This window comes from Protopterus annectens, chromosome 2.part0, assembly GCF_019279795.1.
Source record: "Protopterus annectens isolate FY-2018-M chromosome 2.part0, PAN1.0, whole genome shotgun sequence".
NCBI lineage: Eukaryota > Metazoa > Chordata > Ceratodontiformes > Protopteridae > Protopterus > Protopterus annectens.
In genome coordinates, this window is record NC_056728.1 from 1,184,518,770 (window position 1) to 1,184,590,858 (window position 72,089).

Below are 72,089 nucleotides of genomic sequence, written 5' to 3' on the forward strand. Positions count from 1 at the left end.
CAACAGTTTTAGTTTGTAACACCGTTATGTGAGATATGTCTCTCTTTTAGGCCCTGTGTTAGTTAGCATCTCAAGCTTTGTCCAGATGTCTTGCAGTAAGAGGTTCAGGGGTATGGCATATCATTATTTAGTGAATGCACTCCTGATATCATCCCAGTAACTTAGCAGACTCCTGGAAGTGGTATGCAGTAGTGGCCATAAATATGGTCCCACACCCTGGACATTCTGTGGAAATCTGTACAGTTGAGAGTTATGTATGTCTGACCATTGTTAACAGACTGCAAGACTGTGTAACAGTGTTATGTGTAAATGCTTGTTGGGCTGAGTAGGTAGAGTAGCAGATATGAGTGTCATATATCCTTTTCTATCTGACTGTGCATGCTGCTACAGTTGTTGGTGGTCTATCAGGTGTATACATTTGTAGTGGCAGACTGAAAAATGTCCTGTGACACCTCAGGATTCCCAGTAGACTGTGAGTTGAGCCAGTATATGTCAGTGTAGTGTGTGACTGGCAATCAGGATATGTTTGCTCAAACAGTCGTTATACTCTGGAGTTCATTTTGAGTGCTGGCATGTTGCCGTAACTCTGGTGCAAATGGTTTTGGGTGGACAATATCTCACCGTTGTCTGCTTTTCCCTACAGTTACATCCCTGTAGTGCATGATATATTTGCAAATAGGTTCACAGGTTCATAGGTGTGTACTAAGCTGATGTCCCTGGGGCCTTTACAAACCTACATGGGTAATTCCCCGGATCTGATTTGGGGTAGTGTTGTGTTGGTCTTACTGTGGTTCAGAAGGTGATGGTTGAAATGGTTGGCAGCTCTCAGTGTTTTTTCTCTTCTGTTACATGACTGCAGTTATACCTCTCCACTGTCCAGATGTCTAGACACTGTCCAGATGCGTGACTCAAATGTTTGGTCTGTTCCCCATAACAGTTGTGGGTTTCTGAAAAATCACTGGGATGATGTGAGCATTAACATCAGTAAATGATGACAATCATTTGTGTTTTAGACTTGGAATCTATCAGGAAATATATGTTAAATAAAACCATGCTACTCTAGCAGACTTCTACACGTATAACAGCCATATTTCAACGATATCACTATTGTTTGCCCTTTACTTTCTCAGGCTTTTTGCAGATGTTTTGCAGTAAGATGTTGGTGATATATATATATATATATATATATATATATATATATATATATATATATATAAGAGTATAACGGATATATATATTTTCCATTACGTTAAATGACTGTAGTGCATGATGTGTTTGTAAAAATATTTCAAATTCCTGCAGCTTAGATGGTGTGGAGTGATGACTTTTCTTTCATTTATGTTAAATGAACATAATGCATGATATGTTTGTAAAAGCATTGGAAATCCTCACAGCTCAGATGGTTTAGTAATATGTTGCTGTGATTGTTGTGCACAATGTCCCAGATTTGAGATTTGGCAGGGCTGATTATCTTACTGCTGAGCAGAACAAGGGCTGATGGAGACAGAGTGATTAAAGCACTTTTAAGTAGTTGTAAGCAGGTTTACATGGTTTTGTGAGAACTAAGTGATGCTAACAGATGGTTAATTCCTCTTATCTTTTCTTAGCAGCACTTGCTCCCACTTGCATCCACACTAAATTTAATTAAAGAAAAGAAAATAGGGTGATATGGAAGTGGTGAAATGGAGGCAAGCAGGGGGTAAAACATTAAGGGTGGGAGGATGTCATAATGGTTAAGGTATTTACCTTAAAGACACAAGGTGCAGGGTTTGGTTCTCACATGGGGTAACTGGCTAGGCTTCAAATGACCCAAAAGGGTAGTTAGCCTAGTACTAACCTAAGAAAACCGGCTAGGTATGTGCAGGATGGGTGTAGGAAAGGACCATAGCTCTACATTTCTTCTGCATCAACAGCTGTGAATAATATGCAGAATTTTGAATTTACAGCCTCACACCCCACAGGAAGAGGTGTTGGCAACAGACATTTGTAGAATATTTTGTTGGTAGATTGATTCATTTCTCTGTACACGGGGCAAAATGTAGACCTATATATGGGGCAATGATTTTTTTTTTTTGTGGGACAGATGCCTTTTTTTATGTTTAGGTGAGAGTGGGATGTTGGGGAAGGGCTGTTGGTATGTTTTGAGAGGTTGGTTGGGTAGGATATCTGTGCCCAAGGTGATTGGCAGCAGTGACCACTAGCTGTGACAACATGACACTTGAGAGACATGTATTGGGAAGAGGGCATGGTGTATGTACCTATCCTGCTGTCATTTGCAGACAATGGGTTGGACAGTGAGACAGTAGTACACAGTGTATTGTTTTACCCTTCAAACAGCTACTACAAACATTTTATTACCTGTAAGACCTGTGGATAAAATATCTGTTAGTACTATCTGTTTCTACAGATATTCAAGATTTCTTGAGTGTATATATGCACATATCTCAGTACTACTCCATGGATTCAAACCATGTCTGGGTGTGCTAAAATGAATGATACGGCTATTTATCATCACATTGAACTACTGGGGAACTGCTATTTCTTGGTTGACTGTTTTCTGCCTAATATTCTGTGGGTTAGACAGTCTGACCTTGTAATCCTGAGATTCATGCATGACAAATGTGTGTACTGTGTAGTAATCCTTTGAAATTACCTGATCTGGAAAGCAAAGGTTAACACAAGGCACTGCAGCAAAGGACACTGTATAATACATTTTACATTAGTATTCAGGGTTCAGATCTTAGTGCATAACATATGCCATATTTCATGCGTATCTTGATTTACAGCTCCACAATCTACTGTTTTGCTCACTGGATGATTCACAGAACAACCTCTGTTAATTCAAGCTGTCAAAGCCATATTTTCTGTACAGAATCTGTACACATTATATTTCTACAACAATATGCCAGAATAAACACATCAGTTGGTGGTTTAGGTTTTATTGTACTTATAAGACACAGTGCTCTACTACTGCATATGCTGTAGATGACTGTCAAACATTTCTTTAATCGTTAAACACAGAACAAAGTAAACAGTTTACTCCTTATTTATTTCACTATATACTGAAAGGTAGATCTGTACTCACCAGCCTGTTGGTACAGCCTTGTCAGTCTGTCTGCATGGGCCACAACATTGATAGCCCTCTCTGCTGCAGCTGTAGGGGGAGAAAACACACATTATGCATATCTATCTATCACATACCCAGGCTAGAATTTGGTACAGCTATATCTGGAATACTTACAAACTGCTGGAGCATGGTTGTCCCAATTGTCTTGGATCCATTGGGCCAAGACTGCCCCTTCTTCTGCTTTAGGTCAGCATAGTGATGCTGTATCTGTTCACCAGTTCAGGGGGAGCCAGTGGTACTGGTCAGATCATGGGCAAGTTGGTCCCAGGCCTTTGCTTTATACTGTGAGCCCTGGTACTGGACCTGCAGCAGTCTGTCATCATGGTTTACTACAAGGAGCCTATACATGAATCTGGACTCCAAAATTCCCCAGTTCTAAGCCCAGAGGTGTGAGCCTTCACCAACACCTGACATAGTTCCTACTCAGTGCAAGCTACAACAGATTCTGGCTGTATTCCTGCCTGTGCCATTTAAATAAGGCTATATTCCCACCCATTGCTGTCATTGGACCATTTTGAAAATTCTAAACTCAGCTAAGCAGTCTGCAAATCTGTCAAGGTGAGTTAAATAGTGCTTAAAGTGGTAATTGCTGAGCACTGCTTAACAGTGCACAAATCTGATTAGCTGAGCTGAATACTGCTTAGCATTCACATTTAAGCAATGCTTACAGTGGCTAAGCATAGCTGAGGACTGCTAAGCAATGCTCACTTTTCCTTTTAAAGAAATATCACAATAATGACTTTAATCACTACTGACATATTAGTAAGTGTATATGATTTACTTTACATGATGTCTCTCTATGTGCTTTCATTACATTACCATGTGGTGTGACTATGCTGTATGGGACACTTGTGTATACATGGGTGATTTCACATGTTATATGCACTCACACTTACATTCCTAGATCAGCTACCCTAACCTGGTTGACAAATATCAATTACTACATAATTTAAAATAAAAATAATAATTTTAACATTGCTTTCACATGGAAAAATAAAGTGCCTGTCTTGGTGCACATGCCGTGAACACCAGCATGCAAAACCAGGACTCTAACCACTACACTATCTTGGGATTAGGATTTCAGCTGTATATTTTTATTTATCTCCTATGGGATGTTTAAGCAATGCTGAGCAGAGGGCCATAACATGCACACCTGCTCAGCTATGCTTAAACATACCATAGACTGGTAAAAAAAAAGAAATTTAACAAAACCATTTTATTTACATTTATCTGTACTGCTTGTCAGTCACAGTAAGGGAAATTGGAAAAGGACACATAGGGACAGATTTTAATTATTGCTCTTACAAACTTAGGAAGTGTGACTGTGGTTTTCTAGCAAATCACTGGCAAATCACTTGGGGTTTAAGTCAGAACATACTGTAGACATTTAGGTTTCAGATCTCATACATTTCAGGAAATCTGTGCTAATGCAAAACCTGTTATTCTATTAACTTTCCATGTTTGTAAGAGCAATATTTAAAATGTGTTCCTATTTTTGGGCCTTTGTCCCCCCATTATGTATTGCTTTGTACAGATTTTTTGTTCTAGGAGATTGAGAGCTATGTAAGGCAGGCATCTGGGCATTCTGTGAAAATCTGTACAGCTGAGGGGTAGGGCTGCACGACATTGCTTCCTATTAGGATAGATGCTTTCAATGTCTGCTGACACTGAAAGCACTTGCAATGTGCCATACAGCAATTTGACAATGCAGGGGGTGTGTGACAGTACCTGTCACAGGGTCTATATCAGAACATCGAATGTTTAAAATCTCAATTACTCTAAAAAATGAAAATGTCAGACCTTGAAGTGCTTTTTTTGAGATGGCAGTACAGTGAAGATTGGAATATTTGCCCTTTCCTTACTGTAGTGCGATCTTGGTGTTGGGATATATATTTAGCAAGGGGGATGGGGGCACAGCCCCCCACAATAACGAGTTCAAGGTCCGGCATTTTCAATCTTTCGGGCATTCATGAATTTAATCATTCAATGTTTTGATACCTCTGTCACCCACTTCTTGCATTGCTTCTTATTGGAACTGTTGCTTTCAATGTCTGCAGACATTGAAAGCACTTGCAAAGTGCCATACGCCACATTGACAATGCAGGGTGTGTGTGACAGAACCTGTCACACACTCCTTGCATTGATTCCTTGCTCCCCTATCTACTTTAGTGTCCGTGGACACTGTTTTACTAGTTTTATTTGATTTCAGTGTCCTCAGACACTGAAATGCATTTAAAAAGTACCATATGGCACTTTCTGAGTGCAGGGGGCATGTTAGATGTGCATGCACTATGTAAACATGCCCCCTGCACTCAGTAGTGTTTGCATACATTTAGCCTCAGTAGTAGTGTGCCTTCAAGAATATGCAAGGTGTGCTGCTGTTAAAGCTAAGGGGAAATGGGCATGGTTCACTCCGTGCAGGAATAGCACTATTCCTGCACTGAGTTTATTGAATCCCAGGGAAAGTAAATGTTATTGTCATTTAGATCTGCACATAGTTCAGCTAAAAAAAATTATGTTGCTTCATTCCTAGTGCAAGAAACATACATACATACAGTTTATATTTAGTAATACTAAGACAGACACAGATATTACATGTATAGAAATGTGCCATTTAGGGTACTGCAAAAGTAGATATTGCACAAACTTGAATTTTCACATTAACAGGTACCTGTGAAGCAAATATATTGCATAGAATATTGCACATTCCAATTTCAGGACATATGAAGATTTGGATATTGCACTAAAGTATGCTACTAGTGGTAGTGATCTTAAAATACATAGACATGAGAGTATGTAATTTACTGGATTTAAGATATCAGATGTAAACATTTTCTCCCTGGTATATAATGTTCCCTCAACCCATGTTGTGTTTACGTGCCTTTCAGACACATTATGCAGAGGAAACTATGGGGTCTAGTGTTCTCCTTGACCTTCTATGCTGTTAAGGCTCATAGCTAATGATGTATCCCTGGTGGCTAGTGGGTTCTCCGTTGCCAAAATATTGCCGGATCTGTTCATTAGTCTAGAGGTATGTGGAATTATGACAGCCACCCTAGCACACCTATACACACACACACACACACACACACACACACACACACACACACACACACACACACACACACACACACACACTTACCTAATTTACCCTGTCACTTACTCCCCTTAACAACCTCATAGTCAGACACACTCACACATGCATGCACTCATGCACACACCAGCTAATGCTAACTTACCGCTTAACTCTCCAGCTTAGATGAGCATGGCATTTTGGCAGTATTCATTACTGCAAGCAGCCAGGAGCAGTCATGCTGCCTTATCCAGATGAACAATTCTCTTACTCACTCAGCTGCATAAACACCTTACTTCAGACAGTTCTGGAGGAGAGCATGTGGCTAATTAGCATATACCTCTTTCCCAAAGTATCTCTTTAGCATGTAACATGGCCACAGAGACTGCTCACTATGTTGCTGCACATCTATAAAGAAAAGCATTATGCTGGGCTGTCAATGAATTCTAAAAAGTTACTTCAATGTTTACATCTCATATACCTCTTATGGTAACTTTTATGAATTCAGCCCTATATTAAACTGAGAAACTTAATTTTTCAGGGAGAAAGGACTATATTATTGCAAATTTTGCTATGTGCAATATGGGTACTTGAGTAATCAGTAGTAAATTATGGCTTGGTTTGCTTATTTATGAATTGATTTATTCTCAAAGTTCAAAGTGTCAAGTTATTAACACATTTAAGAGAGGCTGGATAATTCAGGTTTTATTTTAATCCAAAAATCCAAACTATAAGCTAAGCTTCTGAAATTGTCTGCAGCTAGAATACATTTAAAATTTTATTGTACATATATTTAGATTCCTTTACTATCATACCCAGATGTAGATGTGCATATGTGAATTTGAATACAATGTTATTAGTCTTAAAGATTGTTACTAAGTTAATTTTTCCAGATTTATCTTAGTATACTTTCATAAATTCCACTATGACAGAATATTATTTGAACAAAGTTGCTACTACTCTATATTTACTTTAGGAGAGGGATGCTATAGTAAGCTGGTATCCCAGAGCCTTTGCACTTCCAATGTTCATTGGAAGATTATCCAGTTTCTTAAAGACAAATAATATTAGATTGTGTTTTCAAAAAAAAAATGTGTGTTTTACTGCTGGATTGTAGTCCACCCATAATGAATGATACAATATCTGTGTCCATCAGTTTGATAGCTATTAATTATATGGTTGATCTGAACATAACACCTGCAGTTACTACTGGCTGAACATTCTTTGAGTTTAGCTCTCAACCATACTATATCCCTTTTCAAACATCTTTCAAGGTATATTTTCTCGTGCAAAAGTCGAAGAGGGGAATTCAACTTCACTGAGACTATATGTCAGCAAACTATTTGCAAATGCTAAAATGTAATTATAGAAATAAAGCTATCTTTTAAAAAGCAATCAAAACAAACAACAAAAATTAGAATCAAGTTTTTGAACTCGCTGAAGGAAAAAAACATGACTATAATAAAATGTATTTATTCATAGGTTAGTACTGAGCTAACTACCCTTGCGAGCCATTTTTAAGCCTAGCCAATTATCCCTTGTGAGACTCAAACCCTACACCTTGTGTTTGTAAAGCAAACACCTTAACCATTAGGCCACCCTCTCTTATTTGCATTTGTTGACTGGGAGAGTCTGACTGGACGCAGGTCCGTTTTCAGCAGAGGCCCAGGGAGAAAAGCTCCACATTTAAAATGTTACAGACATAATACATTTGGAGAACATAGCATTTAAAAATGAAAGACATAGTTACAGCTGTAGAACATAATACAAAATTAAAAACATAGTTACAGATGTAGAACATAGACAACTAGAATCATTGTTGTCTGTGAGGTACATAACAGACATTAACAATTGTTACAATAAGAAGTTCCTACTGTATAATAATACATTGGAAACCTTATATCTCTAAATTAGTTCACAACTGAAGACCTGCCAGCAATAAGGGGATTTATGCAGATCTCATTGACTCATTGGCTCAAAATAATACTCTAGAGATTGAGGTGAGAAAGAATGAAAGACATCCATTCTGCTCTCTCAAAGTCTGGATAAACAAAGTTACACCTTCTTATTAAATATCACAAAACAAAGAAGTATAAGCAAAACAGAGTGTAATAGATTAGAGGCTCATAAATTAGTACTAGACTAGCTACCCTTGTAAGCTATTTTTAAACCTAAGCAATTATCCCATGTGAGAATGTAACAAATCCCCCATGATTTTTGTTCATCTCATGTGCCAATCATGAGCGGACAGGTGATCCGCTGTGGTGAGACCCCTAACCGGGAAAAGCCGAAAGAAGAAGAAGAAGAAGATGTGCCTTCATGGCTGTGTAAGCAATCCTCTGTGTGTGTTGATACTTTCTGTATTATACTAATATCACATGTGTATTCAAAGATTTCCACAATCTGCAGTCCTCCAGAAAGCTGTTTGGGCACAGGCTGTATATGTCATTCTTGACATCTGTGACTTAAACAATGAACAAGAAAGGCCCTAGCACACAGCGCTGAGGTATAGACCTGATCACTGGACTCTAGATATAGGTCACTTCACACATTTCAACATATTTATATGTTATGTATGTGATCCAGTGGTCTACCCACTTGGTGATATAGGTGTTTACGGCCACTTGTGACAGTGTTGCAGTAATACCTCAGTGTGGATTAGTGTCAAATACCTTGGCCTGGTCAAATTCCACAGGATGATAGTGTCGTCATCATGCATGCCTTTGTTGACCTTCTTGAGGGCATCTAACAGATCTAACAAACATGGATGTAGCCTGAACAAATCACACATGTCTTTTGAACACATTGAGGATATTATCATTATCCATTAAGAAAGGTCCACAATGACATGTTGGTCTATTTCACATATGAGGAGAGTCAGGATGTGTCTATACACGTATGCATCAGGTGATGTACTCCTTCCCCTCCCCCCAGTCAGATGAATACATGTTGATGTACTCCCTTCTATGGGAACATATTCCATCTGGAGGCTATGTTGAAGTATGGATTCAACTGTGTCTGGTAGGTCCATGTTTTTAGTCATGCTACAGGCAATCTGTGATGTTGTCATGATCCATTGATTCTGTGTTATTAGCTGTACAGAGTGCATAGATGTGCTGCCCACCTTAGCATAGAAACTGAGTAAGTTTTGCATGTATACATTGACTAATGGACTGTAGTGACAGGGGGTAATATGCGAGACAAACTGTCAGCTAGCGGATTGTCTATTTTCTCCATCTGGGTATGTCTGGTGGCATCCACATGCACATCTGTGCGTAGCTGTATATTCCACTTAAAATTTCAAATGTATTGGAATAAATGATCGTGAAAAGACCTATAGATTCAACCATGGTCATTCAACATATTCCACACACTGGTACTATGCACACAGTCATACAACTGTAACAATGTCACGTACTTACATCATTTGCACAACATATACCTATATGTATTTTATGGGCAAGCTGTGTTTGAGCAGCCTGATGTCATATCAGGATACATTACAGATCAGTTGTTTGTGGCTCATGCAGAACATTATCTGAAACAAATGCAAACAGTCACACAATGGTGCTGCTGACCCCTTCAATAATATTTGGTTATAGCAACACAACTGCATATAAAATGAATTACAGAAGGCTGCACTTGTATCAAAACATGTGATATGTTGTTGTGTATATCACAGCATAACATGTGTATGAGACAAGATTTATGAGACCATGTAATCAATATAACTTTATACTGATGTATGTCACCAAGCATTTAATGATGGTATGTAGACACTTGCACACCTATGCCATACCAGAATTGTCACTGTGATAGTGGAATGTGAACTGTGTCAGTGGTTGATCTGCTCAACTACAGCAACACATGTCCTAATATGCCAGCAATGTATATACACAAGCATATCATACCATGTCCCTCAAGTCACTCAATGGTAAGTACCGTCATGACTCTGTCATAGTTTATGTTGAGGTGAATTACTTGAGATGTACCTCTCTACGCTATACGAAAAGACACATGTCTGAACTCTCAGATTATTTGTCCTAGGCAGGTATGGCCCTAGCCCTAAGCACCATTCTATCTTCACCCAGGATGATGCCACAATATAAACTAAAAAAATGATTGACTTCAACAATTAGCTTCGATTTTGGTGTCAGTGCAGGTGTATCCACTATCTCTCAGCCTGGGATGACATGGTTGATATGCAATGCTGCTTTGCCAGACATGGTCTGCACCTGTTTCATCTATGCTGTTTGATACTGGCAAAGGTGCTTGCTTCCCCTATAGTGTCTTTTTTAGGCAGTGTCAAACAACAAAAGTTCTGTTGTAACAAAATCCAGTGGATGCAAATTCAAGGTTCTGCTCTTTAATGCAAGGAGGAAATTGCCAATCTGCTAGCTGACAAATTTTGCATAAACTTCACCCACCTGGCCCTACCAGCCATACCCCAGAGCATACCTGACACCAGTCCTCTGTCTAGTATATCGAGACATCAGGTCATATCTGTGTTTTCCAAGGCTAAACATATGGCCTCAGTAGTACCAGATAACATCCCAAGTTGCTTACAAAGCAATCAAGAACAGGACCTAGCTGACCCACGTAATGTCTTCTTTAACCTTAGCCTGAGAAATGGCTTTGTTTCAGCAGAGTGGAAAGCAGCAATGGTAATTCCCTTGCACAAAGGGAGGCCATCAGCTGACCCTGGGAACTATAGACCCATAAGTCTAACCAGTCTTATCTGCAAGGTCTTAAAGGAATCATCATGGACCTTATCAGCAAGGACATAGGTGACATTTAAACTCTAGACCCAGCCCAAGTTGGTTCTGTTAAGGGTAGATCATGCTTATTAGATCTAGTAGACATCTTCAAGAAAGTCACCAAAGCCCTGGATGAAGGTTAGACAGTGTATACCACCTATCTTGACCTGGCCAATGCTTTTGACATAATCTCCCTCTCAAGTATCATTGAGAAACTCTTTCAGCTGGTGATAAACCCTTACATTACTAGATGGGTAGCCAGGGGGTTCATCAACAGAACACATAATGTCAAAGGTGCTGACTCAACCTCTACCAGTAGACTTGTCATCAGTGGTGTATCACAAGGATCTGTTCTGGGCCCTTTACTGTTTGGAATCTGTTTCTTGGAAGTCCAGGCTAAAGTAGATGGCCTTTGGCTTCACAAGTTTACTGATGATTGTAAATTGGGTGCAATCATTGAATCCCCCAACAATGTTAAGATATTACAGGAGGGACTAACACAGACAAATGATTGCTGCCAATGCCATGGTCTAAAACTAAATGCAAAAAAAATAGTGCCATTATTAATGCCTTTGGCAAAGTGTCATTCCCCAGTAATTACAATATTGACAATACTCACCCCCAAGCTCAAACTCAGTGATGCAGGACCCAGTGGCGGCTGATGACTTCAAATCAAAGAGGGGCTACAGGAGACAGCTGAATGGGTGGGACCAATGGGAAGGGGTGTGGCCAATTAGAAAGGGGTGGAGCTATGCTAAAAAATGCAAACACTGGGACTTTAATTAAATACGCTGCCCTGGGTGCCACTGCCAAACCATCATTATGAGAGTCCAATTAAGAGAAAGTGAATTGTAGAAGAAAAAAATATTTCAGTGCATTGGCTACATCTCAGCTTACTTAATATCTAGATGGAAACAAAAAGGTTGTGAGGCATGAAAAAATAAATTACTTTTTAAATACATTATTGGAATGCCAGTCAAAATCAAGTATAAAAAAAACAAGCAGCACTCAACTCAAACCACTTCTCCTTGCCCTGCAGTTCTAATTATAATTTATATTCAGCTTTATAAAAGTAACAAGTAACATGCTAAAAGTAGCAATCTCTATGATAGCCCCACTTGTAAAAATGTTTCTTATCCAAAAAAGACCTGCTGCCTAACAACAACGATCTACTTGTTTCATAGGGAAAACATGACCAAAGTAAAAAATGAACAGCAAACAAGAAACAAGCTCAAGATAAATTGCTTAAAGGATGACTGCACAGGTTATGGACCACACATGATAGATTGGCATCCTGTTCAGTTTATGGGTAAAGCCTGCAAAGATGACTGCAAGTCTCCAACAAATGTAATGAGCTTCTGAAAATACTGTAATCCTGTCCTTTATTACAAATACTGTCATATGCATTTCAATACCTAAGGCTTATACGCTATCTAGTTATGTAAATATTTTCTGCATGGCAGCAACAAAAAGGCTTTCAATGTTGGTAATTCTTTAACAGTATGCTTATTAAAGCTTACTTGCATCTTACAGTCTCAGACAAGCTTTTCCTGATGGTCATTAAAGCATTGCTACGTAAATACAGAGCAACAGGCACTGCAACAACATGCATTTTATGAATAAGAAAAAGCATAAATCAGCAGTATAAAAATATGACAGAAAACCAGAACATTCTTCAAAATCAAGGACAGATGAAAAGCCACTGTAGTACTTGTGTCTGCCTTGGATGGGGGGATACTCTGTACACTTACACTGCATAACTGCTCCTTGCCTTGCTTGGACACATCCAGAGTGACTACGTGGGGGAGTGGGGTGCAACAAGTATGTCACAATTTGAAATGTCTCTGGCTGATGGTGATGGCCCAGACACATTTGTCATACTTTTCAGCCTCAGTGCAAGAAAGCTGGACAAAGCCGTAAACAGAAGTGAGACAAAGGCCCAAAAATAAGGACAATTTTTAAATATTGACCTTATAAACTTAGAAAGATAATAGAATAGAAGGTCTTGCATTAGTATGAATTTTCTGAAGGGTATGAAATCTGAAACTCAAATGTATGTCATTATTTTCTAACTTCAATCTTTAATGATTTGCCACTAATTTGCCAGAAAAACACAATTTTATGAAAAACGGACCAAAAATGTGATGCAAAAATATAAAATAGCCACACAATACAGCTAGGAACCTGTCAAAGAAGGGACACTTTTTTAATATTAGTACTGTTAACTTGGGCAGCTGACAAAATAAGAGAATCTACATGCATTTCTGAAATTAAAAGTAATCTATAACTCTGATCATTACAATTACTTGCTAATTATAAGCCCTTCATGTTTTCTTCCAAATTTGCCATTTTGTGGATGAAGGGATTATTAGGGGGAGAGCAACATTTTGAGCCACAATCAGGGACAGTTGAGAGGTTTGGATATACCTAATTCTATAAAGTGATTTATTTGCACATACCTCTCATCCTCTTAATGCAGGAAATCTGGACAAGGCCAAATATATTGGGGGAACATATAAATAGTGCTACAAATTGCTCTTGCATAAACTTAGACAGTTGACAGAACAACAGGTCTTGCTTTACCATTCATTTTTCTGAAGATTATGAAGTCTGAAACTCGATGTCTGTCATTATTTAGTGACTTCATTCCTAAATTATTTGCCAGAAAACCACAAATTTTATGAGGGACAAACCAAAAATAAGAAGCAAAAATCTATTCATTCTTCAAAAATCTGGACAGTTAAGAGGTATAGTTAAGCTGGGGCTGTCTGAGTTTGCCACCCTTCCCCTCTCACAAAATCATGGGCAAATGGGGCCTCCCGCCTGCAGATATTCCAATGTCCTGTTACTTGGCTATTTCATCCCATTTACCATAAACACTGTAATGTGCATACTGCTTTACTTATGTAATGATATGGATTTCATTTAAAAGTTTTATTTTACACTTTACAGCACAAACACTGATAGTCACCTGCTAAACAAAGCAATGCAGTCTCACAATGAAAATAGATTTAGCATTAAAACTTCTCTGCCCTTGAAACTGACATTCATTGAAACAGCATTGAAACCCACATTCAAAGAAAATACATCTGACCAGTGGCAGATAAAGATTAACTTTGGGCGGTTTTCAAATCATAGGCCCTTGCACAGGAAATATGCATGTGTTCTTTGATACACTTTCCTGATTGTATTAAATTATATTTCTTGTATAATACAGTACAGCTGTTAGAGGGCATTTTAAATTTATTGTTTAGAACATTTTTCCATTAAACAATTAAACAAAATGCATGCATCAATACTGACAAAATTGCCTAGTTCAGAAAATTTCCATCATAAAAGTCTACTCAGACTTCTACAATCCACCAGTATCAGCAAATATGCACAATCTCTACAGAAGTAAAAGTCATCTAATAATTCCACATTAAAGAGATCTGTAACTAATGAAGAGGTTGCTGCTAGCAAACAACTTTATGTTTCATTATTTCATCTACAAATAAAGTGCCTTTTGCCATTGAGGAATAAATTGCCTATGTTAGAGAAAAAATGATAAGCTAGTAATATTGCAATAGGGAATAGATGGAAAACTGATAACAGGTTCATCATTACTAGGTATCTCCACCAAAGAGGACATTCTCAGGAATGCAGTATCCATCCCCTTTAAAAGTACAGCACAGTACAGTATCAGCAATGCATCTATATAATGTGGGAGTAGAACCCACAGCCTTTTGCATCAAAGGTAAATACACTACCTGTTGTGCTATTAATAATATAAGCAGAGTCAGCATAAGCAGCATTAAACTTCTCTTCAAGCTCTCACCTCCTTGTAAAATCCACTCGACACTCAACTCTATCTCTCAGCTTTGAAGCACAAGATATCTGGAAAAAGCCAAAATTTATTGGGGGGGGGGACAAAAGCCCAAAAACTAGTGACAAATTTTAAACATTGCTTGTATAATCTTGGAAAGTTGCTAGAATAAAATGCTGTGTTACCACCATGCATTTCACTTTCAAGTCTTGGCCCCTGGACCCTGTGAACTACAGTCAGAGCAAAATACCACTATGCCAAATCAGCTGTTTCTTGAAAGGCAGGTAGACTGAAACGTTAATGGCTATCATTTAGTGAATTCAATTCTCACCATAGCTCTCAGTCTCTTAGCACAAAACACCTAGACAAAGCCAATAATGGGGAAATACAGCTCCCAAACATATTCAGTGAATTCAGTTCTCACCATAGTTCTCAACCTCTTACCACAAAAAAAGTGGACAAAGCCAATAATGGTGGAATACAGCCCCAAAAATAGGGACAACTTTCAAATATCAATCTTATAAACAGAACATTGCTAGAATAAAAGGTACTTTCTGAAGAATATGAAGTCTGAAATTCAAATGCATGTCATTATTTAGTGAATGCAAAATCCAGAAAACCACAAATTTCACAAGAACAAAAATATGAGGTAAAATTTCACAAGTGGTGGTGTGTAGGGAATTCAAGCTCTTGCTACCTGCTCCCAAGGTACAGGGCTTGAGTCTAGCCACCAGGTATATTTCCTGAGTTCTCTCTAGCCACCAGGTATATTTACCTGGGGCATTTCACACACACACACACACACACACACACACACACACACACACACACACACACACACACACACACACACACAGACACACACACACACACACACACACACACACACACACACACACGCACACACCTGAGTCTGACTCTGTTGCTAAAATACTAGCTAGCCATGAAAGTCTGTTGCATTCCTGCAGTAAAATCCATTGCTGCAAAGTTCATCCATCCTGCAGTAAAAGCCCACAAGACCTTCCCTTTCTCATGAGAGCAGGCTGCTACCCAGCCTGCAGACTTTGCCGTCCTATCCTCTTCCAGTCTATGCAGTTGTAACTGCATAGACTTCTGGGATCTTTGCTGTTGATTGCTGTCTTCCTAATCAGGAGTGTCTCACCAGCAGTCCAGATTCTGTGCTCACGCTCTGGACTGGTTCAACAGCAGTCTGGATATTGGGAAATGCCGTGAGTGTGCATGCATGAAGTTCATTTTTTTTTTCAGTTGGGGCAGCTGCAGTCCTGCAGCCCAATAGCATGAACCACCACCGGCAAGACCAGAGACCACTAGTAGACAGCAATCCAGATTTTGATGACCAAAGTTCCACAGTGGTTAGGAAAACCTTCTACTTCATGTACATCATAAGTAAGGGCATCACATCCAGGTCTGAGGATGTTATAACACCACTGTACTTGACCCTCATCAGAGCACTAATGGAGCACAATACTCTCCTTTGCATATATCTCCCTAGTCACCTGTAGCAGCTGGAGAGACCACAGGGGTTTTTCACCAAGAAAATACAGGACCTCCCAACCATACCATAACATAAATGGATAGACTGAAAGCTCTGTCAGTGTACTTTGTATCATATAGGCTGCTGAGAGGTGACTTGAGCCTGGCCTACAGGGCAGTCTCTGACCCTGCCCTGATGGAAATGTTGTATATATGCAAATCTAATGGCAAAAGAGTCACTCACTCTAGGGATCTTAACCTAGCCTGTGACATTAACAGAACATGCTTGAGAGACAGATGTAGCTGATGACATCAGCAGAGTCTGGTGAGAGGAAGATGGTAATAGCAGTGTCCAACATACTGGTGTAAAATGCTCACCGTAATATCAACCAATTGAGCAAACACACACAACAGATGACTGCAATGAGAACAGAACTCCTAATTATCTAAGTACTCTGGTTAGAGACGTCAGTATTTAATGTAAACTCCACAGTACAAGTCTGATTTGGAGATTGTCAGCCAACACTTTATAAGTGATGACATCAGCAAAATTTGGTGAGAAGAAGATGGTATTAGCAGTATCCCACATAATGGTGTAAAATATTCTCTCTAATGTCAATCAATTGAACAAACACACCCACGTGCATGCCGGTTGACTGCCAGAGAACAGAACCACTACCTAAGTACACTGACTAAAGACCTCAGTATTTAATCAAAACTCCACAGCACAAGTCTCACTTGGAAAGTGTTGGACAATACTTTATAAATTATGACATCAGTGGCATCTGGTGAGGAGATAATAGTAATAACATTGTCCCACATGTTGGTGTAAAATGTCTTCTTTTTTGCCAACCAAAGTAAATAAAAACATACATATGTCAGTTGGCCACAGTCAGAAAAGAAATCCCTATAAATCTAAGTTCAGAGACTAGAAAGAAAATTTGATAATTAATGCAAGTGCCACAACACAAGTCTGACTTTTACAGGGCTGCAGGATAATTTATATTGGATGACATCATCATTGGATGTTTGAGAGAACATGCTCGGAGGCCTGACTGAAATGGATGTGTAGGCATGTACAACATTCAAAATATTGGTACTCCATGGGATTGTAGTGATGACTGTAGGGTAGACAGTTATGCTCTTCTGACTGGATGGACACGCACAGACTAGAGAACTCAGTACTTAATGCAAGCACCATTGCACAAGTCTTACTTTTGCAAGGTTGCAGGACAATTTATTGTATATGACATCATCTTTGTATGTTTGAGAGAAGATGTTGAAAGGACTGTCTGAAATAGATAGCTATTCATGTACAACTGTCAAGATATTAAAGATCAGCATGTTACCAGACTGATGATTGCTCAAAGCATAGCATTTGCTGTTGTGTTTTAAATGCACAGTTATATCTTAAAAAGACAGCCTTGGAAACATTATGCAAACAACTGTCCACATTACTACAAGCACTGGGAATCTGAATGTGTATTGTCAGTTTAAACATGTCCATGGTACACAAGAAAGCATTTTTTATTTCTGTAGTGTAATTGGGTTCGTCGAACATGTTTATGCGAAATGGCAAAATTCCAAAAGCACAGAACAGTGATTTTTTTTTCCTAGGGAAAAAAAAATCACTGAACCATTTTTGGAACTTTACCATTTCCTCCACTGTGGTGCGATCTCAAAGTTGGTATATTTAAGGAGGGGGTAGTGGCGAAATCCCCCACTTTATTTTCTGTAAGTTTTTTTTTTTTTTTTTTTACACATCAACAAATTTTTTTTTGCATGGGGAAAAAATTGCTGGTCCTTATGTTCGACATACATTTTGCATTTTCATAGTGTTTGGGTTGATTATATAGTGTTCGCAATTTTAAGCGTTCGCTAATCTAATAGACCCGTGTAATTGATATATTTGTGAACAAGTACTGAGAGACCAAGTTTCAAGTGAATGGGTGCAGGTAACAGATGGCTACACTGTAAATATGTATTCTTTCCTTAAAAGTGTCTTCCTTTTGTTTGTATTTTTACATGTACTTTCATGGAATGAAGACTAAATGGGCAGTAAACAAAAGTAATGAATGCTAATGTGCACTTTCCATTGTGCACCACCAAGCAGCATGTTTATGTGGTAGATGGCAAAGTGTTTTGCACATGTGAGATTCACATTTATACTGCTTTCATTGTATTACATAGTTAAGAGGCAAGCAAACCTGGGCTTGTGCTCCAATGATAAAATTATGAGAGTTCTATTGATTTGCTTCCTTCTGCACAATCACGTTAAGTGAAGATATGTGGCAGTTAGCAGTGTGGATAGTACTGAGTGTAAGAAACACACCTGCTGCTTAGCTGACTCTCTGGCAGCAGATGTAAATACGTTGACATATTTCTTTTGTAGCCCAGAATATATAGGGTTCAAGTCCAGGTGTATGTAATAGTTTTAAATATGTATTTATAATGCAATGAATTATTCTTTTTTCTATGATCACTGTGTGTTACCTTAGCACAGCATGTTTAATCAGTATTGCTTAGAGGTATCCACACCATTCAACAGCTGATCACTGTCACTTGGCATTGGTGTATGAGGCCAAACTCCACACAACCACAGAGGACAAGTGAAGGGCTTCATTTTTTTTTACTTATGTGTGTGGTGTGTGTGATTCTATTTTTTTAGCAGATTAAAGATGTTAAAATGGGGTAGATAGGAAAGTGGTGAAGGGGGGGGGCACAATACATACACAGTTTTAGTGGACCATGTAGGCTTTATTGAATTTATACCATGGTTTACTTTTTTATATTTTACTGAGATAAATGGTCTTACAATTTGCACTGCTTCTACTGCTGCCAATGTATATACATTGGATTTAAATTTGCACTGAAATACTATAGAGGGGGAACTGGTATTAAGAATGTGTGTATGTTAAATTTACACTGCTGTCTCAGATAATAAGCAGCACCTTTCACAACTAAATAAGCTTTACACTGTACAGCTGCAGATTAGACTTAAACTTTCTAGTTATCAAGGACTTCATCCACCTCAGATAGGGTCTTCCTGTGTCAACTTAAAACAGTAATTGAAATTTGACCAAGATTAATTTTCACATAAAAATATTAATTTGTACACTTTTGCACATATGTACGCGCACACACACACACACACACACACACACACACACACACACACACACACACACACACACACACACTTATTATTTTTAGGCATGGTTAATGATATCTCTCTAGTACCAATTTCCTTTTGTTGTCTTTTTATGGTAATTTCCAGCTGAACCAGACTAGCATACCAGGAATTCAGTTTATCTTTATGATTAAAACAAACCATATATAAAGACTGCTTGGCAGCAGTAGCTTGAGTAGTAACACTTCAAAAGGCTCAAGTCAACAATCATTAGCACACCATTACAGTACTCATACCCTTAAGATAGTTAGCTTAAGGGGATAAGCTAATAGTAAAGAAATGTCCAACACAAGCATTTAAAATGGAATAACAAAAATCTTTATTTGAAACAAATAATAGCAAGCAATATACTTTGTAAAAAATCTAATATACAGACATACTTAAACTTGGCACAAGAAAAGTACAAATGTTTATATAAAAGCATTTAAGCAGAGATACATCATAATGAAGAATTCTAACATATGGTTTACCTGGGTCTATCACTACCAGTAACGGAAGATATATACTCAACATCTGTCTTACTCCATATTTGAAGTTAAAAGGTGGTTTTGTAGTTATATACACAACTGACATCCAGTTTGTGTCTATTTTAAGAAATTGTCCATGGAGCCCAGTCCAGAAGTAAGTCAGTAAGTGTCATGGTAGTTATTTTCTTTCTACTTAAAGTATGTAAGACAATCCAAACTGTTTCAATGTAAAAGTTGATGCTGTTTTTCCTGTTCTCAGAGTCTCTTCAGTCAGGGTTTTGAACTGAATCCATCAAGTTCATGTCCGACTAAAGTAATACTAGTAAGATTAGTAAGATTCGGTTTTTGTTTCAAAGGTCTTGCTACATTTCCGCTGAAAGCAATTTCACACACAGTAAGGCTACATTTTTTTCAGCCTGTATATTATATATTTTTACTTGTTATAGTATTTAAAGCAAGTATATATAAACCACATGCATTTTCTTTAGCATAATACTGGTTCTCTGCAGCTAAACTCTTAATACACAGCATAGCTTTAACTTTCATTCCATAATGTTAATAACTGTTAGACCAAGAATTCAAAATTATTATTAGAACCTAAGTAGTAACTAATAACAGTGAGGCATATCAGTCTATTAAATGCACAATGTCAACATAATTATGACAATTCCCTAAGTGGAGCTGAGACCTCAAAGTTATTTTTGATATTCCAGTATAGATTGTAGATCAGTGAGTAGAATTTATGAGACCCATTCCCATATAGGAATATCTAGTATGTATAATATAGACTATGTGCTTACACTTTTAAACCTCTGTTATTTGGGAATATAAATAAACAAAGTAGGAGAAAGGACAGAATATGCCAAGCCTTACATGCAACTATCAAGAGATAATTTATAAAAAAAAGTGAATGTTGTTTTGTGTGCCAGTTCCCCAACCTTTACATTTAATCTACAACAGGAGATTTAAAAAGGTATAGTCATATTTTGTGATAAGTGCAGCCATATGTACCTTTAGCAAACTATTGCCACTTTTGACTTCGCAACAAATAAAATAAAATGCTAATATGATATAAAATATGAATGCCAATTACATCTGAAAATGAATTTGAAAGCATTACCAAAAATAAAAATGTTACAAAATTGTATGAAATGTTAACATCTAAACAGGAAAAGACTAACATTATCAGAATGTATTACTACTTGTTAGAGTCTTCCATCATTATTATCAAAAAGTATTTATCTACTTTAATTAAACTTTATCAGGAGGAGATTTACTCTGGAAAAATATATTAAATATGTCAGTCCTTACCCGTTAGTGCTGTGCTGACTTGTAACAGTAGTCAAAACTGCAGGAGTGGAAACAATTCTCTTTGATTATGAAAAGTCTAAGAAACTGTTGTAAAATATATTTTAAGTATAACATTTATTGTGATATTTAAGGAAACCTGTCTGGCTTCATAAGCAAACAACAGAGTGGCAAATCTCCCCCATCTATTGATTATTTCATTTTGCTATAAAAATCCTGCATTTTGACCTAGAACATATGAAGAAGATACCTTTTTATCTCATAGAAATAAAACCCTGTATTAGAATATCAGGAATTTCATAATACAATTGGAATGCTTTATAGGTAAAACTCATGAAACTAACTTTTTTAAAGTTTATGAACTATAAAAACTGGTTGAAATTTTCACGAGGAATGTCCAGCAGGTAAGAAGTTTAAACTTACAGTAGTTTACATGATATATTCATCATAGTATTTATTTAAAGACTTGTAATGTCTTTTTTGTAATAACAATATTTTAAAGGGAATAACAGTACTGCTTCTGGTGGCATCAATGGCATTAATTGATAAACTTTCTATGCAAAGGTATATAAAACATATGGAGCTGTAACAGTGTTTTTTGTCACAAACAAGAATGATTTCTTAATCTAACCACACCAACTGTATGCTACAAAATACCCTCAAAAGCACAAAAAGATACCCTGTGATTAGATCTATGAATGTCAAGTTTAGCCCTACTGCTCCATTGTAGATGAATCTTTCCTTTTAGCTTAACAAGACACATAGACATTCTAAAAGGGTATGTATACTGTATATATTACTGATGGAAGTTAACCCGCAATACATCCCAATAGGAATTAAGTAAGGGTACTTAGCTTGGCTCCATAGAAAAATATTATATAATATAAGAAAATAATGGCAACAATAGGAGACTTCCTGAATAAAAGGTCAGACCCTCTTGAGAATGAAACATGAAAAAATAAGAAATGTGTTGAATGCCTCTAGATTGTGATCAAGCATTTCTGCAGAGCAAAACCAATAGTTATGCATTCCCTCCAGTAGGAAAATATGTGAATGTCAGGAAAGTGGGCACTGCTCCTCATACCCATAGAAATGTGCATGTTGAACAACGTTAACAGCTTTAGGGCAATCTGTGCATTCCATATTATCCACCAAGGACAGTGATCACCTTTAAGTCTGCAAGTTTACTGGGCCAAAAGCAGCACGCCACTCAGATACTCTATGGCTGAAATTGACTTAATGCCAAAATAAAGGGGGATGTCCTGTAAAACAATCCAGGACTAAGGCATTCAAGTTATTCCATCTTTAATGATTAAAGCCTGTTTCTGTAAGACATAGTACCATTTATCATTTTCCAAGCATAGCTCCCTCACACCAGTCCAACCAACCCCAACACCCCATCAGTTCTAACTGTCATTGTAAAGCTCGGGTAGTATGCTACCTCATGATAACTGTTCCCAAAGAGAGCAGAACCAAATCAGAAATGCTCACTGATGGCACATAAGCCCATGAGCCCAAATCTCATATCCGGCAAGTCCTACAAGGCATGTTATTTATTCTTATTTCTGCAGAGCCCATAATATTTTATTTGCTTGAATCCCCTTTATTCACCACATTCACACCTGCCACACAAACCACTAATAAACTAAGGGCATGAGATTTGTAAGTTCACTAAGATCACATAAACATTTAAAGTATAATTTGTCTCTTTTTTTTTTGTCTGCCATGATATCTTTGTGAAAACCATTCTGCCCATTAGGAAAGCAAACAATCTAGCATCGGTTAAAAAAGGGCAGTATGACACTTTGATATTAGACAGGAAAAAGAGACCATGGTAACAAAGACTAATTAAATACTTTTTCTCCCCTACTTAATTTGGTATGCCATTTCTCCTTCTGAAGACAATCATAACAGGAACATAAAAGATAATGGAAAAACTGAAGATTTGTAAGGCTGTATATCAATTAAAGGGCATAATGGAATGAACACATGCAAGACGTACAGGCTGCATACCACAAAAATATTAGGAAATTACAAAAATATGAACAAATGGTTTGGTATAGATCTACAATGGACTTGTGATGTAAGGAGATCACAGATCTCGGGCCCTTCAACTGATGCAGATATGCCTAGAGAAGGTTATGTGTTTAGGAATAGCATTATAGGATCATTCTGCAATGGTAGCACCAAATGATGAAAACACTTACCAGTGGTGTACCCAAGGCTCAATTTTGGTCCATCTTCTATTTGGCATATATTTCTCAGACCTTCAGGCCAGCAGTTCTGCCCTATGATTAACTAAGTTTGTGATGACTGTAGATTGGGTGTTGTTGTTCGATCTTCAACTAACTCGCAATTGCTCCAGAATAGCTTAGACAATGTTAACAGTTGGTGCAAGGATAATGGTTACATATTAAATTAAAAAAAAAACTATACCATACTTCATTTTGTTAAACAAAACAATTTCATTTACAATATAGGAGATGTACCCCTCTAATCAGACAGTGTTGTAAGGGATCTGGGTACTCTTGTTGATAATTCCTTATCATTTGATCATCATGTCTCCACAGCAGTTCAGCAAGCCTTTTATCTGGGCCCTTCTAATTTGCAAAGGCATCTCCACTAGATCCTAAGATGTCTTAATTTTACTTTAATCAAATACACACAACACAAAGTCCAAAATAGACCATGCATTTTCAAAAAAAAAAAAAAAAAAAACAAGTCAGAGACCAAGCGAATAGCTGCACCTTCTTTTATTGCACTTCTTCTGGTACCTTGGCTAACAAGCCTTCGAGGAATAAAATCTTAAGCTATTGCAGCCTTTTTAAATCCCATCAATTTTGTATGCAGATACATTTCATTCACCAAACATTTACCACCACCCAAGCTTAAAGGCATAGTTCCCTTAAGTGAAAGAGAAGACTAACATGTTTGGATAGTTTTTTCTTCAGTGTTCTTGCTAGACCCTTTGGAACTAATAATATGGGGGGAGGGTTCACTCATAGGTTATTAAAGCTGGAAGCTAAACTTATTATTAATTTTACATCCACATGGGTTGAATCTGGAAGTAAACTGGGATGTTTAATGAAATCAATTCTTCTTAGGTTATTAGTTTATTTAGTGTTTAGATGTTTATTCATTTGTTTGTATGTATGTATATGTATATGTAGGTAGTGTGAATGTAAGTTATAAATTCTGCTAAATAACAAGGAAAGTGGTAAGGTAGTTATACAATGCAAATTAAATGTAGTTATGTAACGCAAATTAAATGTAGTATAGTTTTAAAGTAAAAATGTTAATAATTATGTATTTAGTTTGTGATAGATTAGTAGAAAATTTTATAGTGCATTTTTCATAGTAATTTTAAAACATGTTAGTCTTCTCTTTTACTTAAGGGAACTATGACTTTAAGCTTGGGTGGTGTTTTTTATCAATTAAATGTTTGGTGAATGAAATGTATTTGCATACAAAATTGATGGGATTTAAAAAGGCTGCAATAGCTTAAGATGTTATTCCTTGAAGGCTTGTTAGCCAAGGTACCAGAAGAAGTGCAATAAAAGAAGGTGCAGCTATTCGCTTGGTTCCGGACTTGTTTTTTTTTTTTTTTTTGGAAAATTCATGATCTATTTTGGACTTTGTGTTGTGTGTATTTAATTCTACTTTACTCATATCTTATTAGACCCATTATTGAATATAATGCATTTTTGCACATATTGATCTAAACATATCACACTACTTGAAAGACCTCAGAGAGTAGCACCTAAAAAGATCAGTGACCTTGGTTATCAAGAGAGTAGCCTTAGTTATGAAGATCAGTGACCTTAGTTATCAAGAGAGAGACTGGCAGCCCTTTCTCTGTGCTCAGTCACTTACAGACTACTCTTTGGAGATCTATTTCTAGTCTTTCATTGGTACATCAAATACTCTGTTAAATTAACTAAACCTTCATCATCCAGCAGATAAATATGTCACACTGGTGAGATAGATTCATATCCCAGTCTATCTTTCATCCCTTGAAAAAAACTTCCACTACACATCATGAAGAGGAGCAGCCTTGCCACCTTCAAGTTAAACCTAAATAATTGAATGGAAAGCCTAAAGTTCTTTGCCAGTCTATCTTGTCTTGCCCTTCTTAAGGCTAGAGGGAAATTTTGAATACATTTTTAGGTAGGCTTGAAATGGTCTGCAGACTGCTTGCCTAGTACTTAACATTTGAACCTATATACCACTAATGGGTAATCAGGATGTATATGTATTGAATGCTAGCTTTCCATACATAGAAAGAATAAAATTAAAGTTTCTGAAAAATTGCTAAATAAAGCTTTGAGGGGAATGAATGCATTTTGTTGCAAATGTGGGAAATGGTAAACTTATGTAATGACTTATATTATATTCTGCCTTTGTTGATTGGCACTCACCTGACACAGACAGTGGGTGGAGAAGCCATCATATGAAGTTGTATGGATTTCACCTTCCTGTCCTTGTCTGACTTAGTTTGAAGGACTGTACCTTTTGCTATCCTCCACGGAAATACTACTGAGATGGTAGCACCTCACCATGTACTAAAAAAGATGTTTATACTGATTTTGGGCAGCAAACATAAACATTGTTGGGATGGATGTACAAATCTAGCTACATGTATAGAGGAGTAGTACAACAGAGTCAATATAGTCTTCATGAGGCATAAAAGGAAAACAAAAATGAAGAAAAGAAAGGTATATCTTTTCAGAGGTGACTCAAGGTCATACTCTTACTAACCATGAGAAATGTGGCCAGGGCACTGTCAAATTCATCCAACTATCTGGTGTTTGTGCACAGCCGTATGCTGCAAAGATAAGTGTGTTACCTGTTAAGTTATGTAGACTGCTATCAAGATAAGGTAGATATGAGGTCATGAGACTTGGGTATCGACTGAAGAATGGCACTATACGTGCATATTGTGGAAATGGGTCATCAGCTAACACTGTCAAGGCAGAGTATAGAAATTAAGATTATCAGCCAGATCAATGGGCTTTCCTGCTGTGACATGATGAATAGATCAAATCATGCTGGTATTGGACAGAGACAGAAATAGAGATACTGTTCCTTCATATTAATGGGAGCCACATGAGGTGGTTCAGACACCTTACAATGATGTTGTGTAAATGGCTGTCACTGGGGTGTTTCTGGACATTATCACTCCTTGGACAAGCCTGTGGATGTTTCAAGGAAAACTGGAGAGGTTATATCTGTCAGCTGTCCAGGAAATACTTATGAACCTCCTAGGATAAGTTGGAATTTGTGACTAGACAAAAGAGGGAATGAGAACAGGCCAAGCAAAGAAGTCTAATAACACATCCTGAAGTGTGTGCCAAAGCTGTTACAGCACACTTAGACTTTGTGTGATAATAATACAAGCTGAGGTGTGTGCTGCAGCTGTTAGTGCACACCTAGACTTTGTGTGACAGTAACACATGATGAGGTGTGTGCCGTGGCTGGCACTGCACACCTAGACTTTGTGTGATAAGAACACATGCTGAGCTGTGCAGTGTGACTGACACTGCACACCAAGACTTTGTGTGATAAGAACACATGCTGAGGAGTGTGCAGTGACTATCACTGCACACATAAACTTTACGTGATAATAACACATGCTGAGCTGTGCACTGTGATTGCCATTGCACACCTAGATGTTGTGTGATAATAACACATGCTGAGGTGTATGCCAAGGCTGGTGCTGCACATCTAGACTTAGTGTAATAATAACACATGCTGAGGTGTGTGCTGCAGCTGTTACTGCACACATGGACTGTGTGTGATAATAACACATGTTGAAGTATCTGCCAGCACACATGGACTTTGTGTGATAATAATATATGCTGAAGTGTGTGCCAGAGCTGGCACTGCGCACATGGACTTTGTGTGATAATAACACATGCCAAAGTGTGTGTTGCAGCAGTTACTGCACATATAGAGCTTGTGCGATAATAACACATGATGAGGTGTGTGCTGTGGCTGGCACTGCACACCTAGACTTTGTGTGATAATAAGACATGCTGAGCTGTGCGCTGTGACTGGCACTGTACACATTGATGTTGGATGATAATAGCACATGAAAGAATAAGAACTCAGCGTGTGACCGTGCAGACAGAAAAAAAAAAATACCAAATAATACAATGAGACTCATACAGTAGCACTTGGTTGGCTTGACTAGTAGTGACAGTCTCAAATAGGTTCCTAAGTAGGTACTAGGCTATTGGCCCTAGGGCCTATATAAGCCTAGCCAAAAAGGTACCCTGGCTTTTGCCAGCCAAGTAAATTATTTTCCTGTGCCCCTGTCAAGCAGAGCCACAGAGGTGATCCCAGGGGTGAATTTCCTATTTCCTATCCAGTCATCTAGATTTTTCTTGAAGAGTGTTAATGAGGAGCTTTGTTGGATATAGATAGGTAGTTTGTTCCAGAGTATGGGAAGTCTCCTAGACAGGACTCTATCCCTCCAGCATGTACTGTATATTGTGGTGACAACGTTTTGGTCCCTAGAGTGTGTAGCTTAGAGGGATTGGGATTTCCTTAAGTGGAGCATGTCCTACAGCTCTGGGTTTGACATAGCTTTGTATGTTAGGCAGAGATTGCCTCTGAGTAGGCGATATGCGATGGAGTAAAGCTGGAGTTTTTTGAGATGGTCTGCATAGGGCATCTGTTTGAGGCTGGTAATCCTCTTTGTGAGGTATTTCTGTGGCCTTTCCAGTTGTTGAAGATGTCTTGTGAGGTACATAGCAAAAGGTGCATTGTACTCTATAATGGGTCTAATGAGTAATGAGTATAGGGGAACAATGACCTCTTTTTTTCCTGGATGAAAAACCTTTTGTTATGAGGTGTGCCATGTAGAAGGATTTCCTGACTATTGTGACAATGTGATTATTGAAGGAGAGACTACTGTCCACCTGTGTCCCAACGTCTCTTATCGCACTTTTGATGTTAAGTAGACTACCACCTATGTGGTAGCTCATGGGTACAGAGTTTTTACCAAAGGGAATGACAATGCACTTTTTGGCATTGAGCTTGAGGCCATGGCTTTGACACCAGGCATCTGTCTTAGTGAGGCCCTTTTGTAGGATGTCCACATCATTAGGACTTTCGATTATGGACCCTAGAGTGCAGTCATCTGTGAGCTTCATTAGCCAAAGACCTTCTGGGTTAGCCTGTACTTCAGAAAAGTAGATACCAAACAGGAGAGGACCCAGGACTGAACCCTGTGGAACTCCATGTGTCACATGTCTGAAGTCAGATTTCGAGTCTGCTACTTTCAAGTGTGGGTTCTGTCAGTGAGCCAGTTGGCAACCCATCTTGTGACATAGGAATTTATACCTAGTTTAGTGAGTTTATCTATAATTCCAGAGTGGGGGATAGTGTCAAAAGCCACGGTGAGATCTAGATAGGCCGTGTGAACCACTTTACCCTCGTCTATGGCTTTGGTGACTGCTTCAAAGAAGTCTATCAGGTTTAGGAGACATGATCTGCCTTTTAAAAACCTGAACTGGGTGGGGTCCAGAGTTTGGAGATTGCCAATGTCTTTGTTTATAAGTTCCATGATGATACTTCCATGGCCTTGCAGACCAGGCTCTTTAGGCTGATAGGGTGGTAGTTCCCAGAGTCCGTGGTGACTCCCCCTTTGTGGAGTGAGATACGTGAGGCTATGATTTAACATGGTGCTTAGGTGGGGTGCCAGTTCATTCTGTATTTCATATGTTATCAGGTCCCATGGATGCTGTGTTCTTGCCTTTGGAGAGTGTAATTTTTACCTGTGCAGCCATGATTACAGGATCTTTGCATTCTTCCGGTATAGAGATGGGCCCTTTAGGGGGTGAGATGGGGGTAAAGTTAGCACTGAACCTATCTGCCAGGATGCTGGCAATATAAGTTGGTTCTGTATATTTAATGCCATTGTGCTGTAACTCAGAGCAGATCTGAGTGTTGTCATTGAGATTCTTGACAGAGCTATAGAATGCTTTGTAGTTGTCTTTAGAATCAATGGCAAGTTTGTTTTCATAACTTGCTTTGGATGATTTTATGAGGGATCTCAGCTTCTTACTGGAGCTGACCAGGGAGTTCCTCCAATCATGGGATTTTACTCTTTTTTGCAATAGTTTCTTTCTTTTGTTGTAGAGTTTGTTTATGGCAGGGGACCACCAGTTTGGCTTCCTTTTTTTTGGAGGATAGCATCTTGGTTCTATTAGGGATAGCATGATCCATGCACTTGTGTAAGTGCTTATAAAGTGTGTTTGTGTAGGATTCAGCAGTCATACTTCTATTGTTCGTCTGCATGGGTGTCATGAAGTTTGCCACTTCTGTCTTAAGAAGCTTAAAGTTGGCTTTGGAGAAATTTTTTATGGTGGTTTCCCTAATGGGGGGTGGGAGCGGGATGTGGATGTCTAGGGTGATTAGCTTGTTGTCGGATCTGACCAATGAGAAATAGACCTCTGGTGTGGAACACTGGTCACCCATGTTGGTAATGACCAGGTCTAGGATATTGCTGCCCCTACTGGGGGTGTGGATAAGTTGATCCAAGGCGTTGGAATTTATGAATTCCAGAAAATGTTGAGCAAAAGAGTTGGTAAATGAGTAGTTTTCCCAGTTAAGGGTGGGGTAGTTGAAATTGCCTAATATTAGGACGTTGGATTGTACCCTAATATTTTGCAGTGTATCAAGAAATGAAGAGTTGGAATCCTGGGGCATAGTGGGGTATCTGTAGCAGGTTACAATTTGGATTGCAGTCTTGCCCAGAGTTAGTTGCACTTGGATAGTCTTGGATGCATTATGCTGAGCAACTAGCCTGGAGGTGTGGATATTGTTATTGTATATGGACATTCTTTTAGAGTTTCAGTCCATGTTAGGTGACCGAAAGGTGTGGTATGAATTATGGCTTGATAATGCAGTGGTTCTCTCTGGATCCTTGAACCAGGTCACTGTCACTGCACAGATGTTGATGTTCTCCATTTTAAGGAGTGCCTCAAGTGAATGCATTTTGAGGTTTAGACTTCTAGCATTGAGTAGTATTTCCCTCAGATTTTGCTTGCTTGTACCTATTATGGTTGTGAATTTGTTATTTGAACCTTGCCTAAAAAAGGCATTACAGGGGTGGCAAGAGTCTTAGCCAGTATCTGGCTATAAATGCACTTGTAAAACTGTATTTATTAAATAGGTTAGCTTAGCAGTCCTAACTGGTGACTTCAAAAACTGTGCAGACTAGTAAGGAAGTTAAAGGTTTACTAACGCTTAGCAGTATCTTAGAAACTTTATAAATAATGCCACAAATTCCAGTCTTAACCCGGGATTCATGAAGCTCGGCACAAGGAAGGCATTAGCCTTGTGCTGACCGTGCGGTGTAGAGATGGTGCAGCAGCACCACATGCATATTAATGAAGGCGCTTATATATCTATACATATATATATATATATATATATATATATATATATATATATATATATATATATATATATATATATATATATATGTATATAATATATATATATATATATATATATATATATATGTATATATATATATATATATATATGTATATATATATATATATATATATATATATATATATATATAAATAATGGACATTGTAACAGTAAAGCATACACAAGGGATGTGAAGGGAATCAAGAGCAATGTTGGTATGATAAAGTGCTTTCAGCGTATGTCATAAAAAGCTGCCCAGGAGTGAGCAGAGCACCTCTACTCACACCACAGGCAGGGTTTTACCAGTGGGATTAACATAATTGAAATGTTATGTCTACTTTACATGCAGACAGAATGTAGTTCCATGCTAGGACCCAAAAATTGGAAAGCACAAATGGCAGTATTCCATAACCCCAGGAAAAGCACGTATGTGCAAATATACATGGCGGGAGACCCTGTGAATACACAAGGCGGGACAGATTGTGTGTAGGGCCCATATAGCAACATCTGTACACTGTATAATGTGCTACATACTGATTACAAGATAACTGGAGTGTGTCGGTGTTATAATGAATAAGGCACCAGTATGCTGATGAAGCTTATAAACACCATTACGCATGTGTAAGTGCGTACGAGCGGGAATGTATTGACACACTGATGTACATATATATAATCATATATATATATATACACACACACACACACATAAAAAAAAATATATATATATATATATATATATATATATATATATATATATAAACAGCAAGATATAAATATACATGTATGAATACATATGCAGATATATCTGTATATATAAATGTAAATATATATATATATATATATATATATATATATATATATATATATATATATATAGATATATATATATAGATATATGTTACAATAAATATACACATGTATATACCTAGGTTATGTTACAGCAGTTACGGGTAACATGTTTAGACCGGGCATATGTTGGTGGGAGGTCCACTCAATAAACGTCTACTTACCACCCCCCCAGCTAGGCCGGTGAAACATACAGACATGCAATAAAGGTAAATACAACACTGCTTCCCAGACCACTGGCAGAAAACTACCAGTGGAAGAGATCTACAAAGTCTACACTTTAAACATGGACAGGGACGTCCCTTGCGGGACACCAAAAATTTGGTACATTCAGCCAATGGGGGAACACAATTACGACCAGGATGTAGCTATATATGGAACAGTAGGTTGTGCAAGCCTGATAACACATGGGTTAACACAACGTACGACATGTGTCCCGACACAGGGAGCGTGGGCAGTGTTTAGGGGTGTGTTCATATCGCACCTGCATCCACCTGCACCCACAGTAAGGCTGAGTGCTGTAGATTAGTGGCAGGTGGGGGAACTATGGGTATGCGATTAATGGGACTAGGCATGCAGGTGTTGGCTGGCAGACACATATTAGGACTGCCCCGTGGGTTTAAGTAATATTCTGATGTGGGTATAGCAGATGCCCATACCTCCCAAACTGTAAGAGCACATCTACTGGACAGTCCATAAACCATTGGGGGAATACATAGTGACCATATCATTGAACTGTCCCCGATTACCAGGGACGTCCGTGATTACGAAACAGAATCTTAACACAGTCACAACTAAACCATCCTAGAACTAGTGATATTAGGAGGAAAGGTGGTGGAATACACATAATGAATAATGACAACATGTAAGAGTCATAAACTGCATGCACCTCAGACAATGTGTATGAATACATATGAGCTCTGTGTCCGTCAATGTGTCAGGTTAATAGCACCAACCTTCTAAATGTATCCCTGAGGTTGTTATGCAGTGTCCCTGATTCAGTGTTTATTCTTCCCCATTCGTATGAGAGGTCTGATAGTGAGAGAAAGCACATGTTCCGCCGACTACCTTAGAAATTTGATAGAATAATAGGTTTGGGGTTACCACCTGTCCACCTTTGCGAGGGGCACTCCCCTGTGGGCAGTTGTGTTCTGCATAATAACTGTAATTAAGGCAAATGTCCTGTGATTTACGGCAAAGACTACCTATATTGTCTGTAGTAGTAGCATAAAACAATTATGTTCCTCTGAAACACCTAAATGTTATAGGTAACAGTATAAGCAACTATAATGCTACAAGAGTAACCTTTTATTTAGGCAAAACAGTGAAGTACACCCCTTTCTACTGGCTGTGGATGTTTTGCCCTGCAAAGTCTGACGTCTCTACATAAGGTCCTGTAGGGTTGCCACCTTTCCAAATGGCCAGAGTGGAACATGTTCTGTAGAAATGTCAGACATTCTAGGACTAAACATACCTACAGCTGTGCATAGTACAGGATTACACTTATTTGCGCAAATAAAATCTTAATCTAGTTGCAGTTGAATAGCTTATGTTACTTCACATAACATATAGAAGTGTCATATATAAAATAACTGTTGTATGCAATTATTAATGAAACGTAGACTATAATAATGTCCTGGAATCTTGACATTTGCTATGTCTTGATTATTTTCGCACTGTCCCTTGCAAAGTGGGACAGGTGGTAACCCTAAAGTCCTACCTTGGCTAATTGAGAAGGTGGCAAACCTATAATAGGTATGCGGTAGCATGACCCGTCCGATGGATGTGGCTACCACGACCCAACTACTCATTTGTAATGCAGGGTCTCGATTCCCATGTATCAACCAGATGGGAGCAGAGTGTATGTGAAACACACAAATATGATTAATTCACTGGACAGGCCACTGATTCCGTACAGTCGATTGCCATGCCATCGCCTAATGGGCAGCCATTCCCGATACTGTAGTCATGTAGTCTGATGTGATAGGCATTACAAGGTGGGAGAACATTGTAAGAGGAACACACAATTATGAATGATTTACCAGACAGGCCGCTGATTCCTTACAGTTGAACACCATGCGGTCGCCTAATGGGCAGCCATTCCTGATACTGTAGTCAGGAGTGGCCTTAGGACAACTGGTGCCCTAGGCAGAGGGCACAACGGCACCCCCCACCACACGACCCCGTGTCCCCATCCTGGTCTACCTAGACCAAATAAATACTGGTAAAGTGCCCCCACTAAAGCGGTTCCCTAGGCGGCTGCTTAGTTGGTCTATGCCTAATGCCGGCTATGTCTGTAGTCATGTAGTCTGATGTGATAGGCATCACAAGGTATGCCTAAGAGGAACACGTGAATATGAATGATTCTCCGGACAGGCCACTGATTCCGTACAGTCAAACACCATGCCATCGCCTAATAGGCAGCCGTTTTCTATACTGTATTCATGTATTCCAATGTAATAGGCATCACAAGGTGGGAACACATTGTGTGAGGTACACACAAATATGATTGTGTCACAGGACAGGCCGCTGATTCCGTACAGTTGAACGCAATGCTGTTGCCTAATGGGTGGCCAATCCCGATACTGGAGTAATGTAGTATGATGTAATAGGCATCATAAGGTAATATTGTGGTCCTCGCTCACACCCAGGGGTGTGAGTGACAGATGCAAGCACCAATGCTGGTGCATTAGCAAGTGCGGGATCGAGCAGATGTAAGCGTGTTTGGCTTCCAGTATGTGAGTATTGCATTGGTTAAGCAATGTAGAGGTTAATCGAGTGTAAGAGACTGTAACCAGAGGATATCATACAGTGCAGTCATTCAGCAGTATAGGAATGTATCCCATCATGTAGATGTACATGTGCGTGTTTATGTCCAGCATATAGGCACATACATATATAGAGATGTATCAGGGACATACCATGTGGCAACAAAGCATTACAAACGAATGAAACAGGAAACACCAACGATGCCTGTATTATGCAGTGATGTTGCTCTATGTGATCACAAGACTCCCTTAGACAGACATGTGTCAGTCATGCATGCAAATAGTTGTACATTGGCCGTATACATCACTCTGTGCATGTAATGTACATTAATACAACAGTACCTGTCCAATCATTATGTGTGAACAGTACTCCTGCAATGTGCTGTGTGCAACATCATCATCATGATAAAGGTAATTGGGGTAACCATAGAGGGACCGGTAGTGTTTTGTGTACAATGGGGTCATCCTCTTCACATGTACCTGGACCATGTAGGAGTGATGTGCATACCAGGACCATGCGCCTGAGGGACAGTGGTGAGGATAACAGTAGTATGTTATGATGCATATTACAAGGGTTTCATGTGTCCAGTGGGCACGTGTGTGTAATGGACAGCTATGTATAGGGCAGATGGTATCCTAGGAGCCGAATGGCCTTATGTGCCTGTAGGTGAAGGTCAGATGTTGGGGAAGGAGTGTAGGTATGGCTGTGCAGGATAGGTAGGAGCACAGAAATGACAGCATACAGAGTTGGTATATGACACATGTGGGGGGGGATACACCCTGGATGGGGATGGGTCTTTGGCATTCAAAAGCCCATGGTAATAGTAGGATGGAGGTCTCCAGCCATGGGCAACTGCCACTGCACCTACACAGCTGCAAAGGAGGCAGTGCTGGGGGCTGTCCAGGAGGGGCAGCATCACCCTGTAAATGTGACACTCCACCCTTGAACTGGCGTATCTGACTTCGTAACCCCTTAGGGAGCCACCTATGCAATATGTCCAGGACCGCACAACAGCAGATATGTACCTGTCTGGTCACGCCCCCAAGAGGGACATGCTCCATCCTCAGTGGTGGTACCACCAGAAGGTGGTGCAGAGCCAACAGAGGTTGATGTTAATGGCTGGGCCGCAGATGTGCTAGTGCCCGGTGCCATGGTCAGCTGAAGTGGGACAGGAGGATCTGCTGGGACCTACCAACCCATTCAGTCTATGGTGTTGCATTTTAAATCCACATATGGCTTAGTGATAGACAACAGCATACAGGATTACCTACGACAGTATGCATAGATATCACCAGCAACCCAACACAACAGATGGTATATATTTGCAGTGGGAGCATAACACATGCATATATACCTCATGGCAACTGTACAATGTGTAGTAGATGTGTGACCACAGCTATGAACAGTTGTCCATCATTGGCTTGTCACTGAGAATCCCACACAGTGTCAGTCATACCACTGTTTCATGTGACATATGTCCAGTCAGGGATGCGATGGAAGTAACACATCCCTATCATCATGTACTGGTTGCAATCCCCACACCATGCTTCTGCTGTGCACAGAAGTGTGTTCAGTGTGTAACACAGGAAACAAATGGTTGCACACACTGACCTGTTCACAAATGACCCTACAGATGGGGTTCCCTCATGAATAGAGTACTGTCATGTCTGTATTTTTACATGCAGAATAGCCATTACCACACACATGTTAAACAAGCAGTAGTAATAACACCAAAAACAATGGATGAACAGAGATAAAAAACAAGGACTAATAACTCAAACTTTCTCCGCTTACAGGATCCCAATAAAGGCAGTCCCACACACAGTCCATGATAATTTCAAGGCACAAAAGTTCAGTCAATAACCATGTATGGTAAAAACAGTTTATTACACACAAAATAAAATAAAAAGCAGTTGATTAAGCGGTTTTGTTTCCACTCTGGAAACTTCATCAGAATAATTAAATCACATGTGCAGACTTATTTATAGTTAGTTTAAAATTTCAATTAATTTGTTCATTGAGTAAACAGGCAGTAGTCTCAATGCAGCATAGCTACACTTACATGCTGTAGTTGTATGGCACATCACCCTCCTGTCATTAGGCTATTTCCCACTGTGGAAAATGATTGAGGTACATCCAGATATTATCTGTGATGCCGTGTCAGAACACCACATCCAGTTACCACTAACAGTGACTGTCATGGCCAGATAATAACATTTTTCCCTAGATAGTGTACTGTGTTTATCATGCAGATGGCTATGGGAACACCATCACAGCTGTACCACACACAATCAGCTAGAGGAGGACTGCAATAGGTGCAGAGGCCATCACCTGACCATTTCCATCTGTTACAATGCACATGCTGCTGCTGTGCAGGTGTACACCTTCACATCCACCAGAGAGTATGTGTGCAGGACAGGCAATGTACACCAGGGAAGGGCTTGGAGACTTAACCATAAGCATCATCTGCCACAAGCTGAATAGTACAGGGGCAAACCCCTGACAACTCATTACTATTACATGTGCATGACGTTACTACATGTGCCACAGAGGCGGCATGTTGCAGTGCTGTAAGAACATGTGTGTAGGTGAGTGAGTGCTATCTGCAACAGATATAGTAGACATACATTAAGTGTGGCATACATGTCAGTCCACAAGAACGGATGCTATTGTCACCACAACCACACTCTAATGGACACGCATTGACACCTTTGCCAGGGAGGCAAATACACAATGTAACTACTTAGTTTGCCACACTGCAGTAATGCACAGGACCACATGCACCACAGGGGATATCTGGAGGTTCTATGGGCTAGGACATGTGAAAGGGCTTGACAACTGTTGGTATGCCAATAAGGTTTATACTGGGAGTGACTGTGGTTGGGAGTATCACAACCCACATGCAGACACAGGGTGCCAGTACTGTCATGCAGGTATGCATTGCTCCATGGGTGTTTAGTGTTTGGTTGTGTAAGATGGCTGTACAAAGCTGGGTGAGGGGTAATCCTTGCCATTGTGTCACCTGACAATGGTGTGCAGTGCAGGGGTGTAGTGTCTGCAATGTCCCACACAGATGGATACTGCATTATCTGGCCTGACATCCTGGTTACCAATGTGTAGGGTCATAGCTTTGCAATGCATTCCATGTCTGTGTTTGATAGTCCTTCACATGGACATTTCCTGGGATGCGCATGTCCCAAAATACTGTACAATGACATGTACAGGTGTACCTGGTTTGGCAGACACATGTAGTGTACACAGCCTGTTATACCATGATATGCCAATACTGGCCAGGTGTGGGGAAACCTGCTTATAGTGAGCAGGTTGGCCCTGCACCTGCATGGATAGAATGGACAGGTATTCCATGGTGTCAGTTGCATGCGACCATACAGGGCACATGTGTACAGCATTGTCTGGCCTTAGTGGATCACATATGATGGCACCACATATGTTGCAGCCATTCAGTGTGGAACATAGTGAAGGTACAATGTCCACATATATGTGCCTATTGTACCGCTGTACAGGGTGCCATGTCCACTTCGGTCATACCATGCCAAATATCTGTCCTCAATGTGCATGTTACTAGCAACATAGTGGGATATCCTAGGCAAGGTTGTATGTGCATGGCACATGGGTGCGAGATATATACCAGGTACTAGTAGGGCTGCAAACTTAGTTCACCAGCCCTTTCGCCAGATGTATGGGTATGGCATGCCAACACAGTGCCATAGCTGACTGACAGTTGTACTCCTCATGAGGTGGCCAATGTGTCATAAGATGGGTACTTTATAGGAAATCTACAAAACCCGCTCCCAAACATGTCCAATTGTAAGACAATCAGGGGCACCTCTACACAGGCTCTGACAGACAAACACACACTTGCCATGTCATGTATACAAACCCGTACCATATCACACTGCAGCAACATGCGTTTAGGGCACATGCTACAGCAAATACTACAAAGCACTGTACTTGTCTCATGCAGGCAGACACACACACACACACACACACACACACACACACACACACACACACACACACACACACAGTTGGCATGTCTGGGATTAGAACACCGACCTAACTACTTTACTATACTACAGCATTACGCAGTTACAGAATGTGCTACCGAGATTAGTGGGACACAGCACTCCCAGAGGTGTATTTGTAGATAAGCAAAACGAATCAACCACAAAGGGTAAAGTGCCTCGAGCAAAATGTAGTTTCAAAATCCAAATAACCTTTTCTTGAGGCACAACACGACAATAAGAAGCTTGACCTTTTATTAAACACACTGAACTAAAGAACAAAAACAATAAAACATCCTATGTTTCAGGAAACCATAGAGACCTTATCTAATGAATTCAAAGAGAGAGGGTATACATCAGAAGAAAGAAGGAGTTTGCATTAGGAAGAGGATGTAGATAGAAGAGTAAGTGGAAAACCCTACATATACAGAGGTAGACAGATAGATCATCAAAATGAAAGAAGAGCCTTGTTCAGGCCACAACAGCCAGTAATACCGTATACAAATAATAATAAGAAGATCAGGGAGATCTTCCACAGGAACTGGAATATTCTCACCATAGATGATGATATACAGCGACTTGTTGGGGATAAACCTAGATTTACTTACAAGAATACAAAATCACTCAAACGACTATTATGTTATGAGAGAAATAATAAATTGGAGTTAACATCTGATAGAAAAGGGACCTATGCTTGTAGGACATGTAACCAGTGCAGTTGCATGTCTAATAGCAGTAGTTTTGTCCATCCTGACAGTGGAAGATCGTATAATTTTTCAATTTATGCAGACTGCAAGTCACGAGATTTGATATACCTAGCAGTCTGCACAAAATGTAGTCATTTTTATGTAGGAAAGACAAATAGGACCCTTCGAGAAAGAGTTAGAGAACATGTCTATGCTATAAACAGGGAAGATAATAGCAATACCCTAGCTAGACATGTTATAAATGAAGGGAGTACACTTGGTTTTAAATTTACTGTGATTGAGTTTGCATATAACAACATTAGGCTAGGAGATCTTAGAAACTACACTGAACAAAGAGAGATAAGGTGGATCATGAGGCTACAAGCATATAGACTATCTGGTTTGAATGACAGGATGTCCATGAAACTGTTCTTGATAGCAAGGGACAACAAGCATTAACATTGTTTATAAGCTATTAGTCTAGCGTTTTGCAGGATGGCCTACGAATCTATTAATAAACAACATATATATTTGATATATTTTATATTTTTATAGTATACATTTATACATAAGCACATGTTTTTTTTAAATAGTGGAACATATAGTTTGAGATGTGTATATATGTTTTTAAGCTGCATGAGGCTGAAGCATCTATTATAAATTAAATATTTGTTTTTAATGTAAAGAATCACAGAGGCTTTGAACATGAACTTCAGCCAGCAATATTTTAGTTAATTTTTTAATCAATTAAGCACTGATGTCATCAAGTAAGGAACAATACTGATTGGTTGATGAAGTAACAGCAAAGGTATTTAAATGTAGAAATGGCTTAGCTTTTTTAACAGTCTGATGAAGCATTCAAGAGAATGAGAAAGCGCTTACTGGGTGTTTTATTGTTTTTGTTGTTTAGTTCAGTGTGTTTAATAAAAGGTCAAGCTTCTTTTTGTCATGTTGTGCCTCAAGAAAAGGTTATTTGTATTTGTAGATGGGTGACATCATCGGCCTTGATAATGGTGGGTATAAGAAATGTATAGAGCGTGAGCAGTATAAAAGCATTATTCAGTCCTCAGGCAAACTGGGACACACACACACACACACACACACACACACACACACACACACACACACACACACACACACACACACACACGGCAAGTATGGGACTAGAACACTGACCTAACTACTTTATTACACTACAGCATTATGCAGTTACAGAACACACTACCGAGATTACTGGGACACACCACTCCCAGAGGTGTATTTGTAGATGGGTGATATCATCGGCCTTGCTAACGGTGGGTATAAGAAATGTGTGGAGTGTGAGCAGTATAAAAGCATTACTCAGTCCTCAGGCAAACAGGGACACACACACACACACACACACAAACACACACACAGCAAGTGTGGGACTAGAACACCAACCTAACTACTTTATTAAACTACAGCATTATGTATTTACAGAATGCGCTACCAAGATTACTGGGACGCAGCACTCCCAGAGGTGTATTTGTAGATGGGTGACATCATCGGCCTTTCTAAGGGTGGGTATAAGAAATGTATGGAGTGTGAGCAGTATAAAGGTATTAGTCAGTCCTCAGGCAAATGGGGACACACACACACATGGCAAGTGTGAGACTAGAACACCAACCTAACTACTTTATTACACTACAGCATTACGCAGTTACAGAACGAACTACCGAGATTACTGGGACACAGCCATCCCAGATGTGTATTTGTAGATGGGTGACATCATCGGCCTTGCTAACGGTGGGCATAAAGAAACCACAGATTGCTTTGGCACAATTCGATAGAAACAGTCTAAACAAGTAAATCAATGTTGATTCAGTAAAAAATAATCCACTTAGATTGAATTTAACAGTTTTAATTAAGCACTTTTTGTCACCACAAATAGAGCGACTTCTTCAGATTAAAACTTCTAAGACAAACCACCATATAAAAAGTGTTTCACAAATAACTACAATGAATCATGTGTTAAAATTGTCAAATCAGCCACTGCAATCCATTATTCACTAATTAAATCAAGGTGTGTGTTTGCAGTCCTTTTAAAAACCAAGTACTAGTGCTTCATGTTTTTACATTCACTTTTCTGTATTATGTCAACCAGGTTAAAAAACAGGTTTAAAAGCAACACACTTATAATGGAAAACATTTTTTATAGTGGGATTTTGTTTGTTTATGTTATTTAGAGTTCATTTTATAAATATTCCTCCTTATAAATATTGAATAAAAAATATATATAACAAAATTAATCCACAATTTAACATGTTTCTATATGTGAATTTTATCAAAAAAATATATGTTGTAAAAAATATATATATGTGTATATATATGTGTAAAAAATATGTAAACATTATGTAGATGTATTAAATACATACAACTTATTATTTACATTGTGTCTACAACTATATATCAGACAGTGTATGTACACAGGAACTTATTATAATAAACTACATGTGTTAGTTCCGTGCTTTTATAGTGTTTGCGTAAAATTTATGTTAACTAATAATACTTATAAAGTTCTTCAAGGTTGCTAAATAATTACAAGTTTCCGAAACATGGATGGCAGTTTAGAACAAATGCATTTTTTGAACCAGGTCTTAATGAAGGATGTAACATTAAATGCTTACTCAAGTTGAGAAACATAAGAAGGTAACTTTAACAATTTACCGACTGCATCTACTTTATTTGGCCTAACAACAAAGTATAATTTAATTTAATATTTACTTATAAGAAGAACGACTTTAGGTACAATCAGTCGTCATAATCTGGTAGAAGTAGTTTCGGAAACTTGTAATTATTTAGCAACCTTGAAGAACTTTATAAGTATTATTAGTTAACATAAATTTTACGCAAACACTATAAAAGCACGGAACTAACACATGTAGTTTATTATAATAAGTTCCTGTGTACATACACTGTCTGATATATAGTTGTAGACACAATGTAAATAATAAGTTGTATGTATTTAATACATCTACATAATGTTTACATATTTTTTACACATATATATACACATATATATATTTTTTACAACATATATTTTTTTGATAAAATTCACATGTTAAATTGTGGATTAATTTTGTTATATATATTTTTTATTCAATATTTATAAGGAGGAATATTTATAAAATGAACTCTAAATAACATAAACAAACAAAATCCCACTATAAAAAATGTTTTCCATTATAAGTGTGTTGCTTTTAAACCTGTTTTTTAACCTGGTTGACATAATACAGAAAAGTGAATGTAAAAACATGAAGCACTAGTACTTGGTTTTTAAAAGGACTGCAAACACACACCTTGATTTAATTAGTGAATAATGGATTGTAGTGGCTGATCTGACAATTTTAACACATGATTTCATTGTAGTTATTTGTGAAACACTTTTTATATGGTGGTTTGTCTTAGAAGTTTTAATCTGAAGAAGTCGCTCTATTTGTGGCGACGAAAAGCGCTTAATTAAAACTGTTAATTTCAATCTAAGTGGATTATCTTTTACTGAATCAACATTGATTTACTTGTTTGGACTGTTTCTATCGAATTGTGCCTAAGCAATCTGTGGTTTCTTGGTTCTAAATTGCTTAGTTTGTGAATAACGGTGGACATAAGAAATGTATGGAGTGTGGGCAGTCTAAAAGCAATTTAGAGTCCACCGGCAAATGGGGACAGACATACACACATACACACATGCAAGTGGCGGGTACGGAACACCTGCCTATTTACAGATTACTATTACAATACTACATACTTACAAATCCTGCCACACAGACTACACATGTCAAGGCTGTCATTATGACTGTCTGGAAATGCAGACATACATGTGAACCTGTGTGTTTAAAGTAGGAATCCATCCTGACCTGGAGTATGCCCAACTGTGGAATGGATGACTACTACCACTATACCGGGTTACAATGGCCATGCCCATACACAGAGGCACATAACTGACACAAGGTGTCACTTGGCATGCTCATACACTTAGTAGCACAGGGGGCATGCTCACGCACTTAGTAGCACAGGACTGGTCGGAATGCACTACTATGTGTCCATCTACACAAGGATATACTGGGCATGGTCATACTCCTAGTAGCACAGGGTTGACTGGGATGCACTCTGATGCTAAACACGAAGGGCCACAGTGGCCATGCTTTTACAGGTAGACGTAAAGAACACATTGTAATGGGCTCTGGTGTTAGTAGTTGTCATTGTTAGCAGGAACACTGCTCTACATCTATTTGACACCGGTCTTTTACACAACATCAGCTGTCATTCTGGGATGACATGGCTGACAGTAGGCAGGCCCTTGTCATATATCACATGCATCCATGATACAAAGGAGTGTGGATATTACCCAAGTTGCATCCGCCCACACAGTGCCATTCCAAGGCAAATGTACTAAACACAGGTTAACTCCCATACACCTACAGGACAACTGCACTGTTTGCTTATGCTTACCAGTGCTAGATGTGTAGTGTCCATATTCACAGCTGGTCACTGTAGATCCAACAATGGGGAGTAATAACAACTGTGCAGTGAGGAACACCTGGCTGATGTCTCTGTAGTGCACAATAGCACTACCACCATATACCTCAGAACCTAGCACTACCACCATATACCTCAGAACCAGACATGTGGGCCATAACACAGGTACGGACCACTCCAGCTGGTGTACCCACATACATAAAGGCCACTCACATGTACTGACCAGTCCCCCCATGAAAGGCATCACAGATGAGCTATGTGCAGGGCACAGTGTCACATACTGTAGTCTAGGATGTAAACTGCAGACACCACCATGCCCTCGGACCACCAACACGCACCCATACATGTTGTATGACATAGACGAGTACACCACCATGTGACCCTTGATCTGTGTACTGTACTAAGCTCTACAACAACTGTAGAGAGTACACATGTACTGACACAGTTGCATCATGTGTTATGCAATGCAATGACACCACTGTCTGTGACAAGGTCAGCTGAACACATACCAGGTGCCCTCTGTACTGTCCACCATTAGCAGATGTCTGTTGCTGTACACCAGTACACACCCTCATGTATGGATATGAAATACATGTACCTGCCTGGGTATGTACATGCCACACACACACAACATACCTGTAAATAGCATAGCTGTTGTAGACCTTTGTGCACACAGGTGGCTACAGCCATTACATACATGTACATGGAATGTAGGTCCATGGCTGCTGAATGCTAACAGTGCATAAGGTGTGATATCAATGTTGACAGAGGTAATATCCCCTCTGTACTGGTCACCCATCATATCATACAACAGTCCATATATCATGTATGTCATTACACATATCCACCAATTGCAATGCCTACAAACATGACCAAATGTCAGGATTGTAGGACCTACACACCTGTACACGTAGTGCTGTGTGTTCAGATAACATACGTGTGCAGTTGCTGATGTATGCAGGTGGCATATATCCTAGTACATCATGCAGCTGCAATGCAGCCTCAACATTGCCAACTGTATATGGTGATATGCTGAATGTACAGAAAGATGTACCACAGGTATGGACAGATGTGTTGAAATAACTAAGTGGTGGGGCATCTTTGCAGATGGATGTTTGCTGTGGACAGCTCACATGTGTGTCACAAGCAGTCCTACAATACCCTGTGTAACCGATAAGCAATGGTTTTGTTAATTGAAGGACATAACACACAATGTAGACAGCGGTCATGGTGACAGCGAAGGTAAATCACGTGACACCTTTTAATAGATATGACGTCCCTAGTGCATATATCAGCACTGTTGGCACAGAAAGCATCAGTACAGTTTGTAATGCGTACAATACTGCTGTACATCTGACATACATAACATGAGCTAGGCAGGTCTGAGATTCACAGTACTGGCATGTGTGGTTGCATGTGTGTCCATATATGTCACGTATTGTGGGGAATACATCTCAATTGTTACTCACTCTCCTGTACACTAGTGTACACATCTGTACAGACTGCAATGTAGAAAGCAGGACATGGGCAGGAGTGTATATCACACATGTGAGGTATCTGTATGTGCAAGACACAGGTGTATTAATTACTGAATGCCACAGTGTGTGTATGTAGGGCTGACTGGTCCCTGGGGTGAGGATGTATGTTACCATACTGAACTGATAAGACCTCTCCCACCATCCAGGTAATGCATTCTACTATCCGTGTTGATGTCCCTGATCCTGTACATGTGTATTCCCTGTGGCACGTCATATAGGTGCACAGTACTGTAATGATGATTTGCACATAGGCAGGGGTCCTCATCCCACCAGTAGCAACTGTGTGCGAGTGTGTGTTACTGTGTCGGTGAAGCCGTGAGTGTGTGTGTGTGTGTGTGTGTGTGTGTGTGTGTGTGTGTGTGTGTGTGTGTGTGTGTGTGTGTGTGTTACAGTGTTACTGAATACATGTGTGTCAATACCTGAGTGTGTGGGTGCAGTTGTGTGTTGGCATCCTGTCATGGGAATGTGTATTACTGATTTTCATTGAGGCATCACACTTCCCACTGGCCTCTACCCTTGTAATCAGCTAGACCACTCTCTTACCTCACCACTCCATGTAACTGTACCTGTGATGTCACCCTTTATGGATGTCACATCTGTGGCCACAGTAGGTTAATACACAGCTATCATGCTCTTGGAATGGTAGACGTGTTTGTAATGTGGGACATTCTCACTGGTATGTGGCAGCTACACGGTGCATGCTGGTATATTCATACATACCTGTGAGTAGTCCACATTGACATGTGGGACACTTAACTGCAAACACTGACATCCACCGGCACGTGCAAGTAGACCTGAAGAAGGACCGCAGAACATCATGACCAACATGCATTTACTGTTGTTACACAAGACACATACTGTTTGCAGTATTGTACACCTGTTCTACATGGTATATCCGCTGCCTATCGATAGTCCTCAACATTTGTAAACTACACATATCATCCTGTTCTGTTCACCCTGTGCATCAGACCATATGAGCATGTCCCTGCACTGATGGTGCAGATGTCAGGGATGCGACACAGGCATCATTATATGCACAGGGTGTTAATGTTTGCCGGAGGCCTAGGCTGCACTGTTGTTACACAAGGCACATACTGTTAACAGTATTGTACACCTGTTCCACATGGTATATCTGCTGCCTTTCAACAGTCCTCAACATTTTTAAACTACATGTATCATCCTGGTCTGTTCACCCTGTGCATCAGACCATATGAGCTTGTCCCTGCACCAATGGTGTGGATGTCAGGGATGCGGCACAGGCATCATCATATGCACAGGGTGTTAATGTTTGCCAGAGGCCTAAGCTGCACCATTGGATGACATCATGTGTGTGGGTTTGGGCCTTTGATCTAATTGGGCGTGTGTGGATGTTATACATGTGTGTGTTGCGGTGCCCTACATATGTGTCCAGTGTGTGCCTGTATGTCTGCACACAGTTCTCCCATGTGTCTGGCCTATACAGGGGTATTATTAACAGCTGCAGACTGTACAGGTGAGGTTTTACAGTTCATGGTGTCTGGCCATGGACATGTGACTTGTGCCTGCCAGGGGTTGCACGGGCACTACCAGACAGAGGTGCAAATTGGGTACTGTCTGATGTCACCTGTCCACTGGAACCATGTCCCTGTTGGGACCATCCCGGGCCACGTGCACATGGCCTGCTGTGTCGTGGTGTGGACCGCACAGCACCAGATGCACTGCTGCTGCTACCGCCACAATGGGAGCGGGCATGTGAGATAGCTTGTACATGTACAACTGACACAGGTGATGTAACAGGCCTACATCGACGTGCCCAATGCCTCACTCCTACCAGATGTTCCAACACAGACAGCTCATGCTCGCGGATTGTCATGCCATGGTCAAGGACTCCAACCATGTCACCCAACCATCTATCCAAAGCATCAGCAATCTGCTGTTGAGCATTTACCATTGCCTGGATGCTGTTGTTTAAAGAATGAACAGCAGCCCTCTGTAGCCTGTGATCTTCTCTGTTGCGCCATTCAGCACGTGCCTGTACCTCCATTACAGCCTGAAACATGCATCTGGTGACACCAGCTGCTGCACTCTGTCATGCAGGAGCATGTTGTCCAGAGGTCCTCCTACGATCAGCACTGGCCACGTGCCTGTGTGGGGCACCACCAGTAGTTTGGCTGACACCATGGTGTGAAGGCACACCTTCCATAGCCTCCACACTTTCCTGTTCCAAGCAACCACGCGCCAACTGTCCTTCCTCTATGGCCACTGGTGATGGGGTATGTGCAGGTATGGGATCTGTGTGCGGGGATGAGGTGGATATAGATGGAATGGCAACCAATGGCACAGTTTCAGCCTCTGAATACTCTGCCTGTGTCCTAATCATGCATTCATCATCACTGCTACAGTCTGTGGGGACTATAACGTCTGATGTACCACAGGAGGGCAATGCACCTACATCACCTGTGAGGGCAGACAAGAACTGTACATTACAATATATACAATAGACGCACACACACACACATGCATGTGATATGACAGAAGGCATGCAACATGCATGTGATACGTTAGATGGCATGCAGTGCAGGCAATAATAGTGGTAGTTATCATACATACCTAGTTTGCACACAAAAGCATGCATGTGTCATAGCAGATGGCATGCAAATTACACAATCATAGTAGTGTTTAGCATACATCCCTGTGTTACACCATGTGGACCAGCACAGGTTAACAGTACATCTGCTTGATGTGTGGCATATGACCTTGATAATCACATGTAGTATGACATGTGATCTGCTGATGTGTGCAATGACATGCATACATGTTTAACACAATGATGTCCTGTCGAATATACAGTGGGGAAATGGTGTACCAATTCAGTGTTGTCTGTCCGCCCTACAGATATACTGCAAATTTAGCTTATGTGCATGGCCATTGCAGGGAATCATTAGGCGTCTCTAGTGCTATACAGTGTGAGTTACAGACAGGGTTCATAGCCATGACTGTGTTCAGATACAATACATATATAATTTGGAATGTGACCCAAGTCACTGAGGTGTATACACACTAAACCATGATGTTGAAGTTGCGACACAGGTCACTGATAGGTATACGGATGACACCCCTGCGCATCTGCAACCATATTGCTGCAGCCTGGCAACTATGGACAGACATGGTGAACACGTCGGTACACCATGTCCCACATGACATCTGTGTAGCACACACACACACACACACACACACACACACACACACACACACACACACACACACACACACACACACACACACACACACACAAGGAGCTAGTATAGCATTTATGTCCAACACCAGCAACAGGAATGTATTGTATTTGTGGCCTGATGTGGATACTGTACAGGTGACTGCTGTCATGTTGCAATACCCTCAAGATGTTCAACACATCTTGTGTGGTGGATTGATGTTATGCCTACACAAGATGTGCACAGGCCTTTAGGATGTCTAGTGTTCCACATCTACATTATGACCATTATACAAAGGGCATGATTGAACCATGTGTAGCCATTGTACAACAGGGTGTACACACAAGCACAACACGTCTACTGTGTGTGTTGCTCCATGTCTCTGGCCATCCTACATGGCCATGTGTGTAATGTGTTGTCTAAATTATTTTGATGGGTATCTATTTCACATGTCTGTGTTGTCCCATATGACATATATGCTCCACTGACAACAGGGTTATGCAGATAAAGGGTGGTATGTGGGATATGTTTTCAGGTTAAGTAGGCAGTGTAGCAGCCAGGCCAATAGATGTCATGGACATGTCAAGATAGCACATCACATTGTGTGACATTCATAGCAGGGCTGTGATCCACACCAGTGAAACCTGTGTGTTGGCCATACTCCAGCCAACTGTGTAGTACTGTTTGTATTCACCACATTTGTAGATCCGATCTGTTGTACGTCCCTAAAGTGAAAAGCACCTCCACCATTGTATGCACAGCTGTCAACACATCTGGCAATAAAGTTTGTGAGGATTTATGCCGGTGTGATGATTCACATAGTTTGCAAGTGTTGCAGATGGGTAGTCATTGTGATGCATTGCAGGTCCGACCTGTATATTGTGACATGACCATACATTATGTGTACATGTTGTGAATGGCCAAATGGCAGATAGATTTGTGCATTATGGATCCTGATAAATAATAACACTCTCACCTGCAATGGGCTGCTCTCACAGTGGAATGCCAGAGGTACCTAAATAGGAGTAACACAGCAGTATGAGCATAATCCACCCCTGTATAAAGGCAACATGGAGCAATGTGCATAACACATATACCAGTACATTAGACTATACTATGGTGTATGTACATGTTCCATCCACAGGGCATCCCACTGCTGTGCATGCTGTAGCACATGGCTGAACAGGATACACAGAGTAGCATACTATAATATGTGGCATGTGTGTATACATGCCTTGCATATGATGTTACATTACATATTGTAAAGTGACACATACAACAATATGGAATATAGTTGTTATAGGTGCAGTACTGACTTATCAGGCAACTCCAGGCTCAGTGGTTGAGAGACACCCACCTCCACAATATCGGCTAAGGCTTGTGGATGTGGTTCTGCAGGTGTCCCCAGGTTGGCCAGTAACTCCTCAGTACGTGTGAGTGGGGGCTGGGTTGGTGGTCCACCACCTGTTGCACCTTGTTCCCTGGCGATTGCATTTGCATGCTGTTTCGCCCATCTAATGAGGTATGTACAGTGTCTGCGCACCTGCTGGTATGTGCGGTTGTGGCCACCCACATCATTAACCCTCCTGTGAAGTTCCATCCACAGGGCATCCCACTGATGTGCATCCTGTGGCACATGGCTGAACAGGATATCATGATTGTCGAGTAGGTATGGGATGAGGGCCTCATCCTCCAAGCATGTAAAAGGGTGAAGCCTTGCACATGGCATACCTGGAAGACATAATGATGGAGACAGATCACAGTAACTCACAGAGACATACAGAGCTACAACTGAACATACATGTGTATTGCATTAATTCAGTTTAAATAGTTGTATTTGCAAACCTACATGACACTGACGTGTTTGTGTCACACACATGTGACACTCAATGTTGAGTGGATATTATCACCATATATGTGTGTGTGTCACCTGATTACATTGCTCATACTCCATGTGGTTGCTGTCTTGATGTGGACATGTCTGTTTGCCTGTACTGGTGTTCCTACCTATCAGCGCATGGCTGGATGTGTCCACATTAATGCAGTCAACCTTGATGCAGTGTATATGTCACATATAAGGACTTACACTGCCTTAGCAGACATGTCCTGTGACCCTGCAGACATGCTCACATAAGGTTTTACATGTATGTGTTCTGCCATATACATCTACATGGCACTGTACAGTGATTCAACATCCTGACAAGTATCACCTGTGTTGCACATGTGATACACATGGGAAACTGGCTAGCCTGATGGTATTTGCAGGGATGGATATCAACTATAGCATGTACAGTCAAAGTCAACTAGTGGGCTATATGCCATGGGCCATGTATGCATCTAGGATGAAAGGTTACCTGGCAGTAGCCGACATGTGGGTCTGTGTGGCCAGGTGGAGCAGTGCCACATTACTGATCCACAGGGTTAATGATACATATACCATGCGTTAATCACACCATGTTTGAGAGGGGAGCGATATGCAGCTTTGATGGACAGGAATGCATAGTATGGCAGGACTATGTCAAGAGTATGGGACAAGGATCTATCCAGCATGTGATAGGTGGATGTCCATGAAGTATGTGTTCAAGATCAGGATGAGTATGTGTAGCATGTCCAACATCCCTGGGTTGGACATAGATTTATTCAGGGTATTCATCATGCTACATAGTAGAGATGGGGAATGGAATGGCTGGTGTAGGCCATCTGCACATGGCCAATACCCCTTAAAGGAAATATGTCATCTGATATGGGTCACTTGAGAGTTCTGTATGGCTGGACAATGATCTCTATATTCATGAATGGCACCCTATCATTATTAGGGTTGCCACATATGACTACCTGACAGGTGCTGTGACGTAGCTATCACAGGAAAGACAACTGCCCAGCTGCATCCCTCACACACAATTGCCGATTATGTTGACCATTGCCTAGGTGGTAGTTCATGGGTACAGGGTTATTAACATAGGGGTGACAATGCGAGTCAGCTATTGCTCCTAGGTCATAGTCATTCACATACTTCAATAGGCAGATGGCTTCTGTTTGTCTGTGAGGTATGGACTACAATGAGGGGGAATAAAATTCATTAACCCTGACATACTGTAGCTGCCACTGGTGTGATGATCACGTATTATTCAGACACCTTCTGTAGTGCTGGTTCTACCAGCAGTTCTGTTGCAAAACACTCCTGTGACATAAGAATGTACATCTAATATACCGAGTGTAGGTGGTGCACAGTATGTGTGATGATGTCCTATGACCTAGCAGGGTTATGATGTGCAGTGTGACATCAACCATACTGTCATCTACATCTGTAGTGCTGGCATCACTTAAGTGATCAAGCTTCATGGCCTTCCAGACCAGACTCAGCAGGGTAGTAATAAAGTACTTCCCATTATCAGTGGTTTCTCCCCCTTTGTGGGTTGTGATACCTGTTGGTGTGCACCATTCAGTGTGTACACAACCTGACATGGAGCTATGTTTTACATGATGTGTACATGGAGAGCATCTCTTTTTGCCATATGTGTATGATACAACCTGTGATGTGGGCAGGTCCTGTGCAGAATGAGTGCAGCTTGCACCTGCATAGTTGTGGGTACAGGGGCCCTGTGGTGTACATGGATATATGCTTGTGTACCTGTTGGGGGGAGGGGGGCATGTGTTTATATTATCCAAGACCCTATCTGGATTGCTTATTCATGCTAAGCTCTTGTTCAGGACTTGTAAACACTACATAAACTAATAATTACTACAGCACTCAATCTTCCTCATAAGAGTGAACGGTTTTGTACATACTTTTCTCACTTGCGTAGAGTAATGTAGCTCTTGTACTCACTTTCCTAACTTATCTAGGTGAATGTAGATCGATATTCAGGCATGTCCAAGAGTCAACTGCCAGTGTTCTCAACTGTCTATCTGATGAACCTGTCTATCTGGTCAACAACTCTCTCTTAATTAACATTCTTGAATCTCTCCCTTGTGATAAACTAGCCACTAATTGGTTTAAATCTTATCTTAACAACAGACAACAAGCAGTAATATGGGAAAACCATATCTCATCTCTCTTGCCCATTTCCATCGGAGTTCCCCAGGGCTCCATTCTGGGTCCACTTCTGTTCTCTCTCTTTATTAACGATCTTCAGACTGCTATCCCACAAGCAACCTGCATACAATATGCAGATGATTCTACCCTTATCTGCTCGGCACCTTCCTCTACTGAACTGAGCTCATTGACCCAAAATACCTTTAACTCAGTAGAAACTTGGTTTTCTAGATGGTTTCTCTTACTAAATGCAAAAAAAACTAAACTCCTCCTCTTCTCCCCCACCACTCGGTCCCCCCCTTTAAACTTTACCATTTCTTCTAATAATGGCACTATCATCTCACCTGATCCAACTACTAAACTTTTAGGAATAACCATTGACAATAATCTTTCCTTCGATCAGCACATTAACAACACCATCAAGGTTGTTAATAGAAAAATTGGATCCCTATATCGTATCAAACCTTTTCTAACCCCAGCAACAAGAACCAAAATTGCAAATCTCATCTCCTATCTACTCTCCTATATGCTTCCCCCATTTATACAAACCTCAAGAAAAACAATCTTAACAAACTTGCAACTTGCTATAATAACATAGCTCGCTTCGCCACTAGTAACCCCTTTAGGACCCACCATTGTATAAATCTAAAACAACTTGGCTGGCTCGAATTTCAAAACTACCTTAAAATTCCTCAACTCACTATAGCCCACAACATATTACACCTACCTGACAACACCCCAATACTCTCTCAACTTCTAATCCCTTACAACAATCTTAACTCACTTCGCTCCTCTAGTGAACTCATGGCAAAATCAATAAAGGCAAACAACACAGCAGGTAGTTCTCTATTCACTAACACTATAGGTAGAAGCTGGAATCTCTTACCTAGTGACATAACTTTGACTACATCCCTACCACAATTCAAACAGAAAATTAAACTGTACTACCTCAATCATTGGCTTTGTTCCTGCAGTACACCTGACTAACCTTTTTCTCATACTCTATTTCTTCTTCACTCTTCTCATCACTACCTGTCTGATTTCTCCTCCTTTTACTGTTCTAATCTAACTATGTACATTTTATGTATAATTGCTAATATGTAATGAAATGCTTATTGTAAACTTGTTTCTCTTTGAAATTATCTTTCATTCTTTCTTAACAGTAATGATTATTTGTAATGTACTTAGTATTTAGTGGAGCTTTTCTCCTCGGGCCTCTGCTGAAAATGGACATGTATCCAGCCAGACTAGCTCGGTCAACAAATGTAAAATAAATAAATAAATAAATGAATCTGGACATCTTGAGGCAATGTGCACATTGCCTCATGTACACAGACAAGCCTCTCCGTCTACCTCCCAACACTACACCCTGTGAGAGATGCACTCATCTAACCAAACTAGAGGTAAAGGTCTCTCCAACCAAGCCTGACCCTGACTGTCATGTGGAGAAGGTACACAGTTGCACAACACCACACTCATCACATAAGTCTCACTGAATCTACCCCACCATTAACTGGGAAAACTACTCATGTACCAACACATTAGCTCATTGGTTTCTGGAATTCATAAACACCAATGCCCTGACTCAACATATCCACACACCCACCAGGGGCAACAATATCATAGACCTAGTTTTACCAACATGAGTGACTGCTACTCCACACGTGAAGCCAACTCCTTGTTGGTCCAATCAAACCATGTGCTGAACACCATTGATATCCAAATCCCGGACCTACCCCCCCCCCCATTAAGGGAACCACAGTATAATATGTGTACAAGGCCAACTACATGCTTCTTAAGACAGATGTGGTGGACGACATGACACCCATGTAGATGGAGAGTACTGTTACAACTGCTGAATCCTACACAAATGCACTCTATAAGCACTTACAGCAGTGCATGGCTTGTGCTATCCCAAACAGAACCAAGACGCTATACTCCTAATTAACTAAACTGATCTGGTGGTCCCCTGCCATAAACATATTGTACAACAGGAGGAAGACACTGTTGCAAACGAGAGTACAATACCATGATTGGAGGAGATCCCTGGCCAGCCTCAGTAAGAAGGTGAGATCCCTTATAAGATCCTCCAAAGCTAGCTACGAAAACTATAACACAACTAATACCAACAACAACCACAAAGCATTCTATAGCTATGTCACATATCTCAATGTCAACAACCAGATCTGCTCTGAGTTACAGCACAAAGGCACGGACATTATAGAAACAATTGATATTGGCAACATCCTGGCAGATCCCTCTCAAAGCTGCACACTCTAAAGGCAATATCATAGCATACATGGGACTGGACAACATCCCAAGCTGCATTTTACACGAACTTCAGATCGTACTGTCTCCCCACTTACGCACCATGTTCAATAATAACCTCACATCAAGCATAGTGCCCCCTGAAGGGCACACAGCAACAGTTATCCCACTCCACAAAGGTGGCACAACAATGAACCACTGGACCTATTTCCCTATAGGCCTGACTAGTCTGGTCTGCAAGGCTATGGTGCACATCATGGATCACTGTCGCAGAGACATTGGGTACCTCCTAACCTTTGACCCCTCTCTGTTTGGCATTGTTAAGACCGGACCATGCCTCCTAAACCTGGTGGACTTCTTAGAGACAGTTACCAAGGCATAAGATGAGGGTAAGGAGGTCCACACAGCCTACCTAGATCTCTCATAGGCATTCAGCACCATTCCTCCTTCTGATATTATCAACATACCCATCCGCCTGAACATTAACCCCTACGTCATGTGATGGTTTGCAAAGTGGATCCCGGACAGAACCCACACAGTGGGAGTTTCATACCCTAGGTCCAACTGTATACCAGTTACAACTGGCATCCCCCAGGGCTCAGTCCTAGGACCCCTCATGTTCAGTATATACTTCTCTGACGTACAGACAAGCACAGGAGGGCTTTGGCTGAAAGGTTTTGCAGAAGACTGCAAACTAGGGGACATAATTGTTTCTCCAGCTGTTACAGACACCCTCTGGAAGGGTCGCACTGAGACGGATACCTGATGTTAATATCATGGCGTCAAGCTGAATGCCTAAAAGTGCATAGTCATCCCCTTTGGATATAACTAATTACTCACAGACTACCACATAGGTGCTAGTCCCCTACATACAGAAAAGGTAATATGAGATCCGGGAACCCCAGTAGATAGCAATCTCTCCTTCAATACCCATAATGGCAAGGTGGTTAGAATATCCTTGTACATGGTGCACCTAATCTCTAATGGATTCACATCCAGATCAGAGGGGCCATTGTGACTCTACACATGTCATATTAGACCCATTAAAGGATACATCACCCCATTTGGGATATACATTACAAGACAAAGGCAACAGCTTGGAAGACCACACCAGTACCACACCAAGATGATTACTGACCTCAAACAGATGACCTATGCAGCCCATCCTACAAAACTCCAGCTGTACTCAGTTGCATACCGCATACTCACAGGTGATCTCTGCTTGACATACAAGACCCATGTCCAACCCTGTATTGCTGGATATGCTCTACCTAAACAGAAGCCCCTGAGAGCCACATGCTCTAGGGATATACACCTAACCACAGCGATGAGTAGGACTTGCTGGATGGATAGATTCCTGACCCGGACACTCCCTATGCTTTGGAACATGATTCCGATGTACATCATGCAGGGCCCCCTCATGATCCATCTTCAAGGTAAACCTTGACATGTGGATGGGAGACAGACATGCACCTCGGGGATCACTGCAGTGGCTCTGCTGGACAGAGGCACAGGGAACTATTGGCTCTGCCATTCAGAGGCACAGGGAACCAACCTATGGGGGTGGCAAAAGCCAACACACGCTAGCTAGGCTTACAGATACCCTTGGTAAGACAGCCTAGTACCTACCATTGCACATATTACATGTTTTATGTGCATGGATAGTTAAACAGCTCTTCCATTTTACTTTGCTATCATGCTGATAAACTGTCAACTCACGAAAAGACATATGTATCCTGTTATTGTGTATTGTAAATGCCAATTGACATAACTAATGTTTGCCTAACATTACAGTAATGCTATGTAGCTTGTAATACATATCTGCCTACAATACTGTACATTACAAAGTTATTGGCACAATATCCAACTATGCAAATCATACCTGCACAGTGGCCCAAACTTCCACATGTTATTCTCTGTAATACACCCATACATATGGCTACAGTTACAATATATCAACATATACTATCCCCTGTTATAACACATACTTGTTGAACCAGCCCTGCCACTAACATTGGCTGGTGAGGAGTATTTCTGTTCAAAGCCCTTATATAGCATCCCTTGTGGTGTATGCAGTGTTTGCCTTGTGACCTACAGCAGTACACACAAATACTACAAGCATTACTATGCTCAACAATACATCACTACAAGATAACTGTTTCCACTATATGGATTCCGTGCACTTTAAATACTACAGAATAGTACTACATACACAGACATACTGACTGTTCTACATACCTTATTAGTAACCCAAGGTGTCATTAACTGTTGATTCAATCCTTTTCAGTTTGTTTCAATGTAACGTTCTGCTGGTATATATGGATGGTTTGAATGTGTGATAACACATCCTTTTCTAGTTACATATCGGTAACATGTGGTAGCCTGTCCACCAATTGTTGTTCCAAAGTAATTAACTGGATGCATATCAGCTGTGCAGCTACTCCATTAGCCGATACCATGGCAACACTGGTGTATAAGTGAGTATTACTTTTGGGCATTGTCCGTTTACCTTACTTTTGAGGGAGATGGCCTAGATGTGTTATTGCGATATATATCAACAGCTATATGGAGACACACAGAGATATATTAGCTTCATGACTCCTGTGGACTGTGTGTAATGGCTAGATGATTTAGTTCTACATGTGAGTACAGCTGTTATATTTCAGAACAGTGCTACTTATGCAGGGTTTGTTTGTACCTGATACTTCTGCAGATGTTTAAGTCTGGCAAGGATGTTTGCCCAACTCAAGACCGTATGGCTATGCATGAACTGTTATGTGGTGTATAGTGTGCTCACCAGACATCCTTGATTTGGTGTACAAGTGTAGCATACTGTGCTGTTACTAATTGCTAACACATCCCAGTGTACGCACAACCCTCTGAAATGGGATTAATGCAAAAAAACCCTATTACATCAGCAGCTGTTCCATTGTATAACAGCAGCTATTTCACATAGGGCCATGTTAGTGTGTCTCTGACAAGGTATGTTAAGGCTTCTGCAGATGTCGTACAGTGTGTGAATGATTTGTGATGTTATTACAGTTTGTATTGTAATATGTTTGGGTGTGGGGGTGATGTTGCTGGGTGTGCTTAGCAGATGCAGGTGTGTAGGAAATGCTTTTATACATAATCGCTATGTGCATGAGGGTTCCTTTCCTATTTGAACACCTATCCTTTTGTGGACTAATACAATGGTAATTGTAGGCTGATTCATTAAGGCACTGTTATGTGGTTCCTGTATAGCATGCAGGTGATGTTAGTCCTTGAATCCCTTCGGTAATACATCTGAATGTAATAACGTGTTGCTACATAATGGCTGTGTATTTCTGTCATAGGTATTTTCAGTCATCATAGTTGTGTTGGTGACTGACCCTCTTTGGCTTGGGTTGCCACCTTTTCAAATGCCACAGTGGGACCTTTTCGGGACACACATCTGATTTTACAGGCTGACACAAACCCACGGTCAGTACAAGGGATAGAATTTTCCTTTCTTGCCTAATTATAAGCTTATTCTTGTAGCAGTTTAGTTGCTTATCCTGTTTCCTGTAACATGTAGGTATTTTAAATACAGAAATAACTAGTGTATGCAACTATTACAGTACATATGGAGCATAATTATGTCCTACAATCCCAGGACATTTGCCACATTTAATATATTAGGTCAGGACACAACCACCCAAAGAGGGAGTGTCCCTCGCAAAGTGGGACAGGTGGAAACACTATCACTGGCTCATGTCCATAGCACATATTTGTGTAGTGTATAAGCATATACTCTCCATATCCTTTGTTCATAAAGGTTGGTAGTGGTGGAATGTGTGATTGCAATGGTCTATGTTATACACATATATGAACACTTCAACCACTGTATACGGGAGACCTATGGAATCCTGAAACCACAGTGTACTGATGCACACAGTACCGGGACCAGACTCCCATACCCCACATTACCAACATTGACAGTAACTTGCGAAGGTAAAATGAACATGGAACACACACATACACACACAGACACACTGCTACCCAACACATCAAAACAAACCATCCTACACTACATATGAGCAGGTGGCCAAGCCCCCTACACCCCCCATGTAGGTGTCTACTCCCCCCACATCACCCCTACTTTAATATTCTACATCCTAGGTCATGCAAACTGACGCACAAAGCTAACCAACAACCACACATTACAGTCCCCCAAGAACACACACCATACAGAGAACACACACTTTCACACACTACAGCCCTAAGAAGCGCATGTACAAACAGTAACCTACCCAAACCGCAACACCAGAAGCACTGACTAACTGTCCATTAACATCGTGGGATTACACCTCGCGCATCTGGTGTTTCGGTACTGTGTTCTTTCAGACCTTAAGCCTCAGAATTACGCGTGTCGGTATGTAAAGCAGTCAGTATGTGTTAGGTATCCCATTTATATGTACCTCCATGGTTATGTAGATGTTGTTAACCTAGCTATATATGTACATATATATGTATATCCCTATATATCGACATATCTCTCTCTCTCTCTCTCTCTCTCCCTCTCTCTCTATATATATATATGATGATGTATAACATACACATTTCATTGGGTACATGCCGGTTTGTCCTATTTCATCACATTCCTACCGTTTGTCTTTTATCCTGTCAGTATACATGACTGCCATTGGTACATCTCAGGTAGCTTAGTGGTATGTTATTGTGATGAATGTGTACATGGTTGCGTGTTCTAATCCTGGCAGTGATATCTTACCTGATAGCTTAATTTACTGTTCAGATATTGACTTACTTGTGCCAATGGCGGTTGTGTGTACAATAGTTGAGGGCTACCTATGTAGGATGCACACAGTAGACCCACCTATACATGATAATTTACAGGTGGTCGTGTGTGTGTGCCATCCATGTTTGCTGTGTGTGCAGGTGGAGAAGGGTGTCAGTCCATGAGTGCCTACACTGTCAGTGTGTGTGCTATACTTCCATTTTTGCCAAGGCATGGGCATACTGGGCACACCTCCGTCTGCCTACTGGGGCTAGCACAGGGTGTTCATGGTCTGAGTCCCCCTGTGCCTGTGGGTCCCTTGGCAATGGTGGTGGGCTATGAGGGCCTTCACCATTCTGTCCCTGCTGCAGCTGTTTCCGCAGGATCATATTATGTAGCATGGCATATACTATGAAGATGTGGGCACACATTTCTGGAGAGTACTGCAAGGCTCCACCAGATATGTCCAAGCAATGGAACCATGATTTCAGCATCCCAAACATGTGCTCTATGATGATTCTGGTTTCTGCGTGTGCCTCATTATGGCATTCTTGCATGGCTGTGTGTGCATTTCTGATTGAAGTCATCATCCACGGCTCCAGTGCATAGCCATCATCCCCCACCAGGTGACCATATGGGATGTCCCCCCCTGGCAAATACCTGATACAGCTGTGAGGCAAGCCAGATGTGGGAGTCGTGATAGCTTCCAAGGCTGCCAGCACACACATCCATGATAATGCCCTGGGCATTGCACATGACCTGGCAGTTGATGGAGGGGAATCCCTTGTGGTTTATGTAGCACCTACCCTGCTCACCGGGTGGTGACTTGATGTGTATGTGTGTGCAGTCTATTGCACCCAGTAACTCTGGGTAGTCTGCCACATGGTGGAAGAGACGCATAGTGCTGGCCAACTCCTCCTGCATTCGGGGGGAGTATATGTGCTCATTGGCATGTGGTAACATGGCATCCAGGAACTGGTGGAGTACCCTGGATGCTGATGCCTGTGAGATCTCCATGATATCCCCAGTTAGCCTTTGAAAGGTAGCTGTGGCTACTATTCTCAAGCTTACACATACCTTCGTATCCACTGGGATGGGTTCCCCTCTGTTACTTCTGGCTCTGAGGTGTGGCCGGCACAGCTCAACAAGTTGCTGTATGATGACCCTGTCCACCCTGTAATGCTCTACTATCTCCAGATCATGTAGCCCCTGGTAGGTTACCCTGGGTCTGAACACTTGTCTCCTCTTACTCCAGTGCCTGACATGGTTGTCAGCATCATTCTCCACACCACCATCAGTCTCCAACACATGCTGTTGAATCAAAGCTAATGCATTCCCTAACATATACATATTAAAAGTTCCCCGGCTGTATACACGAATGTTTCAGAGTGTCTGGGAATACACAAGTGTGTGTGTGGGGCTTTCACACCTTATACTATTGTGCAATGGATGATGCTGGTGTAATTGGGTGTGTTTGTGCTATTCCAGCTGCAGGGTATCTTAATTATTGTTTTACAGCAGGTACTGCTATTATGGGGCCTTTGGGGTTGACTTACGCTTGTCTGCCATGATTCATCTATTGCCCTTTACTTCTATTTTCAACCCGATTCACCTCCCATTGTCGGGCATGCATCCAGCTGCCGCCTTTCTTGTTTTGTGCTTCCACAACCCAGGATTGTGTTGGGAAATGTGTTATGTAGCTGATCTACTGCAAGTTTGCTTTGTTCTGCTGTGACTGTTCTCTTTTCTTTGCTGTATGGAACCTCCCCTTTCCTGTTCTGCAGGTAACTGCTAGCAACCTTGTTAGCTGTTGTCTATGGCCCACTGTGAGTTTCTAGGTGTTAATTACTCATTTGTACTCCAATTACCATGCTGCAGCATTTCCTTATTGTCTTCCCATATCCTTCCTGTTTCAGCTGTGGTGCACATTGCACACAGCCGTTTACCAGGTTTCGTGCGAGTTTTCATCCATGTTCACATGAACTTTCTGTTACCTTGTGTGCTCTCAGCTAAGAAAAGCTATGGCTTCTTCCACACCCCTATCCTGCGGCTTTGCTTAGCAACACGCAACACAGATTAGCAATGGTCCAATGTGCTTAAAGCTACGGTGGCACGCCCCTCTCTTGATGTCATATTTACCTCCAGGCTATTCCTCGGTGTTGTAATGCTACACCGTGTGGTACAGCCTTACGCCGGCGGGGTGTTTGCGATTCAGTATTATTTGACTCATTTGCATGGTATTGACTGCTAATTCCTAGTTAATGCACGGAACACTGTCACAGACCCTTAGCAACATTTGCGCCATGATTGTGGTGTAGCATGTGTGCCCTTGACTATTATGGGGATATCATGAATTGCGTTACTTTACAGTTTTATGACATTTAAATATATTTTCCTTGTGATCCTGTTTGCGCACCGATGCACTGCGGTTTTAGTTTGCATTGGTGTGGCCATGACATTAAATATTATTTTTTATATGTTGTGCATGTCGTTTTATGCCATTGGCTATATATTTAGCCATTGGTATGTATTAACATTATAATACGTAAGTTTGGTCCTCTTTCATGGCTCTGATTTTATTTTTGACAAAATGTAAACCTTTTTTTTTGGTTTACATTTCCACATGCTTACGCTATGCCTGCACAACTTCATGAATCACTATATACCTTCATTTGCATGCTACACTGCTGCTCATGGGGTAATTAGCATACATGCACTGAGATTTGCGCAGCTCTGGCGTACGCTGGTAGTGCACGTGGAAACATCTCTTACCTGAATCGCTCGACAGCCATATTTGGCGCTAGATCGCCAATGCTACTCTGGCGCATGGTGCAAGCTTCATGAATCCCTGGGTTAATTTAAAGATCACTTAAATTAAAAAAAGAAAAAACAAATATAGTTTAGCGCTTTCATCCCAAACCTTGGAACTTGTTCCGAAATATTGCTTACAAGTTAGAAACTCCATTATAAATTAAAATAAGTTAGAAAATGACCAGTCATCAGTCACAATCAATTAAGCAGTAGAAGTTAAGAAATATACAAAATTAAATAGGTATAATACATCAAAGATTCGTTGTACCTAAAATTCATACAAAAACAACTTGGTGCATATAATTCATATTAAAAACCTATGGAGAAAATTATATGAATAAATAAAATCTTTTATTCAAAGACTTATTGTAATGTTAAAATGTTTAAAAATGCTAGAATATAAGGTATGGAAATAATCATAAATATGTGCCTTGTAAAAGGCTGGGAAGATTACAGATCTAGCTAATATTAAAGTTTAGCTGCACTGTTTTTAGAATGGGGGTAATAGATGTCTATCCATTTAAACTAGGATGTGTTGCAGCATTAAATCTTAGTTGCCATATTACCTCTCTCCAGTCTAATTCTGTTTCCCATGCACCATCCCTGGGAGAGGAAAGGAAGAGTTTCCAAGATACCAAACTGAAATCTAGTGTAGGCAAGGCATAATAAACTATACTTGAACAGTGCTCTGTTGGTGTTTCTCTAGCTGATAGCATGCAAATGCTCATAGATTCTTTTTCTTAACTGTCTTTCAGTTTTACCTATATAGAAATCCCTGCAACTTTCACAGATAGCAAGATAAACCAGCCCCTTAGATGTACAGTTTCCATTACCTAAAAAGATTTCTGTAGTGGAGGACCCTGCCTCAAGTTTAAAATGTAAAAAACAGTGTTGACATGCACTACCACTCTTTGTGCCAGCTCCATTGTACCTTGAAAGTTTCTTTTTGGGTTTTCTAGTAAGTTTTTCAAGTTCCTGCCTGTTTCTAAGACAAATTTAGGTGCATCACCTAAAAATGGCAAAATCTCCAAGTTACTTTAAAAATACACCCGTTTTCGGCTAGTATCTTTTTAATTTCTTTCAAATGTGACCCATAAGATAGTACCATAGAATTCATGTAGCTGCTGTTTTTGGAAGAATTCATGGGAGGAATAGGGATATCAGTCTGATATATCCCTAACAAGGGTTTTTATCTGCTCCCTGTTCTCCCAGCCAATAATAATTTCATCACCTAACTTTTTCAAAAGGTCTTGAAGGTAACCACTTTCTGTAAACATATAGGTCAGCTTGTTTGCCTCCACTTTGAAGTTCACTAAATATGAACACATCCTAGCAGCTGTGACCAGTTGCCCCTTTAAAATGTTTGTTGGTATACCATGGATGGCAACTGTTTTATTCTGAATAGCTATTTGAGAATGTTTGTTTCCTGAAAATGGTGGATCCAAAAACATTCCTTGTTGAAATCTTTGCATAGTGTGACATCAAGATAATTAATTTTTGTGGTCAGAGTGTGTGTGGATGAATTTGAGAGAAGTTGTTGTGTTGTTAATGTAAGTGCAAAGTCTTCTCTAAATGCCCCTTGTTCTTTTCCAGAGAATAAATATGTTGTCCAAAGAAATTAAGGTAAACAAACCATTTGTCATTGTACTCAGAGTTAAAAACAAAAGCACATTCCCAGGTGTACAAAACAAGGTTAGTATGCATGGGGGTTCAACTTGCGTCATGGCTACTCCTCTTAGTTGTCTGAAAAACTCCCCCTCAAAGGTAACAAAATTATTGTGAAGTATGCTATTCATAGCTTCCATAATAAAGTTTATCATTGTGTTGTCCAGATTCAAACTCTATACAAGGAAGCTCAACTTCCAGCTTATGTTTAAGAACCAATGGACCCCCACTACAGGAATCTTTTTAGGTGATGGATCTGTACATCTAAGGGGATGGTTTATTTAATTATCTGTGATGTTTCCAGGAATTTCTATATAGGTAAAACTGAAAAACAGTCAAGAAAAAAATCTACAAACAATTGTATGCTAGCAACAAGAGAAACACCAACAGTGCACTGTTCAAGCATACTTACTTTATTATACCTTATCTGTATTAAATTTAAATTTTGGTATTGTAGAAACTGTTCCCTTTTCCCCCAGTGGTGGTGCATGGGGAATAGAATTAGAGAGGAAAGCGTTAATATGGCAACTAAGATTAGCCCCAGGATTCAATAAACTCTGTGCAAGAATAGTGCTATTCCTGCACAGAGTGAACCATGTCTGTTTCCGCATAGCTGTAACAGCAGCGCCCCTTGCACATTCATGAAGGCACACTACTGCTAAGGCTTAGTGGTCGTGAACACTACTCAGTGCAGGGGGTGTGTTTAAGTAGTGTTCACCTCTAAAATGCCCACTGCACTTTCAAAGTGCAGTATGGCACCTTTTAAATGCTTTTCAGTGTCTACAGACACTGAAAGCAAATAAAATACCTAAACATTGTCTGTGGACACTGAAATAGCTAGGAGATCAATAAATAAATGCAGGGTGTGCGTGACAGGTACTGTCACACACCCCTTGCATTGTCAAAGTGCAGTACAGCACTTTCCAAGTGCTTTCAGTGACCGTGGACATTGAAAGCAGGAAGTTTAGATAGGAAACAATGCAGGGAGTGTGTGGCAAGTGCTGTCACACACCCCCTCCAGTGCAAAAGTGTCGCACGGACATACCCCTCAACTGTACAGGTTTCCACAGATTGTCCAGATGTCTGCCTCACATACCTCTCAACTTCTTAGAGCAAGACATCACGACAAAGCCATACATAAACAAAAAAGGAATCTATATTGGACTGGACACTGACCAACTACCCCAAACAAAACTATACAGTAGGTTGTCTCCCAGGTGATCTAAGTGATCATCTCCCCACCTTTCTACTCTATAAACACTCAAATCACTCCAATTCAGTTGTATACAAAATAGTACAGGATGACCATAACCTTACCCCACAATACCTAAATACAGTATTAAGCCACTGCAACTGGGAACCACTACGGACACTAGAGTTAGACCACGCAGTAGAATATTTCAATGCTACCTTCTCTAACATTCTTAACAGTCTTGCTCCCAGCAGAAAGATCAGAGTTAAGGCCAACTACACACCCTGACTAAGTAAGGACACTAGAGCCTTACTGAAGCCAGAGATAAAGCCTGGAAAATCTGAAAAACTGACTATAGCCCTAGCTCCAGGCAATACTATCAACAGGTTAGAAACGAGGCCAAGGCTGAATCCAAAATAAACAAACAAAATTATTTTCTTAGTGCCCAAAACAAATATTCAAAGAATCCACAAAAATTCTGGAGAGGAATTATGTGAGATACTTTCCAGAGTTTGGGTATGCAGCTGATAACATACTTGCTGCATATCTAAAAATGGCTAGTGACTCTCTATCATACCCTGTCTCCATCCTAATCAACTGCTCCATACAAGAGTCCTACATACCCAAACTCTGGAAAGTATCTCACATAATTCCTCTCCATAAAGGAGGTAACTCCTACGACTTCTCCAACTACTAATCTATTGCCATCCTGTGCCCTCAATCTAAAATTCTTGAGATGTACATCCACTTGCAGGTGATGACATTTCTTACACACAATCTCCTGGCTACCACACAACATGGTTTCCGTCCACATCACAGCACTATCACTGCCCTTCTGTCCTTCACTAATCATATCAACCTTCACAGGAATGATAACAAATATGCATCAGCCATTTTCCTAGACCTCTCAAAGGCATTTGACATGGTCTCTTACTCCATCCTACTAGACTCACTAACATCACTATCCTTGAACTCCTCTACTATAGCCTGGTTCAAAAGCTACCTATCTGACAGGCAACAATCTATCCAGTGGAAAGGAAATCTGTCTCCACAACATCCAACCATCATAGGAGTCATACAGGGCTCTATACTGGGCCCACTACTATTTTATATATTCGCAAATAACCTCAATAACTCTATACAGCATGCCAGACTCATTCAATATGCAGATGATTCAACCTTGATCTGCTCCGCCTCATCTACCACCACCCTACAAACACTCACTCAGGATACCTTCAACTCTGTAGAAAAATGAATCTCAGGTATCCAACTAATTCTAAATCCCAAAAAGACAAGATTGCTACTGTTCTCCCCTAATAGATCACCCCCCTCTCCTTTACCATAACATCTAAGGATGGCACCACCATCTCCCCCTCTAACCACACCAAACTTCTGGGCATTGAAATTGGCAATAATCTTCACTTTGATGTACACATCTCACATTCCATAAAACTAGTACACAAAAAGCTAGGCTCCCTATACAGGCATAAGTCCTTTCTCTCACAAAAAGCTAGAGTCACTCTTGCACAAAGCCACCTCCTCTCAACTCTGTTATATGCAGCACCACTCTGCACCCAAATCAGAAAATGTGACCTAGATAAACTTGAATCATGCTACAATAAAATAGCCAAGTTTGCTACTAACTCTACCTATAGAACCCATCACTGTACTGCACTAAAAGAACTAAAATGGCTTGAGTTACCACATCTACTTAACTGTCACCAGCTGGGTACAGCCTACAATATTCTCAAATACCCAGAACCCCCTCCAATATCCAATCTACTTACTGTCTACACTGCAAACTGGTACCTCAGATCTAGTGAAAAATTTCTCCTCTCCATTACCAAGGCCAATAATAACGCAGGGAAAGCACTCTACTCCCACACCGTTGCCAGAAATTGGAACTCTTTATCCCATTCTGTATCCACTACCCCCTCCATCACTAAATTCAAAAACTCCCTCAAATCACATCTCCTTAGTACCTGGTTATGTCCCTGTATCACATATCCTTACTTGTAGTGCTGTTAACTCCCCAAATTACTCTCGGATCACCTGCTTGATCTCTGATCACCCACATGCTTGTTTCATTTAAAAGTTGAACTTTTAACTGTAGAATTTACTTAATATATTTTCTTCTCTTGCCAATGTATAACTGACATTATCATTTTACTTATTTTCTACGCCATCATTTATTTGGAGTGTTCTTAGTTATTTCTTGTTATATTACTATGTTCACCATATATGTTGTAACCTGTTTACTACATCTTATTTGTGTATTATACCTGCTGTAATGTCTTTGTACAACTAGATTCCAGAGCTTTTCTCCCCGGGCCTCCACTGAAAATGGGCCTGGTCCAGTCAGAATTTCCTGGTTGACAAATGTAAAATGAAATAAATAAATAATGGGGGGGGGAGACAAAGGCCCAAAAATAACGACACTCTTTAAATATTGCTCGTACAAATGCAGAAAGTGGATAAAATAATAGGTTTTGCCATAGCATGGATTTCTTGAAGGGTATGAAGTCTGAAACTCAGATTCTGTCATTATTTTCTGATTTAAACCCTGAGAGTTATTTGCCAATGATTTGCTAGAAAATCACAATCATATGGGAAATGAACCAGAAGTATGAGGCAAAAATCTGGACATTCTGCAAAAATCTGCACAGTTGAGAGGTACGCTACATCATATTTTTGGTGTTCCCCCAAATATCTGTCCCTACCTGGCAAATAGCAGAGGATTTGAGTCATTAAATAATGACAAACATTTGAGTTTAAGACTCCATATCAGTCTGAAAAGCCATGCTAATGAAAAACTGATTATTCTATCAACTTTATAAGTTTGTAAGAGCAATATTTAAAATCTGTCCCTATGTGTCCCCTTACAATTCTGCTTACTGTGACTGATAAGGAGTATTGATATATGTAAATAAAGTGTTTTTTTTAATTTCCATTTCTTTTCCATTCTAAGGTATGTTTAAGCTTAGCTGAGCAGGTTTGCATGTTGCTGCCCTCTGCTCAGCATTGCCTAAAAATCTCATAGCAGCTAAATAAAAATATATAGCTAAAGTCTCAATGACAAGATAGCGTAGTGGTTAGAGTCTTGGCTTTGCATGCAGGAGCTCGTGGTTTAAGTTCCAAAACTAGCACTTTATTTTTACATGGGAAAGCATTGTTAAAAGTAAGTTTTTTATGTTAAATTATATAGTAAGTGATAGCTGTCACCCAGGGTAGTGTAGCTGGTCCAAAATGGAAGTGTGAGTGCATATAACATGTGAAATCACCAATGTATAGGTTCATAGGTTAATAGATAGGTAGGTACTAGGCTATTGGCCCTAGGGCCTATATAAGCTTAGCCAAAGGTACCCTGGCTTTCTCCACCCAAGCAAATTATTTTCCTGTGCCACTGTCAAGCAGAGCCACAGAAGTGTTCCCTGGGGTGAATTTCTTATCTCCCATCCAATCATCAAGATTTTTCTTGAACAGTGCTAATAAGGAGCTTTGTTTGATAAAGATAGGTAGTTTGTTCCAGAGTATGGGAAGTTTCTGGGACAGGAATCTATCCCTCCAGCATGTTCTGTTTATTGTGGTGATGAGGTTTAGGTCCCTAGAGCATGTAGCTCGTAGGGATTGGGATTTATTTAAGTGGAGCTTGTCTAAAAGCTCTGGGTTTGACATAGCTTTGTGTGTTAGGCAGAGATCGCCTCTGAGTAGGCGATATGCAACAGAGTAAAGCTGCAGTTTTTTGAGACGGTCTGCTTAGGGCATCTCTTTGAGACAGGTAATCCTCTTTGTGAGGTATTTCTGTGGACTTTCCAGTTGTTGTAGATGTCTTGTGAGGTACATACCAAAAGGGGCATCGTACTCTATAATGGGTCTAATGAGTGACGAATAGAGGGTAACAATGACCTCTTTTTTCCTGGATGAGAAACCTTTTGTGATGAGGTGTGCCGCATAGAAGGATTTCCTGATTACTGTGGCGATGTGATTATCAAAGGAGAGATTACTGTCCACCTGTGTCCCAAGGTCTCTTAACACACTTTTGGTGTTAAGTAGACTACCACCTATGTGGTAGTTCATGGGTACTGAGTTTTTACCAAAAGGAATGACAATGCACTTTTTGGCATTGAGCTTGAGGCCATGGCTTTGACACCAGGCATCTGTCTCAGCAAGGCCCTTTTGAAGGATGCCCACATCTTTTGGAGATTTGATTATGGTTCCTAGTTTGCAGTCATCTGAGAACTTCATTAGCCAAAGACCTTCTGTGTTGGCCTGCACTTCAGAGAAGTAGATACCAAACAGGAGAGGACTCAGGACTGAACCCTGTGGTACTCCACTTGTCACTGGTCTGAAGTTGGATTTGGAGTCTGCTACTTTCACAGTGTGGGTTCTTTCAGTGAGCCAGTTGGCAACCCATCTTGTGACATAGGGATTTATACCTAGTTTAGTGAGTTTATCTATAATTCCAGAGTGGGGGATGGTGTCAAAAGCCTTGGCGAGATCTAGATAGGCTGTGTGAACCACCTTACCCTCATCTACGGCTTTGGTGACTGCTTCAAAGAAGTCTATCAGGTTTAGGAGACATGATCTGCCTTTTACAAACCTGAACTGGGTGGGGTCCTGAGTTTGGAGATTACCAATGTCATTGTTTATAAGTTCCCATAGTCTTGCAGACCAGGCTCGTTAGGCTAATTGGGTGGTAGTTTCCGGGGTCTGTGGTGGCTCCCTCTTTGTGGAGTGGGATAAATGTCGCTGTGCACCATTCCGTGGGCACATAGCCTGAGGTGAGGCTATGATTGAACATGGTACTTAGGTGGGGTGCCAGTTCGTTCTGTAGTTCATGTAGAACACAGCCTGGGATGTCATCAGGTCCCATGAATGCTGTGTTCTTGGCTTTGGACAGTGTGTTTTTTACCTGTGCAGCCGTGATTACAGGAACTTTGCATTCTTCTGGTATAGAGATGGGCCCTTTAGGGGATGACAGAGGGGTAAAGTTAGCACTGAACCTATCTGCCAGGATGTTGGGAATATCCGTTGGTTCTGTATATTTAGTGCCATTGTGCTGTAACTCAGAGAAGATCTGAGTGTTGCCATTGAGATTCTTGACATAGCTATAGAATGCTTTGTGGTTGTCTTTAGAGTCAGTGGCAAGTTTGTTTTCATAACTAGCTTTGGAGGATTTTATGAGGGATCTCAGCTTCTTACTGAAGCTGACCAGGGAGTTTCTCCAATCATGGGATTTTACTCTTTTTTTGCAACAGTTTATTTCTACTGTTGTAGAGTTTGTTTATGGCAGGGGACCACCAGATTGGCTTCGTTTTTTGGAGGATAGCATCTTGGTTCTGTTAGGGATTGCACGATCCATGCACTCATGTAAGTGCTTATAAAGTGCATTTGTATAGGATTCAGCAGTCATACCTCTATTGTCCATCAGCATGTGTGTCATGAAGTTTGCCACTTCTGTCTTAAGAAGTGTGAAGTTGGCTTTGGAGAAATCTTTTACTGTGGTTTCCCTAATGGGGGGTGAGGGAGGGATGTGGATGTCTGGGGTGATTAGCTTATGGTTGGATCTGACCAACAAGGAATTGACCTCTGGTGTGGAGCATCGGTTGCCCATGTTGGTAATAACCAGGTCTAGGATATTGCTGCCCCTGGTGGGGGTGTGGATAAGTTGATCCATGGCATTGGAATTTATGAATTCCAGAAAACGTTGAGCACAAGGGTTGGTACATGAGTAGTTTTCCCAGTTAATGGTAGGGTAGCTGAAATTGCCCATTATTAGGGTTTTAGGTTGTACCCTAATATTTTCCAGTGTATTAAGAAATGAGGAGTGGGAATCCTGGGGCATGGTGGGGGATCTGTAGCAAGCTACAATTTGGATTGCGGTCTTGCCCAGAGTTAGTTGCACTTGGATAATCTCGGATGCATTATGCTGAGCAACTAGTCTGGAGGTGTGGATATCCTTAATGAATATGGACACGCCTCCACCTTTAGTGTTTCAGTCCAGGTTAGGTGGCCAAAAGGTGTGGTATGAATTATAGCCTGGTAATGCATGGGTACTCTCTGGAGCCTTGAACCAGGTCTCTGTCACTGCACAGATGTCGATGTTCTCCATTTTAAGGAGTGCCTCGAGAGAGTGCATTTTGAGGTTTAGACTTCTAGCATTGAGTAACAATACCCTAAGATTCTTCTTGCCTGTACCTGTTAGGGTGGTGAATTTGTATTTGAACCTTGCCTAAAAAAGGCTCTATAGGGGTGGCTAGAGCCTTAGCCAGTATCCGGAATCCCAGGGGCGACAGGTGCAGGCCATCTCTGCCAAAACATCGTGGTTTGTCGATCATGTCATCCCAGGCAGACAGATACTGGATCCCCTTAGAATAACACCAGAAGCTTAGCCAACTGTTGAAGTCAATAATTCTGTCCTTGTACTGTGGTATCATTCTGGGTGATGGCAGGATGCTACTCAGGGCTAGGGTCATACCTGCCAGGGCTACAAGATCGGACAGCTCTTCCATGTCCCTTTTCATGTAGTCCAAGGAGGTACGTCTCAGGTCATTCACACCAACATGGACAATGACAGAGTTATATTTGTACTTGTTGTGGAGTGACCTGAGTGCATGTGTTATGAGGCGGATACTGGCACCCAACAGGCAGCTGACAGTAACTTTCTCCTTGTTTAGCCTGGTGAGTGGAACATCAGTGTGCCTGACTATAGAGTCACCTATGACTAGAGTGTTGGGTACGTTGTTATGCCTTATGGGCTGTGGTTGAGTGGCACACTGAGTTTGTGGGGTATGTGTCATTTGGGTTGTGTTGGGGGGTGGATGTTGCTTGTGTTTCTGCTTTGGAGGTCCTTGTTGCTTGGGCAGGTTTTTAATGAGAGCCTCCATGAATGTAGGTGTGTGTTTTGTGTTTCTATGTGTGTGTTTTGGTGGTGTAGGTTTTGAGGGACTGTGTGCTGAGTGTGGTGTGGTGCAAGTGTTTACCTTCTCCTCTTGACTGTCTAGTCCAGTCTTGGGTGAAGACAGCTTTGCTTCCAGTTTGCCAATATAAGTGCATCTTTCACAGGTTGTAGTGTTGGGTGGTAGGAGGAGAGGGTTGTCTGTGTACATGAGGCAATTACTGCATTGCCCCAAGA